Below are 55,384 nucleotides of genomic sequence, written 5' to 3' on the forward strand. Positions count from 1 at the left end.
CGGGTTTCCATAAAATAGAAATTCACTGTGGAGTAGCGGGATGGGATTTGAAGGGGTTTAATAAAAGTAATTGGATTTTATCGCTTTTATCGAGGGCGTGCATGAGAGGCCGAGAGAGAGAGAGAGAGAGAGAGAGAGAGGCGATGTTGGCTGCGACCATCGGTGCATGGTTTGGTTCGCCCAGCACTCCGACTAATTCACTATTCACCATTTGTTCGACACGTATTGCTGATTAGCGGGAAATTAATGCGACGGCGACGAACCAGGCGATGGGTTCAATGATGACAAAAAAATAAAGGGATGATTTGTTTCGAATTTAACACACAATGCACAATGCGGCAAAGATCCCATTTTGCAACGTTATAAGTTATATTATAAAATTTTTTTTACTCGGGTTTTAAAACTTGCCGCGAAACAGCGACGTAAATATCACGAATAAAAAGAAACGGAAACGCAGCTTTGAAAGATAGAAGACGTCGCACGGTATTGCATTTACCAAATGGTTCAGCTTAGTCACGAGACGAGAATGTGAGACACTCGCCAAGGTTTGCTTGGCTCCGTTCTTCGTGAATTTTGTATAAAGCACGGTCCCAGAAATTATTCAAAATATTGTGTGACGTATGACACGGACGCATGTTGTAACCTCTGGATGAGAGATTTTCCTGCTTCTCGCGTCTTGAGCTTTTTTTAACGAACCACAAGCTACGCAGGCCAAAAAGTTGCGATTCTAACTTTCTCAAAGTGATGAAGAATCGCATTTCGAGAGAATTTCTTTTTGTCGGTACGAAACTCGATGCCGTTCGCCCAGCGGACCGGAAATGCATTTCGGAATGTGTCGGGTGCAGCGATTCAAAATCCAATATAGCGCCGATCTCTGTTTGTGCGGTAAATGCGCGGAGATAATCGGACGGTTGAAATACCGAGGTTGAACGAGGGTGAGGTTGGGGGGGGGGGGGGGGGGCGGAAGATATCGGCGATGTTGGTTGCAGGCGAGGCTGGTTTACCTAGCTCGACGTAAAGCATTCACGAAGCAATCTTTTGTCAAGATATTGTGAAAATTTTACCAGTACCTTCCTCCGGCTGAATGTTATACCTAAATATACCAAGATGCGAAAACCGCTACCGCAAGGCAGCCTCGTAAATACGTTACAAGATTGCACCGCGTGCGGAGAATTCCGCGGGGAACTGACGCCAACGCAACGGACCTTCGTGCCAAATTAATAACCGCAATTAGGCGAACGTCTGCTGAACGTTTACCCTTGAATTTATGACAGTTCCTCCCTTCGAATTCCCAAAACTGGCAGAACTCCTGGAGGAAATTCGTGCGCCCTTCTTGCAAACATCGCGACGCAGAATCTGTCGAATGAAATCGATCGAATGACAGAGGTTGAATCGGAATAACTGTTGATCTTTTCACGATCTACATCGACGCCTGACTTCGCAGACCAATGAATGAACCCCTGATGCGATCGAGGCAACCTGCGCTTGGTAGGGAATAATTCTTTGGAAGAAAATCTGTAGTTTCATGGCCTACAGAGTGGACAAGTAAAACAAAGTGGCCTCCCTATCCAGCAAATTACCTAAAGAAATGTTCACGCCAAGTCTCGATAGCCCCTTCAGTCAGACAAATTGATTCGAGTGCAGCATGTATGTAGAAACTAGAGGTGAGATTTACCTAATTGCACCGAGGCTCGCTTCAATCAGCGAGTGTGGCGTGGTTTGAAAATCCAGTTGACCTGATTTTTCGGTCGAGCCGTGCGTTAGTTTCAATTCTGAATTACCGCGGGCGGTTTTTTGAAACTCGAAATAAGCGAAGAAAAAATATTCCTAGAAACTTCAGCTGGGCTGTAATAATTTTCACATTTTTTAATTTCGGCTTCAAGAGAGAAAAGTAAGAATAAAGTAAAAAATGAGGCTAGAAAGCTGGTCGAGGGTGGAATACAGCTTCTGAGACATGCGAAAAACTCTGTCCATAAATTTTAACTTCCGATACAGGGTTTAGGCAAGTAAGGAAATGAAAATACGGTGCACGAAAAAAGTATAAGCAAACAAGAAGCAATCTTAATCAGTCGCTGGAAGTTCGGAACTTGGACTTGGGGGTTGTTTTGCAAGCCTGAGGTTCATCTATGAAAATATATTAGGGAAGAGAGACGGAAGGAAGACCCAAATCACGGTCCGCGCTGTTATGTTCAGAGGTTACAGAAACGACTCGTGAAAAATTGCAGACCTTTCAAAGTGAGTGGTTCAGACGTATAATCGTTATCTCTCGGATTTGCACGCATATCCCGCTTTCACCTCCATGGAAACGGGGACTTTTTCAAGAACTATGCTTTATTTTCTTCGCTGTAACTTTCCCGCCTGCCATTCCTCTCCGTTATAGTGTTTAACACGCTTACACACGCACAGTTTTCATCGCTTTTTCCGCTTCCCGGCTGCCTGAGTGACTGTTCTGTTGCATCTCCAAGGATTTCAGTGAAAGTCTTGGAGCGCTACAAGCACCGAGCTTCTTCGTTAAATCCGACGTTAATCCGGAAACTCTTGATTTCTGTCACAACGTTAATTAAACCGGTGAGTTTTGGAAACTGGTACAACTCGGGGGACCCGTGTGGTCGTATCACGAAGGTCAGGAACTCGGTCAGTTTGTGTGTATACCTGATTTCGAGCTTCGACGATTTAAAAAAATTTCACGTGATTTGAAAGATTTCACATGCTTTCATCGGATTTCAAATGACTTCAACAGATTCAACAAGACACTGCATGAGATTTCAGAGATTCCAAATGATTTCACAACCTTTCACGAGTAGTGTGACCAGATTTCAAGGGTGGTCAACTTTCCCTGCTGAAAAAAGTTGGTCGAATCGAATCATCGATTCAACTTTGCCAAGAGGATGGCACTTGCCGGGAAGGTGGAATGCCGACTGAGAGATGGTCCGATCGGAAGGGTCCCCGTGGAATGAGTATGGAAATTACGATGGAGTGGGAGTTTAATCACGTCATACAAGATCGCATTAATACCCAGTGGTAGGGGGGGCTTACATAAACGGTGAAGGCAACAACGCTCACGGGGTAACAACATCGCCCCCTGTACGAGCGGAATACTCAACCGGTTAGGCCCTTCCATATATTACGTCAGCAGGCGTGCCTACCCTCGTTACTTGAGACGTTGTAATTAAGACCTTGCGCCGTGGTCCGGGGCAATTGCTATTTTCACACTTGATTTAGAACCCCGAAACTTTCCGCAGCGGGACGAATGAACGGACGGACGGATGGACGGAGCATAACTGAGCTCGCGAATTATTTTGTCACCCCTTGTTTTATGGACGTCACTATAATAATCGTGTCTGCGCTTGGATATTCATCATCTGAACACACTTCGCAATTACTGTTTCCGGTTTCGCAATTCAGGCATGCGGCACTTCCCTTCGTTCGTTATGAAACCGGAAGCTTCAACTCTTCTAGTAGCGATGGTCACTGACAGGCTAAATATAATCGATGCATCGATTAACGGAGTTCGAAAAAATAATCGAACCCGACTTGATTGAATCGGTAAAAATTAGTCGATTACTTCGTATTTTTTTGAAACGGTGCAGTTGAAATCAAAATTTCGTAAATTTCAATATGTAGTTGAAATAGCGGAAAATTTTTTTGATAATTTACAGTTTCATTCAAAATACTTTTCAATTTTAAATAAAAATATTCATTCATCTTTCACTTATTATATCCAATACGTGCTTAGTAAGTAAGACAATCATAATAATTGATACTCTAATCACATAAATTGATATTTATGTACTGCGTGGTTCATGGGAGTAAGAAATAAAAAACGATTGTGAGGGAAAATAATCGATTGTACTCGATTGATCGGGAAAGTATAATCAATTGTTTTTGGTAATTCTTATCTCGTACTAAACCTGACATTTGATGGTATACCGCCTTACACCATTTCTGGATAGTAAGACTTGAAGTCTCAGCCTTGGAACGCGTCTATGAATAAGCTTTACTTATTCGAGATGCAAAAAAAAAAAGGACAACCGTTTTGGTCACTTGTTTTTCTCGAGCAGCTTTTTCCCATTCGCAACGTTTCTCGTCTCGTATTTCTCATTTCCTACCGCCTCGCATTATGCCACAGGGTCATAAGTTGAATGAGTAACAGTTATTACAGTGGTCCATGAAATCCGAGCATTAACAGGGTGAGCTCTGCGTGTATTCGAGGAAAAGGACTCTCCGGGTAAAAAGATACAACGTCGACAGTCTCTGGCCCCCCTCAACTTTCACTAATTAAACGAACCCACCTCAGTCTGCATAATAACCATGAAAACCAAGTCGCCGGTGCTCGGCTCTCCTTCTGCGCTAAAATTAAGCGACTGGCGTAAAGACGAACCAGGGTGTTACCAGTCCCATTCGTTACCCTTACGGTTAGCCGTTCCCTCGGTGCTTCCTCACCTTTGCAAATGACCACCTCCGTATATTACAAGTCAAATGAGTACAGTACCAAGGCCTAACTAATTCCGATAGTTAATATTAATATTATACGCTGGGATTTAGCGTGGCGGAACAATGTATTACAATTTTCATCCCTCGTGCATGCGGAGATGTGAAAATTTACACTCGCGCATTGTCAACGGATTTCGAAATTCCATTCAAGGGATAACCGCGACTTGATCCTCGGCAACGTGATCCCGTCCCTTATTCTCCATTATCAACAATAAGGACAGTGGTTAATAATTCAGGGTGTCCGGTAACTGCGACTCATAGTATTTCAGCATTGGAAACTGGTCCATCCAATTTTTTACCACGGATCGAAATCGAAGAAATTTCGTTGCACTTCGACGAGAATTGAAATTTTGTATATGGGGGGTTCCACGTCAAATCGAACGAAAAAACACGATTTTTTCCCCCTTTTACTAACTTGGAGTTCGTATTGAAAGCTTCAAATCTAAATTTTTTCAGATTTTCCTGACCAAGCATTTTCCTACCACAGCTAGTCGAAAAATCAGTTTTCGGCGATTTCTCATTGTGTCAAGTTAACGTAGCTTCAAATTCAAATGACATGTGGAAAAAGTTCCTACACAAAGGATTCGCATCTTTGTATGAAATTTAAAAAAATAGTTTTGTTCGATTTTTTGTGCCTGGTTAAAGTATAGTTTTCATCAAAGATCTTCGAAAATCTTCCACAAAATAGTGCCCTAATCGAAGTATCTAAAATTTTTACACAGCTTATCTTTTTCAATATCAACTATTGTCTATAAGTTTAGCAGCGGGCGGAAAAGCAGTTCAAAAGTTACAAGTTATAGTACTATAATAATGTGACGGTATGAATAGTAAAAGTTATACAGTCGGTATTACGATACGAAACACATCGTTGAATTCTTACCTTGGTTGAATATGCTTCAAAAATATTGTCCGGCGGTACGGAACTCACATATCATGTCAGGAATCGTAATAAATCGTAGACTGAAGTATACTTCTCAAGAAAACGTCGTCAACTGAGGTTATAAACAACACGCGCAACAATTGAAGATCGCGCTTGAGTGCGCAGCAGTGCCACGCGCAGGATAAGCAAATAACTTGCCGCGCCGCGAAATTTGAATTCTCGCCACTGTGTGAATATTTGTTGATATATCTTCTGACCCACTGCACCGCCCACTATGAAATTTTTATACAACTTTTTGTATCGAAGAAGGCACGCTGTGTATAAATTGTAGCCCATTAAATTCGCGCATTTTTTTTTTTCAATGCTAATTTGAGTTTCAAAGTTAAAACGATTAGGTTGTGTACCAGAAAAATGTTGAGCCTATAAGCGACTCAAATTACTCCGAAGCAAGCTGAATTTTTTGGAAGAAAATTCGCGGTTTAAAATTTTTATAAACAAATATCAAATCGAAGAATAGATAGGAAAGAACAAAGTCAAAAGGATGAAATCATTAAATAGATCATTGTTATAAGAATTTCCAGGTCACAGGTAAAATTACAGGATAGATCCTCGATTTTTTCAGGAAGTCAGATTCTGGACACCCTCAAGATGTTTTTCGCACAGTTCCAGCTCCTAGAATACCACGGTATGAAAATAGTCATAATTCGTGGGTTTATTGTTTTCCCTTCCTCCTTTGTGTACGTGAAAACATTCAGCTGTCACAACGATAAATTTCTGACTGCGATGTAGAAGGAAAGAGGAAAGCATTAAAAAAAAAACAATTATTTTACGATTAAATTGAGCAAAAAAATTGATACACATGTGTGATGCTGATGTCGACTGTAGGATTTGTTTCAATCAAATTCAGATTGCAGGGGCATCGAACCGTTGATTGAGAGGAAAGAATCATGTCTACAACAAATTCTATAAGCGACGGTGGTAACATCGTAGAAGGAGAAGCCGTGGAAGAAATCTACGCTTGGATAGACCAAATTCAGTTCTCCAGACCAAAGAGAAACATAGCGCGTGATTTCTCAGACGCTGGTGTGTATATCAATAGTGGAACATGGAAACATGTGTTGTACACACATGTGATCGTTTCATGATAGTTTTGTAAATCTGTTAGCTATCCAAACTCCAAAAGTAATACCGTCGTTAATTTTGCACACAGGCTATAGTGTGATAAATGATTACAAGGATTTTCACTGACAAAAAACTCCTTCTTTGCCGATGTAAATTTAGTTTTGATGGCCGAATTGTTGAAGAAGTATTATCCTCGTTACGTTGACGTTCACAATTACATCGCCGGCAGTAGCATCGCAAAGAAAATTGATAACTGGGCTATGTTGAACCGAAAGGTTTTATCGAAACTTGATATGAAACTGAGCAAGGAAGTTATCGGTCGATTGGCCAACTCTCAGCAAGGTGTAATTGAAAAGGTTTTGAGCAGTTTGAGAGCGAAGATACTGAAGGATTGCAATGCCGACAGAGATTCCCTGTATTTTGATCACGAAGAAAATGGCAGAGGTGGTAAGAATGGAGACGCTGATAGACTGGGAGGTAGAACAGACTGGATATCGCAAGCATAACTTTTCAGGCCTCGCAAAATTGCAACTTAGTTCAATCATCGAACCGCGAATTGAACCAAATTGCATGGTCTGATAAAAATATGATTTTAAATTCAAACTTTCAATTTTTTCAATCAATTATCTACTGAACAACAATACTTTTTAATACTTTTCACCCATGCATCTGCGTAATCAAGATTTTTACACTTGAGGTGACGTTTGTTCAAACTTCAAAAAAAATAGACAAACGATTTGAAGAAATATCTAATTTAATAATTTGTTATATAGAGACGGGGAGATCTTTGCTCAATCCAGATGAGATTGCGAACAGGACTGTTCCTCGTCAGGTTTTTACAAAACTGAAAACGGAGCTACAAGAGAAGAACGAAACGATACATAGTCTGAACCACAAAGTCTCGCATCTCGAAAGTTTGATGAAGCTAAAAGATCAGAGAATTTCCGATTTGACGGCGCAAATAATAAACCCACAAGAGTCATCGATCAGTAGTAAATCACATCTCTTAGGCTCTGGCTTACCAAAAAGTCGGAACAGCAAAGTGTAGGCTGATACCCTACAAGTTTGTATAGAGTCTGTTGAATCCATGTCTACAAATCGCTGTAATATGATAATCTACTTGTAGTTTGCGGGATTTCATTGAGAAATATACTATCGAACTTGCAAATTATATCTTACGGTATTAGAATCAAGTAACTGCACCAGGCAACAATGAATTCATTCAATCTGCATGTAACATTTCGAAACTAAAAGCATTTTGCCTCATGAATTACTTACTCCAATTGTGTGTAATGTGAGCTAATATATTTTGCGTTTTAAATAATCGTGAATAATTTGATGTTCGTATTGAATGAGGAGTCGACAAGTAGCAAGTGAGTAATATTCCTAATTTTTTAAATCAATTTCATTGCTTCATAAAATTAGACTAAAGTAGATTGAATTTTGGCTGATAATCAGTTAAGCTTCAGCATAATACAACAATTTTTTAATATCTATTTCGAAAGAAGGACAGCGTGCCTAAGTTTTTTTCCATTCTTCACGTTTTCATACACAAAGTTCATTTTATTTGCATCAATTATTGCCTGTAATAGTAGCATAAGCTTATCCAGTGATTATTTGTTTTTAAATTATTTTAGAGTTAATTACGTCAGTAGGGATTAGATTGGCGCCCTCATGCTTGGCGGAGATACCAGAATGACACCGTCGCCACGAACAAACAACATTGGAATATTTCTTTTAGTCGTTCTGTAAACTTCCTCGTAGGTTTCTTCGTCTATCTCAACGGTTGTTACAGTTTCCTCTGCCTCCCCCAGAACCATATTTAAATGTTGATCATAGGCCTGAAATTAAAATGATTAACCACCATTTGTTCAATGAATCAATTCTCATTTAAATAGATCGTAGGTCAGGTAATTGTAACAAAATATGAGTTATTGTTTACTTAAAATTTCCAATATTGGGAGCATTGCTGACATTCTATCTTATGTTGTGAAGAAATAGAATGTGGATCACAAAATTTTATCACAATAATGCAACTTGTTTGATTTGTATTATTTGACGAGGACCGATGGCTCTTGAAAATAACGATTGTCACTAACTTTATGTTAGCAAATCGTTATAACTTAATAAGAATAATAATACTGCAAATAGCAACTATTATTCTGCTCGCCTAACTGAAGTGCCGCTGTTATCTATCAATCAGTGTTAAAGAATCGCACTCCTAATAAGCGCTTGGTATGCATCGACACAGTACTAATTTGACAAAATAAGATTCCTAAAACAGAATTACGTGTAGTCTTCCTCTGAGTTCCCTTTCGTTTCTCATTTTGACGTAAATTCGCTCGTCCAAGCTGAGTCTGATTAGATCTAACGGTTCCTTAACGTTGATGGCAGGAACCTGTATTGAAGACCGACAAAATTTTAGGTTAGTTGGGGTTAGGGATTGAATTATCTTAACAAAAATAAAATGCGTTACCTGCTCTGCATCATCGGCCATGACGTGTTAATAGTCCCGTCACAAATTACAATGAAAATTTTGACTCATCAATTATTTTCTGAAAACTAACAAACGTCACTTTACGACGCGACAGAAATTTAACCGACTTCGTTCAGCTTCGTTTCACTAACAATTGAATATCGATCTCGATCAAAACCTCGATTGTAGCCGACCTATGAATTCACTCGCGCTCAACACTCGAAGAACGGTAATGTCGGTATTGACCTTACATACTTATCCAGCCCGGACATGAGGCGTCGATTTAAATCTGAATACTTTATTCTTTAACGTTGCCGCAAAGTTAAAAAATAAGGCACCCAGATCTTTAGAATCCTTTGCCAAAACCATCGCATTACCGGTTTTGAGAAGAAACAAATGAATTCTCGTCGATACTCCCAACTCAAATATTATCAGCGTCCCCCTTTCGGCGACCTAACCTAATAGTGAAGTCATAAAAACTGCCAACGGTACAACTTCTCTATAGTTATACACACCGGACTAATTCCAAGGGCAATTTTTGCTTCCAATTGCGCGTACACCAATTGCCATCGAGTTTCTGCTGGAACGGACCAATCAGCTAGTCGGTTAGCCGAAACAGACGAACCTCGGAAATAAACTGCAGACGCGCATCTCCTCGATACGTATGTCCGTGTTCGAGTAGTAAGTAGTTAGCAATATGACCACCTCGTCGAGGCGGCGAGCGGCGCTCGAGTAGCAGAATCGAGTCGGTCGTGTCACTGGCAAGTGAGTAACGCCATTTTCTGTGTTTGCGGATAGATATTACGGGCGATAAAGTGACACATTAGGTGTATCGGAGGTTAATTTGTCGGGTGTTTCGAGTGTCGGTGAAATGTTTGGATACCTGGAAAGACGCGGAGCAGATATGGTGAGTGATATAGACGTCAGCCCGACAATAAATGCCTGACATCTTGCCACCGTCTGATGTTGGCCGCAGGTTCGAGCTGGGATGGGTCGTTCGGAGTATCGCACGGTATCATGTGATTGTTGTTTGACAGCACGCTCCAAGGGTCGCTCCTTGCCTTTCCGAACCTCCCATCAAAGTTACGCGCCGTTGTGATTAAACCGATCAATTTTACGCCCCGCCAATGGCCGTGGCGCTGAACCTTGTCACGGGAAAAGGTCGAGGGCGGCACATGGCAGTTGGGGCGCCGGCTATGCGGGGGGTGGTTTTCTTTTGTATCCAAAAACCGACTCCAACTCAGAACGGTGAGAATCCCGCCTCGATAAATTGCTCCCAGCAGAGTGTAGGAACGCAAACGGCGATGTATCAGGACTAATGTCCAAACGGCAATCGGCACATATTAACTATTGGTATCTCAGTTTGTCAACCGGAACTAGCATGAGATCTAACTTCGGATAGATAACTGAATACACGCTCGTCGAGCGTCTCTTGTTCGTTGCTGGAGAAGCGTAACTCAAAACTTGTGTAATCTTAATCTTCCTACTCGTTCGAATTCCTCATTAGATTCGTCGATTTTCATATGTTTCTTGAGGTCGGAAGAACATTCCTTCACAGAGTAGAATGCTAAGGTAAATAATGATCCGCCTTTCTTTTCCGGCTATAACTGCACCGGCATAACTCGTGACAAAACGTGTGTAACTTGTGTCGGGTGGACTCAGCTTGCGGCTCGACAAACATCAACTGCATTACATAATCCACTTTTACATCCGCGCTACGAAACGAACTAACAACCGCTGTTCTTGTTTGGCTTTGTACGATTCTCACGCCGCGTTACAAAAGCTCGGACAATCGATTCTCGGATTTCAGTTGCGCGTAACAATTAGTTTCCGAGTAAGCGATTCGAATTCCTGCATCAAGAATCTCGGAATTTACACCTGAATACACGCTACACACGTGTTGCGACAACTGGCGCAGGTATTTGATTATTCCTTATGATTATACGCCGCATTCGCTTATTCACCACACGCACCGCTACTTACCTGCTATGCCTGAATGGTGAATAATAACGGAGGTGCGTAATACAGTCGGCAAAAAGCGCATCATCACTTATCTCGGCTCGTTTCGTCAATAAAATATGCATGTGTGTACATACGGCGCGTAAAAGCGAGAGCGAAACCCGAAGTATAAAGAGCGCCAACGGGACTGATAAGATAAGATACTTGCCCAGAGCGACGATGATATCTCGTATTTCACTCTGTCTCTCTTCGTTTAATTCAAATTCAGGGTTCGTACGCACAGAGAAAACTGGAAAAACTGGCAAAAGTCAGGGAATTCTGTAAATTTACGATACTGGAATTTGTGTCTTTAAAAAATGTCCTTAGCACGTTTTGATAGGGCCGCATAAATGGAGCTGTAAGTGTTACGTTAATTGAATAAAAAAAAGTATAATATTACTTGTTTGTAACCAATTCTGATTTTCTTTTCTTTCATTCGTTTCTAAGAAAATTAGAGCCTGTAGTTAGGAAATAGATTTGAGTATAAAGTTGACAGTTTAACGATGTTAAAGGTAATGTTATTTATTGAAAAATTTGCCGCTTTTAAGTGATTTATCAGTGAGAAACTCGTATTTATTTGGCTGGAATACCTGGAAAAATTGGGACGAACCAAACCTGATGTCATATTTATTCCGATGGTAAAATTTTTCCCTGTATCCAGGTATCCGTTGTGGACCATTCGGCGCCTGCGCGTTCACCTTGAACGAACCGATTGCGAGGGAGTCGAAATTGACTCCCAGGTTCATCACTGCCTGCTGGTTAATCCCGGATTATGTGTACCTCTCCAATTCCATGAGGCAAAATTCCCGGTCAGCTTGATTTTTGACGATTAACAGATTGCCGGAGTAATCGTCGTCCAAGTTAAAAACTATCGTTACAATTCAACAACCATAGAATTGTCCGAAATTCAATCAGCCCTGCTTATATTTTCCTTTCCTTCTTTTTTTTTTTTCGTCGCAAAGTTAACTTCAGTTTATTTCAGAATCCGGAAATAGTGATTTTCTCCTGCACCGATTCGTTACATGTGTACATAATTAATTGTCAGCTCGGATGATAAGAGCTGATCTTTTGGCCATTGCGTAATTCTAATTCTTTTCTACGAAACAAACGATTTTTTTTTACCACGACAAATTTGTCGAATATTCTCCAAATCAGGCTGCATGGTGTTAAATAATTGATGAAAAAACTTGTTTGGCCAATTCTTTACACACCAATTTGTCACTTTCATACGTCACAGACACGCGCGTGTACGATTACAATTAACGACACACTGCAGAGATACAAAAACTTTTGACTCGTTAGACATACGTAAACAGGTAGCAGAGTTCTTGAACATGCATTTGAATAATTAAGCGATTAGTCTCGAGTGTTATTGACTCAAGATAGGCACTGCCGTCGTACCCACGTGTAGTCTACAAACTGTACGCGTATTCATTAACGATAAGCTGTTCTATTTCTGTTAAAAAAATGCAGCTATGCTTCTCAGCTTCGAACTGAGATTGTTCGTTAATTTTCAGGACTTTATTATTATACTATGCGACAATGTTGTCGCTGATTTTTTTCTTTTTCTCAATTTTTCGCACGCGATCAGTTCTTCCAGATTTATAAATTTTCAAAATTCCGTGATTTTGCAACAAAGAAAAACTTTTGATCAATTTTTTTTGTCTCAGGAATAGATCTTTGTATCGATCGTTTTAGATCCAACTTCTTGAAGAGTAAAGACTGTTCGTAATTTAGTTTCCTTTTACTACCGGCATATTGGGGTCAGCTGTATTATCTGCATGAATATTTTATGAACTGCATATAAAAAAATTTATGTATAGTAGCGGATGCCCGCGTGGTAAATATGTTTTCATTTGATAAAATGATTCGTTATCTGCATTATATACTATCTTATACTCCAGTCATACATTCACAGAGCGCGAAAACTTTTCCACCAGTATCGATTATAAAAACGTCACAAAAATTATCCGTAATCAGTATGTAGTTAAAAAAAAAAAAAAAAAAAACCACCAACAACATTCATTTTTTGGACATCTGGTTGAAAATTTTACTAACAAATTACCTACGAACAGTGCGCATTGACGTCACGACGCATCCGCTTTGCGTTTAAGATACTTTCGTAGTGATACGAAGATGTTTAATAAACTCGAAGCGATTATCTTGACAAATTGAGAAAGATTCTTTTTCTTTACTCTTTCTCGCAGGACGTTTAATTCTTTATCGCAAACTCTACGGCGCTACGAATAATTTATCGTTTACAAGGGGTTAGCGTGACAGCGTGTACATAATTCGCGACAACCCGGCCATGTCTTAATTGCTAATCAGCAACGAGGTGTGACACGAAAGCCTCGCGTGATGATTTAATTATCTTCTTCAAAGACCGAGTCTTCGTTACTCGTGTAACCCGTGTGTTATTATTTTTCAGTTTACCAATTAATATCGAATAAACTTCAGCTTGAATTGCATAAATTTTACCCAACCAAATTAAAGAGCGTTGCATATAGATATTCATTATATATACTCATGTCGCGTGTCTTAGGTAAATCTGGAACTTTTTTAACTGCCTCTTGTATCGTCTTTTTTTACGTGTCACTTGTACATCATCGTTCTCGTCAGCATTGATCCTTCATTGTACAACCTCCGGAAAGAAACTAGACCGTAATGTAATTTTTATGTTATCTACTATTTTTCACTCTTCTTCGTTGTGGTAAGATTACTTTTCACAAGACGTTACGAAAATGCATTTATTTACTTTTATAATATCAAATTTAACCCTTTGAGTCACACATTGTTGTGCTGAGTCGACTTTTGTAACATGACAGTATTCTATGATTTTTGAAGCTGCTGATTACGAACCTGAAATCAGATTTTGAAAATTCGAAAAAAGATAGTGGGTCCAATATGGCGGGCGAAAGATTCGAATTTGATCAAACTCGGTCAAAAAACTCTATGCTGGGGTTTTCGGGGTCGCTCATTGGATACGCCGTAATAAATTTTGAAAATCCGATTTCAGATTCGCAATCAGCGACCCCAAAAACTTATAATTTATGTAAAACATGTATATATACATATATGTGTAGAGGGGTAACTTTCTAGGAAATGAATTATTCCTTCAATTTTCACGACTTTTTTCAATGTATTTGTTTGTAACAATAATAACTTATATTATATCGCGATAATTACTCTCGAGTATCGAAAACCTATATTAGTACAGCATCAAAAATAGCAAAAAACTGCAAAAAAATATGTTTTCAAAGTTCTCTAAATATACAAAAAAATTTATATAAAATAGGTGGCAAGAATACTTGCCACTATGACTCAAAGGGTTAAAAGAGTCAACGGGTCAATTTCCGAATGAAGATATGAAAGGAAAGTTATATATATATACCCGCCTTATATACTCCCAATTTTTATTTTATTTTTTCTCTTTAGTATACAAAACAAGTCCTTAAAAGCGTTCTTGACCGTCGTGTAAATGTCGAAGTAAATATGTTCTCACTGAACAACACTTCACGTTGCACGGGCATCACGTAAGGAACAATAGCTATTAAAGTTCTGGCATTCCTCTTTAATAAAATATAATTACAGTGTAGGACGTTTGCGTAGGTATAACGTAATAAAGACGATCGTCTTTAACTCACGCATTAGTCTGTATGCAATAATAATCGAAAAATTGCTACTGCAAAATGTGAGTAACACAGAATCGTCCAAGTTTCATCATATCGAAAAGTTAGTAACGTTATCGTAACGATTCACGCTGCTGAAGAAAAATCGTTATTTCGCGATTTTCGGAATTGTTTGAAATTCGATAAACCGTAATAAAACAAAACGCATTCATATTTGTAAATATTAGGTCCTTAAAAATCATTGCACAGATAAGAAAATAGGAATTTTTACCCGATGTTTTGTTACGATAACGTTACCAACTTCAGCATCGTAAAGATTCCGCGCTTTACTAGACAGTATCGATTATAACCACGGTTTCAAGCCGCAGCGGACAGACATATAAATTAATGCAGAAACTCGAGCTGCGGTCAGTTTGTATGCTTCAACATGCACACTGCACAGGTATACTGAGGAAAACTTGATTTCTTCTAGTAATCAGTAAATTCTCGTAAAATGGGTTGTGAGTTTTACGGCTTGACGGTATAAATATTCTGGGAACGACAAGAAAATTTTCTACAAGTAACGTTTTAGCGTAATTATGATTGTCGGTGCTAGATTCTCTGGTTATTGCAACATTGAATCTGTTTTTTTTTTTTTTTTCGTATATTTCTTCTGTTAAACAAGCTCTTATCGTTAATAATTTATTATTGCTCGAAAATATGTCAAGAATTTAATTACTGCCATTAAATGAAAAAGAATATTAACACATGCTAGAATCTTCTTTTCTTGTTACAGCTTGAAAACTGATTTTCGTTTTTTGTTTATGATGAAAAATGATATGTAACAACAGCTGAAAATCTCTAGCTTGGTAAAACAGCGATTTAAATTCGCCCTCAAAATAAACGTTGAATCGCAATCGTAGGTTCGGTACTGACGATAATTAGGATTAGCAGCGTGTAGGACGGTGATTTTTGCCTTCTTTTTGCGTCACACTTTCGATTTGAAAAATACGCTCGGCCTTTTGACCTTACGATTAAAACTAATTGCACGCGGTGACCTCGTCGGCACGTATCGCTCTTCTTGGCAAAGGTCAAGGTGGCCAGCCTCGATTCTGCACCACCTAATCGACCCAGTTGTCACGTGCCAACGGATCGACACGCTGCGGCATAAAGCTGCAGAGAAAACAGCGAAACGGGTTTGAGAAGTTAAACTTTTTACTCGATTTTATATACGTAAACGTACGATGATCGAAAATTATTTATAAAATTATCTGAATTAATGAATCTGAACATGATATTTGCAGACGACAAAAAATATTTTTGCATACTGTACAGGAAAAATGTCATGCGGATTTATCAGCAGGAATAGTTCAGAACCGAAAATTTATTGTTATTTAAATCAATGCTAATGATTTTTTCCCAGAGAAATTATTTTATTTCTCGCTCCCAAAGAAATATTGTATACATATATGCGACAAAAAAAAAAAAAAAGTCTGTTAAATTGTTTTAATTCCGATAATATATTTCAATTTCTTCGGATCATATAAGTTCAAACGGTTACTTGTTTCAAGCTGCTTGAATCATATACATTTTTCCTCACACTGTATCAAATTCATCGAATTACATTACGGTTAACTTTGACAATTCCAAAATTCTTCTCATTGTCAATTTGTCTTCGCTAGTTTGCTTTGTTGCGTTAAAAAGCGTTCCAAACTTTTTACCATTTTGTAGCCTTAGTCAGAGTCGCGAATTCCAATTCAGCATTCGCATTACGGAATTAAAAATTCGTAAATCATCGTGTTTATGTAAGGCTTCTTGCAAGAAGCTTCCTTCTTCGTACTTCTGCACTTTTTGATCTCTGAAATAATTATACGCCTATGTAATTGCAGCCACCACAAAAACGTGGAACGTGAAATAAGTTGTAAGATATATTTCTAAGTAATATTACGATTATAATATCGCGAGTGCACCGGACAACTTTTTCCGAAAAACCAGATTTCAAATTTCTCTATCGCCGTGATGTGTATAATTGCTGTGTCATTCCCTTGGTTCACGATTTTACCTTAATTCCAAACGCCCGCAGGTGATCTAGTTACACACCGGAGGCTAAGACTTCGTTCTCCTTGTGCGATGTGCACGCTAGAGTTTCTCGTCATGTTAGGTACAAAGGTATGCATACAAAAACTCGTTGAACTCGTTCGCTCGCAGTAATAAACTAGACGGTTGAAAAAGAAAGAACTGAGAACTATTTTCCCTTCTTTTACACGACAATACGCACAAAAACAAGCGCAATTTCGTACTCGAGCATCATTTTTACTATAGATGTACAGTAAAAATAAAAAAAATAAAAAAGTGACAAGGAAAAAAAAAAAACTGTAGCGAACCCGCCCAAATTAAATTCTTATAAATAAAGTTTTCAATCAAATCATGAAATTCTATTAACGCGATATTATATTTATAACACATTCTCGGTAGGTTATTTTTCACATCGTTTACTTTATTAAAGTTGCTGCTTATCTATAAGCGAGGCTTTAATTGGTCCGAAGAACTTGGCGAATATTTGCAGTTTGTCGAACGACTTTAGGTCGTGTGAAAAATCTAAAAAAAATAAATAAAAATTATACATCGCAATGACTACACGAAGTCGAAGGTTCACTTTTCAAATTAGCGTATTTATTAAAAAAAAATAAATAAAAATATCGACAGGTTGGTGTAGAGCAATTGTTTACCTTCGTACACTCAATGCAAAGATTACAACTAGACATAGATGTTGTTTTATTTTTCATCTGGCATTTTTCTTTACATCGCGTGGAAGTCACGCAAAGTATTTTCGATTCGTTTCGCCGACCTTACGTGCGATCGGTACGTGCGAATCGTACATGGTACAATTTTTTTGATTTTTTCCTGCTCCGAACAGTTTTAACGTGTAAAATTGACTAGATATAAAAAACTTTTTATTGGGAAACGAGGCATGACTATTACTTTACGCAATCATGTCGTATCCAATTATCGCGAAGAAATGAATATATCGATAAATATGGTCCAGTCGACGCAAATGCGATTTTTTTTTTTTTTTTACAACAAAAAAGTCGTATAGATGAGATGAGAGACGTGATTGACTATTTCTTTTTGCATTAAAAATCAAGTTTGAAAGCTCAAAGTTTTTTCTTTCTAATATTTTGTCTCAAATCTGATAGTTTCCGAAACGCAACAACTCAACTAACGAACATTCTGCATGTTCGAACCGAAAAAATTGCTCCTCCACTCATCAGAGTCCCGAACCCAAAAATTTTGTCGATTTAAATTTTGAAGAAATTCAAGCTACTCCAGTGTGAACCTATGCAACTTTTTACCCTCTGAAAAAAAAAACGTACGAACCTTTCTAAAAACGATAATGTAGGTTTTGATGTCCTTTTTAAGTTTACCGTAGAAAAAAACGGAGGAAAAATTTTCCCCCAAGATGTGAGGTTAATCTCCGGTTGCTATAAAATAGCCGAAAAACGGCCACATTCAAAAATACGTACCAGGGCCGAAAAAAAAAAAATTGTAGAGAATTTTCTGAAAAATCAGAATGAAGGTAAATCTGTCCTTGTTGAAACGCCGCTTGGAACGTTTCAATGAATTCATTTGCGAGTCTGCTATCTAACTTTTAGTGCGGCAAGAAATTTCGACTGGTGTACCGAAACTTTTAGCCTGCAGTGTATATACATATATAAGTCGTCCCTGGTAGCAAGTCGATAATTTTTTGCCTCCTCGTTTTTCTTCTTTGCAACGAAAAGCTTCCCCGCTCCCCCCGAGCTTTGTTCCGTGTATGGTTCAATGAGGAGGCTGTAGGTATATAAGCGAATCGAGACCGTAGAATCAACGACCTGTCGACGCGTGTATATGTGCATGTAAGGGGTACACGCAAGTATCGCAACACAGGTACACAAACGTGCAGTAGGTACGTAGTATATAATAACGTATACACAAAAGTACGTGAAATAAAAACTCGCGCAATAAAAAGTCATGCACACGAAGGTTGTGAACCGTATACGCAAAATCGACGTTGCATACCTTTATCATAATCTACTTGCGTACTACCTGATTCTACGTAGATGAAGAGGAAGAAGGTGAAGGTGGAGGTGGAGGTGGAGGTGGAGGTGGAAGAGTGCGACGCCTCCGCGCCGACCGTGACGAACTAAACCGTGAACGGGATATCCGAGTAGAGTTGAGATGCTCTCCTCTTGCAGCCTTATTCTTATTACCCTCCCGTACTTACTTACTCACTTACTTACTCACCGAGCATGTACGTATATCATATTGCCCGCGGCTTATTTTTTCACCACCCGCTCACTTTTACCTTTTATCCCGTTTCTGGTGTCGTCGCATTTTTCTGGAAATTTCATTTCATCTAGTGCCAGTTCAACTTTTAAGTTCAGCGTCAAACACTTCAGGTATGATCTGTTTTAAGTCGGGGTGGAGTTGAAATTCCGAATTTGAAAAGTTCCCGTGCCGCCAAATTCTGGAAGTAAATCCGAACGAAACAATTCGGATGCAAAAAAATTGTGTTTCATTTTAATTTCGACGTGTTTTTAACCTACGCGATACTATATTTGTGATATGATAATACCCAAAATTTTGTAACACTCTAGGCTTTTAGCCTCGTCTTTAACCGTGGACGAAAAATGTGTTGGTTAGTTTTTTGCGTTAAAATTTGTAGCGCTTGTTACGGTCGTAAGAAAAAAAAAAAAAAAACGTTTTCCTAGCCTCGTTTTTGTTTAAAAAAAATGTATTGCAAATCTTTGCAATGTGAAATCTGGTTTTGTTTTATATGGACCTTCACAGGAACGATAAAAACAAAATGATTTCTTTCAAGGATCTTTTTGCGTTCAATAATAATCATTTGATTAATGATACGTAAATGCTACGCGTCTAGACATGGAAATCAGATGAATTTTCAAAAAACCAAACGGCTGAAAGAAACTTAGAAAATTCAAAGAATTTCAAATCTTGGTCATTTTTACGAATTTTATACAAGATACAACCATGAATTGATACGGAGTTGAAGTTTCCAACGGTAATGTAAACGATCCATTTTTAGAAATAAACTTTATTTCGTGGTTTAGAATTGTCTAAATTACATTAACAATCATACAGGAAAACATGCGCATAATTTGGAAACTCAAGTCCTTCTTCAAAGTCATTTTAAAATTACAACATTTTCATTCTTGTCGCAGTATTTCTTTGCTTCGAAGCCACTAATTTCAACCCCATGAATTTATTTTGTATAAACCTGCTTTCTAAGGACAATTATTAAGTATCGATTCAGCAACGATCGATAAACTTAAATTAAAAATTGATCTTGATCATTTTCTTTTCATCCCGCGCAATGGCGCATGAATCAATCCAGCTTCATCGTCTCGAATCGTTTCGCGGTGAACGATCGATGCGAATGAATTTCGATCCGTGTTAAAAAAAATTACATCAAAGTCGCGGAGGAAACTGCCTGCTCGTCAAATTAATTCTTGCAGAGCGGATATACATATATATACACATATGTATGTATACTGTAAAGTTGAACGCCTGTAACTCGTTTATACGTGTCATCACAGTGCTTTTAACGTATCCAACAGCTCGTGCTCTGCAGGGCTGCAGGTTTACTTCCGCAGCATGCAGAGAAACACGTGCTCTGCTCTCTAACGTGTGTGTGTGGGTGTGTATCTTGAATGTTTAAGCTTGAGCATATAAAGTACAGATGCAGTGCCTTTATAGTTATACTCGTATGTACGCACGTGTGTATAGTATACTTTGTACACCGCCACGCGTGACGGGTGCCGGATGTAACATCGGGAAAGGGTTCACGAGGAACGCGCAGCTGACGAACGACGATTTACAGTCGATTTTATTGCACCGCCTTGCGTTTATTGTAAGCTGACGAGGAGTTGGTTCGGTTCAAGAGTCGATCCCAGTCGGCCGACTCGCTTGTAGATCTGTACAGAAAAGCCCTGAGCTTTTCATCATGGTTTATTGTTACACCCGTTCCGCGACATCTAGGGCATCAGTTTAGAATGTAACGTGTAAATTATTCTTGACGTCGTTGGACTAGTAATAATAATGATTGTAATTTTTTTTTTTTTTTCATAGTCATTGCTTCGAATCGAACTATCATGAATTATTAATTGGAGTCATTTCGAGAGTGGTAGAATTCTTTAGAAGTATTGTAGTACGTATTTCGTATCACGCAAGTTTTAATCGGGTGGGGTTGAAATTCCGAATTTGATAAGTTCCGAAAGCGCCAAATTCGCATGACGGCAAACAATCTCATTCTAGATTTTATTGGACTTGGCGCGAAAAAACTTTATTTTCTTATATCAATTATTAAAATTGAATCTTAAATATTTTTCAGTCAGCGAAAATTCTTTCCAATTCCCTTGTCACTACTTTTTCGATTTTTAAAGACGCGTCTATCATCCTTTCAGGGTGTCTTAAAAATTTTGAAAAAATAGAAGGTTCACCTGAACCTGTAAAAAAAAAAAACATTTTGTCGCGATTTGGTCGGATAAAAAATTTCTTTTTTGTGCCTAAACACATAAAAAAGGAAATTGTTTACTACGATGGGTCTTCACTTTTCGGTATTTTTTTTTTTTTTTCTTCGTTATACAGATTTTACAAACACGGTCTTTTTCATGACTTGACAGTCACCGTTCGTATAGCAGTGAATATTTCAAAAAAAAAAAAAAAAAATACGGAAAAAACTGAATTCAGCTATGTCTAAGACCCTACTACACTATTACAGAGTAACCCACTCACCTGGAAAACCTAAAAGTTTCAGGGAATTTAAAAACGCTAATGGGGTAAAATCTCAGATTTTCATTCGAATTGATTCCTTTTGAAAGAGCACAAAGATACCGCGAAAAAGGTACAAAAATTTTCAATCCATCGTAGGGCTAATGAAGTATCTGATAAAAATAGAAAAAATGTCATGAAACGACTGTATTTTGGGTCCTGGAAAACCTGAAATTGTCGTGGAATTTAATTTCCAAAAATTAGCAGCCACTCTGGAACCAACAATAAATTACAAAATAAAAAACATATAATAATAACAACAATGATAATAATAATAATAATATATCGGGCTCCAGTTGACATGGAATAATGCCCGCTCCCGGCGGGACGTCGGGACGCCGGGCGTCGGGACGCCGGTAGCAGCGTGTGCCTGGGTGGGGCCCGTTCAACTCGCAAGTGACTCACGCTCAGCTGCGCCTCGCCCTCGCCTTCGGCTTGATCAATATTGCACACGCAGTAGACACCACGGCTGCTGCTCTCCTCTCCTTTCCTCTCCTCTCCTCTCCTCTCTCGGTACTCGCGTAATCCTCGCTATTCTTTCTCTTCCGTTCCCGACCTCCACCATGACTGTAATATGTACCGCCGCCCTCTCGAGAAGCTCGGATGCATTTCCTACTTCCTTCGTCACATGCGTGCAATTCTGCGCCAGGGGAGGATTATTTTTATTTGCACTTCCGATGCGGTGATGTCACGTCGATCATCACGCGATATGAACTTGAATATTTTATAACGGGGAGCAAAGTTTAACCCTGACTACTTTTTTATTTACCTTGTTCTTTTCATTCTTAAATGTTTTTACACCGTTCGAATCGTTTCCGCACATTTCGACGGCGGTACGGAAGAACTTGATAAGTCAAATTGCGAAAGAAAAACGTGACACCTCAGATTGGGCCAGAAGAAGGTGACATCTCAAATTGTGAATGAAGAACGTAACGTTTTGACTGAGGTCAAATTTTTCATTGTTAAGGCGCTGGAATTTTAGGCGCATGAATTATACGAGATATTTTTTTCAAGTGGATTCAACAATTGTTTCAATCATCTTATCATTTGTTCAATGAGACCAAACCCTCATTTTCAATTTTTAACTTCTCGTTTCTCTGTTTTCAGAGAAGACGGAAAGTTATTGTAGCCATCCTAAAATGAAAAGTTGACTTTTCATTAGATCTCCACGTTTTGAGGCTTAGAAAATCACCTCCAATCATTTTCAGATCGATGTCTGTATGTGTATGTATGGATGTATGTACGTGATCAATTTTTTTGTCCGCCGATATCTCGAGAACGAGTTACCGGATTTCAATGACTGGGCTCAATCTTTCAAACTTCGAACCGATTAGATTTTGGCTTCGACCAGTTCAGTACCTTTTCAATTATTTAAATAACAAAATTCCAAGAAACCATATAAAAATGACATCTTGAGAATGGAAGAATGGATTTGAATGATAATTGGTAATATGAGGTGTTTTAGGTCGCTGATCATGAATCTAAGGTCAGATTTGCAACATTTAAATTTGGTGTATTTAATAAGCTAAAAAAAAACCAGAAACATTTGAATTTCTATGAAAATCGGTAAGTACTCGGTAACTACGTGAATCTGATCCCCGACATTTTAATAAAAATTTTTGTCGGTAGCACTCATTTATGCCCATTTTCGTAAATTTTGATTTCGTTTGTACCCCTGAGGGTGCGAACTCAGAGGTGATTAAAAAGGGCTAAAACTAGATCGTTGTTCGTACCTATATATTGATGATAATTGATGATGATGAGGGACAAAATTATTGAGTTAAGAAGTAACCGGGGATAAATGAACTTGTTCTTCTGCTTGAGGGCTAAACAAAAAGGTATACAAGTTTGTGTTAATTCATTATTTTCGTCTTCATGTTTTTCGTTAACAAAAATTATAATATGTACCCTCAGCATGAACTATGCTAGAATGATTCACATCCCTTGAGGATTACAATAAAATGCAAAAAACTTGCCAACATGAAGTACCAGACGTGCATTCCATTATTTTATGACAAAGTGAGGGATCGCGTAAACTCAGCGCGCTGATTATAACGGCACCTTAGCTTTCAAGTCATCCCAAAACTGCAGACGTTCTTTGAAATAAGAATATTCAACGGTGAGAGCGAGATCGGCCATATTTCCGATGCGAAGGTCGTTGTCCGTCGCGATCGAAAACGGTTCCCACTTCGTGTCGCAGCTAAAAGCCGAAGTCGTGGGTCTCCTGGAGATATGTTTTTGAGTTGAGGTTTGAAATGATTGCTAGCAACAGATCGACTCTCGTGTTTAACAGCCGAACCAACTCACCCCTCGATAGCAAACGACGTCCACAATTCTATCATAGTGTTCACCATTTCGTAATCTTTCTTGCTTCGAGTTTCGTTAAGACTGGAAAAGGTTGCCGTGTTTGGGAACAGGTATATTAGTTCATCACCGTGCGATACGCCGTAATTCGCCGTATCGCCGCCATACGCGTTCGTTGAGCTTAATACACCACGATAATCGAAGTGGTAAAAATATTGTGGATTCTCAGCCGTTGCAAACTGCTGTCGGAGTGCGTCGTAAACCGGATAGATAAAATGAACGTCACTCGCGACGACTGTTAAATTCGCGAGTATCTGTGAGATAACAGAATTGTAATTTTTTGTTATTCAAAATTTTGTTGCAATTGAAATATTCATGCTACCTACCACATTTTTGTCGGCTTCGAAATCTTTGAAGTAGTATGACTTGATAGGTTCAACCCAAGCAGCTCCCGAATCCGGCAAATATTTCCAATTCAATAAAATAGGTAAAACGTGGTCGAAGTTTGCCAGAAAGTCATCAACCATTGACTTATTTTGATAGAAAGCTGATAGGAATATAAAAACAAGTTTGATAATAAGTTGAAAAACGAAGCACCTTGAAGTTTGTCATCGGTAGTTGGTACAATTTTTTGCTTTATTGCCAAATGATGGTCAAAAAAAGTTCTGCATACGCAGTGCGAGAAATCACGTCAAGTTCTGTGATGCAAATTGCACGAGATTTGACAATCGAAACAAGACGAAGTATATAACACTCGTCTGCAAAAAAAACACTTTTTCTTCTCCTTCTTATTATTATGTGTCATTATAATAGATTTGTCGAATTGAAATATAATAATAAAACATATGTACCAACCACGTATACTTTTGATGTAATGTTTTTTTTTTTTGTAATAATACTCTATTTTTGCTTACAAATTATAATCAAAGACATAAGACTACGTAAATAGATTAAACTAGTATAAATTCAAAAATAAAACACAACAAATTCTGAATTTTAAACAATAAAAAAAAATAATATCACGTAATGTATACGTGACAGCGAAAAATGGAAAGCAAATATAGATTTGGCGCATTAAAACCTTCGTATATACAATATTTATTTTGTATTTTTTGAATGAGGAGAATTTCGTTGCAGACCTGTGTAATTATTCATTCGTGAACACTTGCAAAAACATTGTTTGAATTGAATCAATTTACTTAGATAAAATCAATCAGGCACCAATAAATTCATCCGCTCGTGATCAAATTCAGATATTGAAAGTTCCTGAGGATCTAAAAAATTTGGATGATTACTTGATAGCTATGTGTACTTACCAAAAGTCTGAATTAATCCTTCATCTTGGCAGACACCTAAAATCCGAGGCAAAACTTGAACCTGACCATTGCGAATTAAATTTTGGGGACTATCAGTGAGAATGGCACCATCGATATTTGGCTCGTCGGTTGGGCCCCACACGATTGACGGGAATGATCGCCAAGTACTGAATTTCGAGTAAGAACCTAAAATGTCCGAAACATCGACTGTCCGCAAGCATTGAATCAGTGAATCCGTTGATGTATTGGAACAGCCAACATATTTGCCAAGGTCAAATGCTTGGCCAGCATAAGGGCCGCTTGGTCTATAAGACCACGCCCCAAGGCCGGATCCACTTTCCATTACGTATCTGTGGAAGAGCCCTGCAGAAGCAGAAAATAGGTGTTCTAATATCCAAAAGCTACCGATGTATTGCACTTGAAAATATGTACGCCAGACTTTGTCACGAAGGATACGGGCCTTGAGTCGTTACAATTTGGCTGAAGACTCGTTGCAAAGAAACAAAACCCCGCCATAAGTACCTTTTGCATCTGAGTGTCAACTGAATTTGCCCTTACCAATCGTGATATTCGTCATTGTCAGAAGATGGGCTGAAACCGCGCCTGAACTTTCTCCAAACAGCGTCACCTGATCAGGATCGCCGCCAAAGTACTCGACGTTAGCCTGAACCCATTTCAGGGCGAGGACCTGGTCCTTCAAGCCCCAATTTCCGGAAGCCACCGTGTCACCGGTGCTCAAATATCCTAATGCTGCTAGACGATGGTTGAAGGTTACGAGAATCACATCTTTCTCGAGGAGGTATTCCGGGCCATAAATCGACGAAGTATCGCTTCCGAAGCTGAATTCTCCACCGTGAATGAACACCATCACCGGAAGTAATCGCGAGGTTGTATGTTCGGGAAGCTGAATGCAGAATCGCCTCATTAAACTGACTTACCTCATGTGTCGACATTGTTTATATGATATCTTGACCGTTTGAAGGAGTAAGTTACATTATTTCCCATTCACAATCACCTTTGGCGTGTACACATTCAGATACAGGCAATCCTCGTCCCCCGTTATTTCGGCGCCTGAGAATGAGACTTGAGAGCATTGATTCGAATTGACACTAGCGTTTCGAACCCCGTTCCAACCACCAGCTGCCACCGGATTCGCGAATCTACCATGTCAAAAAGCACATTAAAAATTTATTGGAAACTGGTTCAAATATATAACAGTTTTTTGCATTCAACTCGATCTTGATCACATTTTTTTAAGTTGATCATCACTGATGTTTGAAAAAAATAACATGTAGCCATCAGTGTCGCAGACTCAGAAAATTTTGTAAACGAAATGACAAATTTAGATATAATGATGTCGTTGGACCGAATTCAGAGATATGTTGTTTTTTAACCAAATTCTGAGGTACGATGTTTCTGAAACGAATTTTAATTTACATCGATGTTTTGCTCGCCCGTTTATGTGATGATATCAGCATCCGCATGTCACATCGTGCAATAACTTAAAAACTTTCAAATTCCAGACTAACGGTTACACATATCTAGTAAAATTTCACATATTCTACAAACCGAAGATTTCCAGTCGGTGGTTGCGCGTAAGGGATTCCCAGGAAAGCTGACACACTTCGATTACTGTGCGTCGTCATTATTTTTCCCCGCAGGATTCCTTGACAAATTTTCACTTCAGGTTGATTATTTTTCCTCGCCAAATCACAGCTCGAAAAGAAGAAAATTGCCATGAATAAAAGCAGGATGAGATCCTTCTTCAGGCACCACGACAACGTCGCCATCTCGCGTTCAACTTCAACGCCAGGATACTTGAATCTAATATAAAGCAAAAGAGCGTGTCAATTCAAATCACGAACCAGATAGTGTTAGTTTGATACATCAAATTTAGATATTTCACTACTGTTAAATTTCGAGTACAATAATTATTGGTATCGGTTTTGAAAGAAGTAACGTTGTTTTGCACCAGTATAGGAATAAAACGAACGGAGCATAGATACATATACATATACAACTGTTATTTATTGTGATATTATCGAGTTGCACGAACCTGGTACAGAGGCGTTATCACGTGTTGGCAATTTACACATAACTGCCTGTCTGAGCTTACATGATTCCAGAATCTTATACGCTCGTACACATATTTGTTTATATAGACACATATGCATACAAACGTATAAATACATATAGTACACGTAAAATAAGCAATGTTGCATTTATATATATATATATATATATATATATATATATATACGTATATATTCGTAGCTAACACAATTTGCAGAGAATTCGAAACACACGTATCAATATCAGCTTGTCGCATATAAAATATGGTATGTAAATTATTATAAAAGCTAAATGTGAATTTACAGTCTGACTTGAAGAACCAGCTATTTGCGTTACATGAATATTCATCCTATGCATTTTTAGTTCCTTGCTGCCTAGAAACGTAGATTTTTTTAATTGCATCGAGTGTTTGCATGCATAATATTTGAACGCTCCTGAATTAGCCGGGTCAAAATACTCCGCATTTGTTTGCATGTCGTTATTCAAAAATGGCAGTAAATGAATATGCCGAGACGAAAGAACACAGAATGAGTTTAGGTAGATAGCAGATCTAGGAGCAAGGTATAGCAGTCCAACAGAGCGATAACTTGTCCAGCGTTGAGCGCAACATACTCAAAAATTGTTTGCCAAGTAACTCGAGTTCTTCCGTCCAATATGTAAAACTATACGCTACAGAGCCCAAAAGCTACTGGCGCCTTTGGTGTACTGAGAGCCAGTCCAGAGCCAGTAAGAATACAAAACTTTTTGGAGGTTCAGGTTTTGGGACCTACTAAGGTCATCAATTACTTGGCGGGCGTCATCAAAGTGTGGAAATATTAGACTTCATTCTTGGGTTTTTTTCAGGTACTCTTTGATAGATCCCGTCTGTGCTTTTTAAGAGAGACGAGTGACCGATATACTTTCCCAACTATGCTCTTGACTGGCAGCTCCCTATATTTAATGTAGAAGTGAACCCGAGTGGAAATTGACGTCAGGATTTAGGCTAGGCCCTGTGCTGGTTTGCCTGACTGCCTCGTCAGGCTGGCTGATAAGGCCCTGATCAAGCTTTTAACGCAGCAATCTGTATTTGTCAGGCCCTGATCAGATTCGATGGTCACGCCCTGGTTGGGCTTGTTTATCAGGCACTCAACATATTTGATGGTCAGGCCCTAGCTGAGTAGAAATTCTAATTCGGTCGGAACCAGGATCTCATCAGGCGTGCCTTGTTGGCTGATCAAGTATCGATCACAATTGGATCAGGTCCTCATCAGGCGTTTACAGGATAATTTTACGAACCGGGAAAAATACTGGAATTTTCCAGAATTTTAGTGAATAATTCGTATTTGTGGGAAACATTTTTTCACATTCTTCCCATCCGCTCAGCACGGTACGTCAATTTTAGCGCAACGGAGTAATAAGGCCTTTAAGCGCAGAACGATATCGATTGATTTCGCTGTAACTCTCACTTGTATGAGACCAAAGATTTCTTACGATTACTATTCGCAGCCGATCCCAATAATCGAAGATGAATCGGTGAATCTCGTTTTTGAACATTTCAGATTGCTAGAAATCGAAAGGAATTCAACTTGGCATGATTACATTTTTTTTTGTCAGCTTCAAACACTCACCGATTCATCTCCGATTATTGATATTATCTGAAAGTAGTAATCGTAAGAATTCTAAGCAGAATAAACTTGTATCGTTTTTCACCTAACGGTCTTATTATTGCGTCGAACCAAAAGCGCCGTGCCATGCTGATAATGAGAGAATCCGCGTAACTTAATTAAAGTCTCTAATATACTTTAGACGTTCAAATTATTAATGTACCCTGAAATCCTTAACATGATGATAGAAAGCTCTCGCACACATTGCTGTGACTGCAGATTTTATTGATAGAATTTCATATTTCGCAAGCAATAAACAACATTCATGACGACTGAAGCACGGTGTTATAAAAAACATACGATAGGTTTGTTATTTCTTCGATATGCAAAGTAACACGAATATGCAAGGTAATACCGGTAATCGATGTTAAAGTACAGAAAAGTATAAAGTGTAAAGAATACACCCTGATTTATCAAGTTCTGTCAAAACACCACTTGATCAGACTTTGGAAAACGATTTGTCAGATTTATTAATTTTTGAAATTACGTAACTAATTATTTAGTTCTATATGTTTAAATGCGAAAAGAAAGCTACCGCAAATGAGCAACCGATACCTGTAGGCAGATATCCATAAAGTAATATTTTGTAAAACGATACTTCGTAAAACGTCTGGATGGGTTTTTGCTTAACTTAAAATCTGGATTCCGATTCAGTATGTCCAAACCGTACAAGTATATTCAAATATACCAAAGATTGGTCTATTCTGCCAGACCAGATACTTTTTTTTAATTTGGATGGCTGTGCAATTCACAAAGAAGTCGGTTCCCTTGTCGTGACCAGTCTTAATTCTACTTGAAACTAGTGAGGTGTGTGTGTGTGTGTGTGGTTGAGGGATGGATGTCAGAAGGCAGATCTGGTCCAAGAGGGGTGGAATATCGTGGGGAACGGTGGCTAACCTTAAAAATATCGAAGTTCCTTCGTCCTCCTCTCGTTTTCTCTCTCACTTTTTCTCTCTGGTGCCTGGGTCACTTTTTTGGGTGTACTTGACGAAGGCTCGAGTCCTACTGAGGCTCGGTATCCGTTCGTACATCACATCTTTGGTTAATGTCCGGTTTTCCTCGGCCATCTTCAACTTCGCCTCGCGAGTTCGAAGCTTATTGTGGAACGCACTTAGTAGTGCAACGTCATAAAGCAATATGAATAAAATCAGATGTCATCAGAATAAATGATGTGTTTAAACGCCATGAGTACATTAACCTCTGGAGGGCCGTCCTGGTTTCTTTTGAAGCCAGCAGGTAATTCAGAAGCTTCACCGGCTGTGTTTACTATTTATATACATATGTTAATTAGATGTCTGAAAAATGTCGAATTTCAAAGGAAAAATGCCGCCCCTCTAAAGATTCAGCAAATCATCGATGGAGATCGGAAAGAGTATGGAGCCGATGACAAAACCTTGGGAGACAGTAAGTCTCAATATGGTATCCGAATTGTGAAAACTGATAAAGGATTTTTGATAATTCCGAATTAACAATCGCAATTGAAATTTAAAGGCGAAGTAAACAAAAAAAAAAAAAAATGAACAATTCTGAATATATTATATGTGCCGAGATACATATGCATAAGTAAAACTGTTCAACGTATTTTACCGACGTGCATGTATCGCATGTTAAATTCAGCAAACAACGCAGTTAATTGAAAGATTTATACATTTTTTCTCCAGCTGTACATTAGAGCCAAAAATATCGACTTATTTGTCCCTACTTGACTTGCTTTTTTCAAAAAATGAGCCTTAATGTACAAACTTGAAGAAAATCGTGAGTGTGTTTTATTATCGAGTTACAGGACAATGACACAGAAGTCATCCGAGGTTTCAGAATTAGCAGGATGCGAAATGCCGTCTCTAAACCCGCGGAATCGTCTCGTGTTTCATAGCTGCAGGCGTGCACTTTTCTGGCTACTTTTTCCACCACCTGAACCTACCCCACTTAACTCACGACCTCTGATACTGCAACGCTTAGCGTCGCGACGCCCTTTTCCCGTAACTTTCCGCAGTCGAATTGTGATCACAGAATGAAATACGTCACAGGAATTAATTGTACTGACCACACAGCTGAAGAGGCGAATTAAAAAGGCTGTAAATGTCTTTTTTTTTTTTTTGAAAGGCATATAGTCTTTTTTGATTGTCCTCTTCAACTCTGGTTAGAGAATCAAAAGTAATAAAACCCTAAGAATAACCAATAATTTTCAAAATTTCGCCGCACTCCTCGGCAGCACTTGAAAAACTCCATCAGTAGCTACACTTCAACAACCACTTCCATCTACGTACTTCAGACGAAGTGTTTAGCACCGGGCGCTCCGTACCTCTCCACCTCTCTGTTGGTAACATTGGCTTAACCGGAAGACGGAGTACCAACGCGGTCGCGGAAGTCGAGTGCGGAGGTGTTACAATCCGGCGGACGCATGAGCGAAGGCAGAATTGAGTCGCTTCGCTAAAAGTGCAGAGGCTGCTACAGCCGAGCAAATAACGCCGGTCAACACCAATTTTGAAAGAAGATATAGTTTTATCGGATAAAGGTGGCTTTTGTAGAAAAATGATCTATCTTCTCGAAACATTTATTGTAAATAACAACTAAACAAACTTTAGTTTTGCATGGAAAGTTTTGAACAATAGTTATTGAAATTGACAGAATTTCACATTTTACATAACAAGTGCATCGGGACGGGGTTGAAGTTCTGAATTTGAAAAGTTCCGAAAGCGCCCAATTCTGAATTATTTCGTGGTGAAACTTGAAGTAAAGAAATCGAACTTTTACGAAACACCAAAGTTTTGAATGGTCGGTAACCTGGCGGCTCAAAGTTCCGAAAATTCAAGTTACGATAGAGCACAAATCCGAAAAGTAATGTTAACCGATAGAGGAAATTTCCGAAAATTAAAATATACCACACAGCGTAGTTTATTCAACAAATGGGTGTAAAAAATCAGAAAAACCGAAAATCAGAATGAGCAGGATTCCGAACGTAAAAATATCGAAAATCCAAAACAAACAAAATTCAAAGTGGTGAAATTTCACGAAGCCAAAACTTGACAAAACTGAAAATCTTCGATCATTCGGAATTTCGATGTTTCAGATTTTTTTTGTTTTCCCACTTTCGGAACTTTGAGCGTCGGGTTTCGGACCATTCGAAACTTTGATGTTTCGTCAAAATTTGATTCCTTTACTTCAAATTTCGCTACCAAAAAATTCGGAACTTGGTGACTTCGATACTTTTCAAAATCGGAATTTAGGCCCCGCCCCAGTGCATTGAGCTTCATCGTCCGTTGCCTCTACCGCCTGGGTTTAACTGCCGTTACACCTGCTCACTCAACTTCTGCACGCACAAGCATATATACATATATATATATATGGGGCATTCCATGACATTTGGATCAAGATTCTACGTCGATGTCTCAGATTAGCTTTGTAATTTTTTATGTGAAAGTAAATGACAAAAAACGCTATCACAATTTTTTTCAAATTTTTTTGAACCAGTGTTTCTGAAGTATAATTTAAACACTTGAAAAAAAAACCCCAACTTTCTAAAATCGGAAACCATTTTCGAAAAATCTTATCAAATATAACAATATTTTCGTCGCCTATCAGAAGATGAACCTTTTATAACTTCAAAAGATAAATAAGAAAAATGACAATAAATAAATTCCAGAAAACAATACATGTACATAAATATAAATATTATCATAATATATTTGATTCCCTGTAAATCTCTTAATAGACATTTTTCGGCCGATATTACAATGAGTTTTTATGTTCATCCTTATGTGAAAAATGCAATCGGATAACAATAATTTGTTTTCCTCTTTTTCTTATTTACCTTCCGAAGTTATTAAGTCTCCATCTTCTAACAGGTGTCAAAAATTTTGTAATATTTTATAAGATTTTTCAGAAATTGTTCGTATTTTACAAAGTTGAAGTTTTCTTTTTTTTTCAATTCTTTTAACTATAGTTCAGATACGCTGGATAAAATTTTGATTGCCTTTTTCATCATGTACTTTCATACAAGAAATGATAAAGCCAATTTGAGACATCGACGTAGAATCTTGATCGAGATTTCATGGAATGCCCCATATGTGTATATACATATATCAGCATTGCACTTTGCGATCAACGTCGACAGATGCCGATGATGCTGCGTTTGCTTGTAGGATCTTCGTTTTTCTACGCAGCTGTAGATCCGCCTGTAAGTATTATATATATTATATAGCGAAATGTACTGGAGGATAGACAGAGCCTGTCGTCGACGGATCAAGTGTTTCGAGATATCCTCCGCAATCGCTTTCCTCTCCTACACCGATCTGTACAATATAGGAATCTCGTTTTTTTTTTTTTTTTTTTTTATGTACCTTTTCGTATCGTCGATTTGTTGACGAAAATGAGGTGTGGAGGAAACGAATGCAGGGAAGCGTAAGTGAACCGAAATGTATTACAATAACTGTGCAATACAAGAAATGAGAAATGGGGTCAATTCCCATTTCCTTCACGATTTCATTGAGTTTTCTGCACGCCCGATATTTTCTTTACTGAGGGGTGAAAGAGGCTAGATCGTTATTTTGCAATCGCCTGAAATAAAGTTTTCTGTGTGCAACGACGATTCATGATACACATCGTCCTCTCACACAAACCGCTATAATTCATTGATTCGTTTTTTTCATTTATTTACTTTATTTTTTCCAACGCAATAAGTATCATAATTATTCATTATACTTAACGTCGCACGCTCATCTTTTCCCATAAACTTTTCTTTAATTTAACCTAAACCAACTTTATAGGGTGTGAGACCATTTGGAAAACGGCAAAGTATTTTTTTTTTTTTGAAACACCCTAATTAATACATACGCAGGCCATATATGTAAATTTATACAAAGTTTTGCAAATTGCAAAGTCATTCTTTGTATCAATCAAGACAATCACTTCAATCAGTCGAGTTTACAACAGCTGCGATACCTTTGTGCTGCACGAATCACTATTTTATTCTCGTTGTATAAATAACCGTGTAGCTAGTTCCTGTACGTAACTAGTTTAGAACAACTTGGGTCGGTTAATATCTCGTACACGCTTTCGTCACATGCACATAAAATTATGTACACGTGCATCCAGGTCGTATATTGAACCACTTGAGCCGAGGGACGGTACAAAAATAGTCCCTTCACGCAGGGCCATCCGGTTACGCGACATGGCAGAGACCTGAATTACCGACGCAGGTTTGCGATTTCAAAAGCAAGTTAACCCTTGCCCGAAAATTTTTATTTCAAATTTTGTACTGGTCCAATTTCCTCTTATTCGATTTTTCTTCGAGTACAAGGGACGTTTCTTGTTGTGATTATTCAACTATCTTCAGTTTTTATCACAATCAAAAAACACAAGTTCGGGTTAGAAAATGAAAATGATTATTTTTTTTTTTATAGTTTTAACGAGAAAATTTCCAGTGTGGTTTTCTGTTTTATTCTCTTTGATTATGGCCACTCTTACTTCGCGTATCATTTTCTTGCAACTATTGCGATAATTTGAATACGTTGACGCAGCAACAAATTCATGTTAAGGTCTCGTTCAGTTGAAAAAAACTAAACAAAATCAATCATTCAATGTTGCAATAACCAGAAAATACGGTACCGATAAATATAATTACGCCAAATATTTACTTACACCACAATTTTTGTCTATCTTGATTCATGCGACATTCAAACCGTTTTTAGAGCGAAGCGACACCCATTTTATAACCAGAATTTTCTGGTAACTGTAAGAAATTACGCATCACTCAGCGTAGAATCTGATTTTCTTTTTCCAGTCTCAGTATCGCCGTTCACAATTTATTCGACGTGCATTCCGTTCGTTTGAGCAATCGTCTCGATGGTAATTGGCACTGCAGCCACTGATACACACCGCGATACGTTATCGACGTGTGAGTATCCTTTGTGCCCATAGACGCCGAGGTGTATAATTACGCTGCGAATCGGAGTGGCTTGAGCGTTACTCTCTAGTTCATCCGATTGAATAATTTGTACGTCTGTAGAGCGTACCTTGGGCATTGAAGCCTCGTATGGAATTGTAATGTACTTCGTGCTCCCTTTCACTCGACTATTCTTGGTAGAATTACCCTGACCTTTGAAGAGGATTTTAAACGTTATGGAATTTCTTGACTTGTTGTGGAATTGTCGCGCAATTTTGCAAACTACTGTAGAATTTGAAAAAAAAAAAAAAAACTCCGTGGAATTGTAGCCAATTTATTTATTTTTTTTTTCATTCAAACTGTAAGCTAAACTAATAATTCGTTGGAGTTTAATTTGAAAAAATTACATTGCGAAATCTATGAATCTTGTCAATGTGAACGCGCTGACGAAAAATTTCTTTGCAGCGTGTAATTAATCGGTGACGTGTCTCCTTATCACGCGAGTCATTCGGTATCGTTAAATACGTCGAATCGCAAAGTCCGATGTGATACATAGTCGCAGATTCGAAGGTATTTTCAACGAATGATCCTATTTCTTATACCGTGAGATTTTTTTTTATTTTTATTTTTATTTTTTTATTTTTTTTTAACATGTTAAATTTTGAAACAGGTTTGGTAATATTTAGAAATATAAATTACAACAATGTGTTTTATAATATTCAACGGAAGCGCGTGGAACAGGAACTGAGATATCATTTTATCGTGACGTCACAAGTGGTCTTTCAATCCGTAAGAGATTAGAATGTTCATCGCGGATGCAGCGGATAATTATGAATAATAACGGTTTGTGAATGAGAAAACTTGGGCGCGAAGGTTGTATAGTTTGATATGCATATGCATACAATATGAATACAGAGCTTGCTTCGATATTCATTATTCACGTTCTAATTCCCAGACAATTTCACAACCCGTTACTGCGTGGTAAAATGGACGCAAATGGTTTATTACCTATACTAGTTTCTAACAATTATCCGACTGCAAGAAAAATTCTAGGAGATGTTTATTACTATAGCGGCTAATAAAATATGATTGCACGTACACCGTTATCGGTGAAATTTTTTAAAACCGCTTGAAGTTTGAAATTTTACAGGAATACTTTGTGAAACCTCGTAAAAAATCTCAAAAGTATCCGGAAATTGTTGTACGAAATTATAATTTCTTGAAACTTTTCACCAGCTGATGAAATTTGTGAAAACATTTCAAGGTTTTGGGTGCATCGTTAAAATCACGTAAAATTTCTTTAAATCTCGGACGGAGTTTTTAAGAATGTTGCGAAATTTCTCGAATTTTATGTAGCGAAATCGTCTAAATTCAGAAATGTTGGCATCTGCAGATGTACGTGAAAATCTGTAGATATATAATTTTTTTCTTCTTAATTTTGCAACTCCATGCTTAAAAGAAGAAATTGTAAAAAAATTCAACAAATGTAACAACGGATGAATTCTTTTTGGTTTTTGTTTTTTTTTTGTTTTAATTCTTTTCAACGATTCATTCCTTTAAAAAATCTGCACTATGAATCCCTAGTCGAATGATGATAAATAATTGTTGTACTGCAGCCGTTGGAAGATTAAACGTCACCAATCATCACAGAATACTTTGGATACACGTATAATACTTGTTTGCAGTGATGCATCGATACCAAAACTCGGCGTTAAATAAAGTGTAATTGAAATCGGTCATTCGCTGAACCTAATTAAAGATCTTGTTATTGTATTGTATATTGATCTTGTTGAATTATACGTGAATAATTATCAAATTCACAAATTTCAATTAATGAAGCCCAGTAAATAAGTACTTTACAACAATCATATTATCTCACAGATTTTCAATGTAGTTCGTTACACTTGTACATCGGTTCAGAATCATAGATCATAATTAATTGTTTATGAGAATATTTGTTTTTTTTTTTCAATATAATATAAATACATCGATTATAGCTATAGCTGTCACTCTGTGCTATACCGTGTTTTCTGATTAATCGATTAGTTAGAAAAAAAGCAATCAATGTTGATCGATTTGTGGACAATTCATTTTCCAAAGAATTCGTAAGCTTGTTCACCTAATTAAAATTGGACGAACTGTAATATACGAGTATACATTTGGCGATGATAAAGTGATCGCAAAATACTGTAACTTCTCAATAGTTATAATTCATAGTTGAATAATTATAACTGTTTTAAATTTTTGATTAAACACACTTGAAAGCAAATTAACTTGTATAAACATTTTTTCACTTTTGTGTCTATAATTAATTTTTCAAAGAACAATTTACCCATACCTGCCAATAATATATGGGGGAAAAAAAAAGAAATGCAAGGTCGCATTCTTTTATACCATGTAAAAAATTATTATGTTTTGTTTCGTCACGGTTCACCGAATCCCAAACAATTCGAAAATTGCTGAATAACGGATTTCTTCGGTACAATCATAGCGTTGCTAACGTCAACGTGATTAAAATAAATGGTGGCGAACGCCTTTCTCGATACTGCCAAGCATACTATCTCCATAACCAAGACTATTATTTCGACCGCAGTTTTCCTCTTCGTTCATTCCAATCCTTCGTACTTTGTTACGGTGGATTTTTTCCACTCGGTCAGAGTATTTTATCATATTAGGTACAAACTTGGCACGACGACTGTCACGTGATTCGCTCGGAGGCTAAACACCTCTGCTCACGATGAAAAGAGGACAAATCAAGTATTGACGTTTCCACAAGCTCGAGAGCCACGCAAACAAAATTGCAACTCTAGCACTTACCCTTTTTTTCCCTCCTTCTTTTGCCACTCGGTTTTTCTGCCGGCATGCCGCAGTGCGCCTCTTGAATTTACACTGACAAAAAAAGTCCAGGAAGTGGATTCAAGAGATGTTTCAACAGTTCGGACAAGACACTCCGTCTAGTCTATGCTGTACTTGAAGCTCCGGCGTCGGATCAAATATTTGCCAAAATTACTTCACACGTCGATAAATCGCGTATCGTATACACTTTTGGTAAATGAATTTGTCCGAATTAATATCAGTTCGTGGTTTAGTGTAATTACGAATTCATTAATCGCGCTCGTTGCGAATATCTTCAGTTACACATACTTTAGTTAAGAATTATACAATCGCGATTAACAATGTTCATTTCCGACCACACAATTAAAAAAACAAAATTCGGCCGTATAGAACTGACTTGATTTTACAAATGCGAACGTAATATTAAAATTGACAAAGTGTTGGTGAAATCGTGTTGAAACAAGGTACATGAAAATCCACTCGATCCAGCAAGACCAGACGACTTAATTGCCCCGATCGTGTCCCTTGGCCTCCAGCTGAATTCAATTTATAGCCTCCTGTCCACGCTGTGACTTGCAGTGAAAGAATACATACGAGGAAGAAGGATAAAATTAACGATCGAACTGTTAAACTTTGAAGTGACATAACGCTTAACGTTAATTATTCACATCCTCGTTGTACATTCCGGCTGAATTGTAATCGTCGACCGTTAAAACAAAAAACGTGTCAAATGAACTTCATTGTGAAACTATGTCACAATTTGTCTAACTATTTTACCACGAAACTCCATAATGTTTTATTTAATTATACCGCGTGTATACTTAACCCTTTCAACGACGGTGTTGCGTATATGCAACACCAGATTATTTTCAGTTTTTATAGTGCTATGGGTACGTTTTAGCAATGATGAGTAAGTAATTTAGTTTCTCAGACTCTTATATATCTCACATTTCTAATGCATCATGTGTTTTAATTCAAGAAGTTCACGATACTTCGTTAATAAACAACCATTGTCCAAAAACACTATTTTTATTTTCAGAATGAAATCGGTTTTCATTGAATTAAAACCAAATTTCGTATACTGAGGTTTTTCAAGTCGCTGATTACGGATCAGGTATGAAAACTTGAAAATTCGCAATGGCGGATCCGATATGGCGAACGACAGGTTAAAAATTGCAATTGTTTGGAATACATTTCTTTTACCTTATTTTATATATGTATATAAAATTTGTCATCGAAAGTATTCTGGATGATCTTTTTTTTTTCTTTTATTGATCGTATCATTTCCCTTCCGAATCTGATATTAATAAAACTAGCCGCCATATTGAATCCGCCATTTTGAGTTTTTCAATTCCGACCACAGAATCGTAATCAGTGACCTCAAAAATCTATACTTCACCGATGATTTTATGCTTCGTGCAAATGAAAAATATCCCCCTAATAGGGTGAAACTATTTCACAACACATAATAATATATATTACGTATTGTTTCATTTATCGATTACGATCAAAATTTCTTAAGGAAAGACAAAGTGAGAGCCCGTTGTTCTCGACCTTGCACTTTGGTATATGAACTCGGGGCAAAAGTAGTTGACCCTTATAATTCGCTATGACTTGCCAAAGCTGCGATTACGGTCTGCGCGGAGGAACGAGTACTTTGTGTTTCATGTACACCATATGGCGGACATGTGCTACGGGGTTTTCATTACTTGCACATCGTCTTGGTGGGTGTATAACCGGCAGGGAGGGCGATGGTTGAAGCATAGGCGTGTATCATATACACATTGATCGATGCTGCATGAATACGGGAGAAGGAATAAATTTTTCTCCAACTTTTTTCCTCGATTGAATATTGGGGTGAGAATTTTCAGGATAAAATTTATTCGAGAGACAAATAAAAAAAATTATCTTGAGTCTTCTGCAGAAGCCACGTAATAAGTTTATACTTGAAAATTGAAATTGAAAGAAGAAACGTTGAAATTAACAGATTAACAAGTAGTTTGATCTAGCTTCTTCAGAGAAAATAATGACGCAGAACTGACAAAGTATAAAGCTAATCGTATTTTACTGCATTTTTTTACTCTGCTTACAATGAGTGATGAAATTATCGTTTTCAAAATTTGGAAAACGAAAGAACATTCTTGCAATTGCGCTTGTCTGGTCGTTTGAAAAGTCTTTAGAAAATCGATGGTAACGCTGTTCTAGTCTCGGTATATGATTGCTAAACTAATCATTTTTCAGAGTATGACTAAAAATTTTCACTCTATAGCGATAGAAAAATGTCTAAAATATTATTTGAGCCACACAAACGGTTTTTCGTATCCGATGCGTCTATAAAACGAGATAAAAATTCTTGAGAACAAAAGTTCTTAACTCGATGTTTTGGCACATCGAAACGTCATTGGAATTACGCTGTTGCTAGCTTGTAATATTACATCATACACGCGTTATCTGCGTCTCAGCGGTAAATTTCCTTCAGGGTCGCTAACTAATTACATCGATTCAATATCCGACGACAAGCCTACTTATTATAATATTGTGCCAAGCAAATTTAGGTGTGTTACTTGATTCGGTTCTACCGACATTTTTAGCCACTTATCAGACCACGTGATGAATGAAGCCCACACGGTGAGTCTTAATATTTTTAAATGAAAAGTTCGAGGACCCCAAAACTACGATTGGGAATTTGTTATAAATCGTCTCTATAATACATTTTTCATCAACTTGAAATAATCCCCTGGGCCGGTTTTTTTATTTCTTAAAAATTCGTCAAAATTGCTATGTATAATAACTTAAACGCTAAATAAGCTGGTTCATTCTTATGATACGAGTTTGAATAAATATTTAAGTAAGTTAAAGTACTTGCAAATCATTATTGTAATAGTAACATGAATATTTTATTCAAGTATTTTTCAACAATCACTAAAAACTAGCCATATTTATAAAATTAATAAAATAATTTTTTTTTTTGAAAAAGAAATTTTTATTTGAAAAAAGTTACACGAACTTACAATGTGTATGTATTTTGTTGTTAGTACGTTTTGAACTAAAAAAAACTCAAAGTTACATAAAATTTAAAGAAAACATAGTAAATTTCATTCAAGCAAGAAACTAAAAAAAATGTATCTGAATATTTATAACTTTAAGTATTTGCAAATCAAAGATGTCTGCTGTTATATTCCCGAACAGCTTTGAGTAAATTTTCTGCATACTTAGGATGTGACTTTTTCACTTTATACTTAATCCATATTTTTTTAAAGTCTGCATGAGCTGATTCCACAGCTTGTTCTGAGTAGTATCCCAATACTTTTTTGTTTTTTTCGCAAAAATCTTTAATATGGAAAAAAACGGCGTGAACTTTCGGAGTAACTTTAATCTCTAAATCTAAATAGCAATTTTAACGAATTTTTAAGAAATAAAAAAAACGGCCCAGGGGATTATTTCAAGTTAATGAAAAATGTATTATAGAGACGATTTATAACAAATTCCCAATCGTAGCTTTGGGGTCCTCGAACTTTTCATTTAAAAATATTAAGACTCACCGTGTTGGATAATCAAAAGTTCGAATAACCGAAATGCAGCTTTTATCTCAAGGCATAACAATATGTGCAATGCAAACTTGAATTGACAAACAGTCCGTATTGAAAATCGAAATACATATTGAGCCTCTTTCAAACACCAAAAGTTTATTTTATTACTTTAGTTTTATACAGCCGTCTATTGTCGAATGACGAACGGCTGCTTCACATTTTCTACCGAGCAACAATGTACATTTTGCATCAAAAATGTATTCTGCCAAGACGACGTTCGGATAAATTTAAGCCATTGTTCGGATAATCGAGGTTCTACCGTACTCGAATTGCGGTATCCGTTGTTTCGTAACAATGTTATTACACACAGCTTGGCATAGTAGTAAGTGTGGCGTAGCTGTGACCTTTTACCTTCGAACACCCGTTCGAAGTTATTAGTATTATATTACCGCCACATCAGGCAGGCCGTAAACCATAAAAGAGAACGCTGCTGTTTTATACCTGTGATCAATTATACCGAACAGCTGTTACGAATGAAAATAAGGTCATGATTTTATTGTTATCTTTTCACTTGTTGAATATCTTTTTTTACCATCGCGTATTGTTGAAACGGTTGTTGTATGACTAACAAATTTAGAAGATAATTGAGCAAGATTTTTATTTATTTTTCTATACGCTGTATGTAAGTTAGCGGCATACAGGAAACAATTTAAATCGTTTTGTTGCAATGTATTTTGAGGAAAAGCGCAGACTGAGAGAAAGAAAATTGAAAATCGTCGAATATACCATATACATGGAAAAACTTGTTTCGTTGATTGAAGTAAATGTGGATTAACTGAATAAACGGCATTGTTTACTATTTTTATAACTAATTCTTATCGAATCAAATGACATTGCTTTAAGTGAGGTGAAAAAAACATTCCATTCGACGTATCGTTCGGTACATTATTAATTGAAAGATATTTTGAGAGTGGTGTCACGCACTGAGAGAAATTTTTAGTTTCGGTTACCGCTCAGTCCTTAACTATTTTCATTTTTTACCACAATCGAAAAATACAGTTCTAGGCACAAAATGAAAGTTAGTTTTCTAGCTATTACCGGAAAGTCTAGTATCCGTTACTATTCCTTCTCATTACGATCACGATTACGATACTTTCTTGTAACTGTTGCGAAAATTTAATGCTTGTGCAACAATAAATTGACGTTAAAGCCTTGTTTAACTAAAAAAGTACGGTAAACCTCAGAAGCTGGTTTTGCGTTGCAATTACCAAAAAAGGATCGACAATATCGCAAAATGGTTACGCGTATCTCGTTTTTCGTAATCCCAACAATATTCGAACAGTTTTTTTCAACGATACTTGTTTTACTGAATTTTTCTCGTTACTATAACAAATGAAATTTTTCTCAGTGCGTGACCAATCTAAGAGATTTCACGAAAATCCGTCTTATTCTTTCGTAAAACATCGAATTCGATTCGACATTTTTTGTGATATGATCGTTTTGACGTTAAAAAGAGCGCTCTAATCAGTCATAGCATGAATTAATAATCGAATAATTTACATTAATATAACCTCAAAGCTGATTGTCTTACGGCGAAATAAATATGTAAATAAAAAATCTGCACGATATTTATTCAGCCCCGTAGCTAACGAGAGCGTACTTTCGGACAATAGCACGACTATTTTACGAAAAATTCCAAACAGATTCAAATTTTTACGAAAAAATGAAACGGTTTCCGATAAAAACTCTAAAGTTGACGACGCGACATGACGCTATTTAAAAAAACAAACAAAAAAACAAAGAATAATAAACACCTTGACCGATACTTTCTCACGATGAAACACTGAACTGTTCCTTCTACAATTTCATTAATGATGCTGAAGTAAGTAACGTTTTAAAAAAAATCTCAATTTCGCAATATAAGTAATGTCTGAAAAGCGGCGAACCATGATAAAGTACAACATACTCAATATTTCGGAAACTTGATTAATTCCAAGTCTTGATTAAAAAATTGCAAAAAAATTATAGATAGCGCTCCAACCTTCCGTCTCACTTTCGTTATTGGGACAAATTGCAGGAGGTGAATGAACGAGTGAACCGGCGTGCGTACTACTTACTATGTATTATATATACAGCCGAATGCGTATGGTATTAGGCACATATCCCCATATATACTACGAGGCCGAGATAACAAGCCGGAGACAGCGAGTGTGATACGTGTATGCATGTACCTACGTACTACCTACGTGCATGCTGATTGTGAGTAAGGTGAACGCAAGGGGTTGTGATGCGGGGTTTGCTCGCGTGACTCACGCCTGCTTGCTTCCCATTCGCGTGTACATATTCACGTATACGTTGGTACATATGTACGTACTACTATGACATGTAATCTACGAGCTAGTCTCACTGCGGCAGCTGCTGGCTGTCGCTGCTACGAGTTGAGTCGTGCTGGCAATTTTCCATTCGCCTTTTTACTCCTTAATACTCTCACAACTACCGAGAGCGCACAGAACACGGCATCATATTCAACATCAAAAGCATTGCTTAAGCGCGAAACGTTTTTGAGATGAGAGTTTTGCTGCATTTTTTTTTTTTTTTTTTGCAGAAATAGAACTGACAATAAGACACCTCGCTGCGGCAAGATTTATATATATATTCAGTTTGTGTGAGGTAAATGGTTTAACAATTTTTATTGCTGAATATACTTCTATCAGTTTGGCGAATAATTGTTTTGAAAGTCGATGCGTTGTATCGAAGTCGAAAAACTTGGATACGTGTATCGAAAAAAATTATACAACTTGCTGTATATTTATTTCTAATAGCTAATGACGAATGAGTTGGATTTAAGTTAGTCAGGAGCAAGTTCAAACCTTTGTCGATACCCGTTATTTTTGTAATAATTATTGAAACAAGATATTTCGGTGTTTGAAAATAAAAAGAAATAAAAATCAAGTAACACCCTCCTAGAGAAAAATAACGTTATAAATATCAAACGCTAATCGGAGTAAAAACCGTACGTAATATTCAGCCTTCATATCTTTCATACTATTGTTACAAAGGGTGAAATCACCCGTTTGTTTCCCCTTTATAACAATCTCGTAGTTAACGTAAATAAAAAAAGTTTAAGAGTTTATATCTCATAAAATGAATAAGGTTGCTGCGTCAACTAGTATTATTGAAAAAACAGTCTCGTTGCTGACTTTAAACAGTAATCACACATTTTACCATTAAAGCATTTTTCTTAACAAGCTCTCGAACCAAATTATTTATTGTAACCTAAAGAAAGTTACACTGTAATAATGTATCGCGAATACAATTGATACAGTTCTATGATTGCATAGTATAATATAGAGCTAATCCTCGTATCTTCACGCTAAAAAGGTGAGGAAAAACTTGTCGGTTTTCCCGCCGGGATCGGAAGCGAAACGTGCAGACAGCTCATCACGATAAATTTGCGAAACACGTCATTTGCTAATTCACCTATACATTTTTTGCACATATATCTATTTTATTAGACGCGGAGTCCGGCTGATCCTCCCCAGCTTGTAATTGAATCGGTTCGAGTTTCGATCCTTGATTAATTAATTAGTACGTCGATCCACGCATCGCGTTTCGGGCGAGAATATAATGAAATTTCCGCAAATTACCGGTATGGAACTTCCGGCGACCGAGGGGAACGTCAACCCGCTTCTTCTCCTCTGTACCCCACCTGTGACGTCACTTCCGATTACATTCGTGCGCGTAAAGACGACGGGTCATTCCCTCGGCAATCAAACGAATCGTTTCGATTTATTTATACGGATATTCTGTGATTATAAACGATTTCTACCTTATCGATTTGCAGATTATCGTTGATCTCTTTCAGTGTTATTATAATAAGTGATTTCTGTACTCTTACCCTTGATTTTTTCGATGACTTTCTACCGTTCTAGGTGATTTTTCAGTGATCACCCAATCGAATGTATTATATATATAAAATCACATTGTTGGAAATCACGACGAATCACCAGAAATTACCTATAAAGCCCAAACGTTATTGGGAAATCAACGGAAATTGCTTGGTGATTCGGAAATCAATGAAAGCGTACAATATGACGGGATAAAAATGAGTAGAATATCAATTATCTCTAACAATTTTTTTTCCTTTACCGAAATTATATAATTACAACAATTCCTAACACTTAATTGAGAATCTGGTTTCCAACCGTCAAACTCATGACTTCCTCGTATGGACGGTTGTAATATCTGTGTTCAACTGTTTCGACGAGTTCTGATACGTCGTTCTTATCTGTTACGTCTCTACGAGTCTCTACGTGATTTCCGGACGGCGAACGCTGAACGCTTTTATACGTGAACACGAGTTTGTAATATTACATATTACGCGCTGCAGCAGTTCGTTTAGCGACCCCTTGACCCTTTTCCTCGGTCGTTGGACGGCCCAAGTGTTCTGCCCTAATTCTTGCCGCAGCATGTCAAACGCCTGACAGAAGAGCAGTTATTTATTTATTATTATTTTGTTACCTTATCGAGTGACTTGCTCGACTCAAGTATCGTGTTCCTATAACTTGAATTTTCTAAGAACCGGCTACAACTCTACTATTAGACACGTGATATAATATTAATATTAGCAATGGATATGACGAAAGTTTAAGGTGAATCAATTCACTAATCTTACACGGTGTGCAGAACAAAATATCTTGGATATTAATAAATTACAATACGATAATAATGCTAATACATACCGGTCAAGAACGTATTAAACAAAGAAAAACAGTTTGTGACACTAAACACAAATTTTTGTTCAAATCAAGTTATGTTCGAAAATTGAATACAAATTTTTATAAACTCTGTGGTCAGATAAATTTGGATTAAATGATACGTATATCTCTTTTTGACTTTCGCTTTGCCCGTCTCGTATGCGTTTCCAGGTAAATATTCAGAATCGAATAACGGCAGAGGGAATTCAGTGTATATACGTAAGGCACACCCGTTATGTATTTCCAGTTGAAAGATTGAGTCCCCGTTTGTACGATATTAATTAATCATACACTTCCCTTTGTGCGCGATGTGTGTGGTGATATAATATCCGTGATGTTTGCGCGAATGTTTTACATATTATTCGTAGTCGGCAGTGTGAGATGACTAACGGAATATACTATATACGGCAATGTTGACAGATACCGCGATTTTACGTATCAAGCGAAGTCTGCGAATTAACCGTTCGAACGGAACAGTGTGAGACTGAAATTTTGCTTCGTTATCATTTTGCAAAACTTATTCGTACACCACAAACCCCTTAAAATTCTCCAGATTTCTCAATTTTCTCGTACAATCTCACTCGGGGACAGAATTCAATATTCTTTTTTACTTTCGTTTCGACTAGTAATGATTCCATTGCATCGCATTTCTTCAAATCGTATCCGTCAGATCTTATTGGTGGAGTATCTAAATTATATAAATCATAGGTATATAGCTCATAGACAATTGAACAAACTGCCAGCCTTCGACTAGACAGAAATTGGTCAGAATCAATACTGAATTAGCTTAATGCAGAATAAAACCGCATTGATTTACGAAAAATCTTGTCCGCGCTGAATCAGAAAACATGAACTAATTCCTACAGACATTTCTGTACGTCAGACGCTTTACTTCTCGAAACGAAAAGCTTCCAATTTTTAAGCTAATAGTTATTCCGAGTCATTCGCGCTTCTTTGGTATTTTGACCTCTTTGTGACACGGATTTGTTTGCGTCTCTAATCACAATGCATGTATATGTATACAGACGATGATGATGCTAATTGGTACGATAAATGTCGGGATCGAGACGCTACGGAATTATTTTTTTGTAACGTGTAAGATGATAACTCCAGGCAGTAATAGATGTGAAATAATAATCATAGGGTTGTGTCACATACGTGTGTAGTTATCTGCCCAATTCCGTTTACAAACCTAGTGTTGTGGCTGTGGCATTCGAGCCAAACAAATATCGATCTGTAATGATCCTACTAATGAGCGCAGTTGTTGTTCAGTCAATTTTCACATTATGCAATACATGCACGGCGATACAATTAGTGGATAAGGAGAAATTTAATAATCTCATCGCAATTAGTTTTGTTTGCTTTTTTTTCTTGGATTTTATAAATTTTGACTCACCTATCATGCGATTTTGGAATTCAAAGAATCGGTTGATTTTGGAAACGAGTATTGGAGCATTTTAGAAAAGTTAACATTACCATCTCCTATTTAAAAAATTTAAAGAATTGGACGTGCATCATTGTGCTGTCAATTCTACAACCAGCGTTAATTGAAAAAAATTCAAATATGGGGTACCAATTTATCTGCTGCTTTTTTGGCGATCTACTTTTCAACATCTGGGTACGGAATTGGCGACACAAACAACGTAAAGCTGAATTATCTATTTTTTTGAAATCAGTAACGGTTATGCTAACTTCCTTGACGTATCGAATGCGAAACAAGTGTTTTACTTTAAAAATCGGGATTCGAGATAGGTGGTCGAATTCCACTTCACTGTAGTTTGAGTAATGAACCGAATCGGAATTGCACCGTTTGTGGTTAAATTACCATTCACTTCCACTGACGACGAGTATAATTGCATCGTATCCTTGATTTTCAGGTTTCCAGAGATCGGTGAGCCGACCTTGAAGGCTGATTGAGAGGCTTGGCCAAGGCTTTCGTGATGCCGCTACCGAAGCGTTTGGTAGAGCCAGTGCACGTTGCACGTGGTACAATTCCGGATGATTTTCCTCTGCCATCGGAGCTAGAAGCAGCGACAAATGGCACCCTGGCAAATACGGTGCGACAGTTGTCAAGCCTTTCGAAACACGCCGAAGATCTCTTTGGGGAATTGGCCAGGGAGGCTCATGGACTCTTTGATCGGGCGAATTCCCTCCAAGCTCGAATTGACAGGCTCGCTGTCAAGGTCACTCAGCTAGACAGCAATGTGGAGGAAGGTTTGTTGCTCGCTAAATTACCTAGAATTCTCGGTCACTCTCGCTGACTCTCAATTACCACTTGACGAGTTACGTGGCTCATCGTCGATTGAGCCGACAAAGAGATAAAAAGATGAAACCGGGCTGTCCAACGCCGTCAAGAATGATTTAAATCGCTTAAAAATGTTGCAAGTAAATGTTAGGAAAATCGTCAGGAGGTATGCACAGCTGGCTCTGAATACAGATGCCTGTACTGACACAGTTGCTGACACTTAGCCAAGACGCAAACCCTTTTCTAAATAGTTCGAAGGTGGGGTATACCCAGACTCTTATTGACTTTATCGTTCATTTGATTATTCAGTTGTCCGACGTTATCGACCATCCTAAAGTCAATCAAAGTCGGGATCTCCCCCACTTTCGAATTATTTAGAAAAGGGTTTGCGTCTTGGCTAAGTGTCGGTAACTGTGTCGTTGTAGGAAACTATATCCAGAACCGGTTGTGTATACACTATCGTGGCTATAGAAAATCAAGGAAATATTTATACAGAAACATGTTTTTGCTCGGTACAAGACTGATTGTAGTTTCTTACGATTTTCACGTTTATAGATGTATAACCAATTTTTCTGTGCAGTCGCTTTCAGGCACTTTTTTTCTTGTCGAAAAGTATTGACGACTTTTTTCAATGTTGTTACAGTTTCGTTACAAGATATACACATGAGAAAAGCTTTCAAGAGTTCTGTGGTGTTCGATCAGCAAGTTGTTTCAAGAGATACCATGCCAACTGTCATGACGGACACTTATCAACAGTGTGACAAACCGCCTCCGCTTGATAAACTAAATATTTACAGGTATGACGACTCTGGTTTTTTATCCTTTGATAATAGATGATTGGTTTAAAATTTGGTCAAACGTTACTTTTTGCTATGAATTTGCAGAGAGGATGGCAAAGATGGTTTGAAATTCTACACGGACCCAAACTACTTCTTTGTACTGTGGAGACAAGAGATACTTAAGGATACTGAAAAGATGCTGCATGATCGAGGGAAAAAGGTAAGGAAACTGATACTTGAAGTAATTTCGATTATAGTATAACACAAATTTATGAACTATTAGGCACAATTTATTGTAATATTTATAAAATATTCTTATACGGGTTCAATGAAAGCAACAAAAGCAACTCTCTAATAAAACATAATTTATTCTGGGGAGAACGAAAACATTGAAAGGAAGCATTAAAAACGTAGTGTTGTCAAATAATCTTCGAAAAGTACAAAATCTTAAGGTTCCCTTTTGAAATAAATCAAACTCAATTGAAAACCAAAACAAAACTTCTTCACCGACAGTGAGCAAGCCGACATAAAAATAGACTAAATATTTGATCAGGTTTATCGTTTTCAGTTTCTTGCCAAATAACTCACTATTTATGAGTATCAAAAATTTGAACGAATAGATAATTGTAATGTAGGTTTCTTTCATTAGAAGTTTGTGTTGCTGATTCTTTGCTGAAATTGTTATGAACGACATAGAATCTTGATTATGGCGTCTTTTTCAGCATTACTATATTGGATAAATCGCCGAATTACAGAGAAATGAGTAATTATTGTTGAAATTCAATTCCATTTCATTACACTCGACTTTTATTTGCCTTAGGATTATATAATGTAGAGGTGATCTATTAACCGATTTATAAGCTGCAATATGTATAATTAATAACAATTGAATAATCAAATTATTTCTATGAAATACTGAAACCATTAAATCCCCTTGGTTATAGACCGAGTCTGAATATGCCGAACCGTTCAGAGAGGCAAGTCAATGGTTTGGATCTTTGTAGTTTTATATCCCCTATTCGATTCGTATTCAGATTATTAATTATCGATCACATACTCATCGTTAATCAGCCTCTCTCACTTTATGCGTGGTTTTATTTAATCAATTCAAATATCTGCTCATAGGCGTTGCGCTAGCTGCTCGCTTCTAAATGACTTATGTAGTTCTGCTAGGAATAGAACATAAATCCATATTTTTAAATACCTGTCTTCCGAAATTAAATGTGCTTTTATACAGTGTTACAATATGTGCTCTATACCAAAACTATCCAAACTTGTTTATGATCAATTGATATTAAGCATGGATAAGTTTAATTTTCTACTGAATTCACGCAAGACATCAATTCTCTGTGTTTCTGATTACAATATATTGCACTTTATTAAAAAACAAACACTTTTCCTTTGCTTGTTACTTCATCATATTTTCATCACATATTCTTATAGCCAAGCATTCAGTTTAAAAATTTTGTATCAAAATATCTTTATTGAAATTCAGTTTGTGCCCAGCCGTTTAACCTGATATTGTTACTCGCCAATGTTCTAATGTTGTTTCAAAATTGGAAAAAAGTAATCTTCAAAGATTAAAAACAAGTTTATTTTTACAAACGCTCAAAACCAACGACTAACATGCTAGTAGAATCATCTCGACATCATCTCTGTACCAAATTTAAGCTCGTGGGAACTAAAAATGAATTATTAGAATAGAAGATAATTTAGCTTCCATACTTTAACTTCAACGTTTTCGTTTCGTATAAGCTAATTCCAAATTCAAAACAATCAATGCAGAAATACAGTTACTGTAATACCAAGTGGAATACAGTAACTATAAATTAAAAGTTTTCTCCATATTACCGACAAAAAATATCCACTATCCACAGTAAGCCAAAATTTGATATTTGGTATTCTCGTATCTCTGAACTGATTGTTTGGATAACATATCGATTTAAGCATTTAGCCTGCTTCTTCAAGCACCCATCGATTGAGTGCCTAATCCCATATCTGTACCAATACTTTTATACTCTCACAGCCGCATAGGCCTCGGAACGAAGGAAGCGGCAGTGGAGGCGGCAGGCACAAGAAGCGTGTGAGGCAGCCTCACAATACGAGGGAGAGACAAAGACAGTTAGCCGTTGGCCATGGGGAGTACATAATGCCCTCCCAAACTGTTCAGTATCGATCAACTCACAAAATACCCGACGATGCATTACTTGGAATGGTCATGACGGAGCAGCGGCCTCCAAGACCAAATAGCATAGAATTGAGACGAAGCTATCCGACTGAAGAGCAAAATATGTACAGTCCTCCGACCTCTGATCATTACAGGTAAGTGTGCCAAACTATTTTCATTTCTTTTTTTTCTTGCTTTCATATGATGTTATCACAGAAAAATGGACATCGTATTGCAGTCATCAAAGTATTGCGTATTGTTATTAGGGCAGCAAATTACGCGGCTCAAGGCTACGATGAGAATCTCTACGGTTCGCACTACGCACCTGGCCAGAGCCAGCATGACAGTGAAACGTACCAGAGCCCAGGGGGTCAAAGTACTCCCAGCCGGAGTGGCCGGTCTAGACCTTCACAACCCCCGCCAGCTCCGCCTAGTAACTCGTCTAGTAATTCTACCCCGACTGTTGTATCGGCAAACAATACCCCAACTAGAGGAAGATCCATGAGCACTGGAAGGGATACTTTGCCTCCGCCACCTCCGCCACCTGGTGAAACTATGTCACCGCCATCTATGAATGGTAAAAAGATTTCGATTGTAATGGTTCTACGTTTTTAAGAGCTCATGTACGAGTTGAGAACTGAAAACGTTCCCGAATTTTGCGAATTTATATCTCATAACTAATCATTCAATTCTTTTGTTTTATTCAAATGTGTGTCAATCAAATTCCATTAATGTTTTTGTTTTTTACTCATATGAATTAATGAGAAAGCATTTTCATCCACAATGATTCGATAACATGTTCCCGGTACCCGCAATGTTTCAAACAACGATTAAGCTAATTTACTTCGAATTCAATTACAGTATTCTTTGACAGCTATACTCTTTGCCACGATCTTATTTCTTTTAACTGATCATACTGTATGTAAATTAAAGAAAAAAATCCTAAATTTTGGACGAATAATCGAATTTGAACTTTAAACAGTCGCTATTATTTTATAAAAAAAAAAGATTCCAGATCGTGGCAAAAAGTGTTTATAGTAAAAAATTCGCATTGTAGAATAATGATTTCATTCTGTAAAATTTCCGTCCTTTGTTCGGAAAGGATAGTTTCGCAAAACGCTGTCATTTTTGAGATATGATTGTGGGTAAATGTAATGGGAGTGTTTTTGATTTTTATACTATTCACCTTTAAGTACTTTCTTCCGTAACATTTGTCTTTGATTATTCATTATTGTTTTATGTATTCTTGAAGTTGATCGTTACAATGTCACTTTAAAACCATGCGGAGTTTTGGAAAATTTTCTTTTTCGGTTGAACACCAACGAAATATATCTTACCGCAGGATCTATACCGTCGCATTTACTGAATCGGAACGGGAGCCGCTCGAACAGTCCATTACCAAGTCATCACTCAACTCCGACGCCACCGAATCACAATAATCAACTTGGCTCGGATGACACTTGCGATGCTATGCCACAAGACCTACCACCACCGCCACCAACCCCTGATCCAACTCCGCCAAGAACAGTATCGCCTCCTTGCAATATTCCACCTCCACCACCGCCGCCTCCCCCACTTCCAGAAACCAATGGACTTTTATTACCGATGCCCATGACGAACGGTGACATCGCTAAAATGATTGCCAACAATCCGCCAAAATTGACGCCGCCTAAAACCATGATCGATGGATCACAACGAAAGCCTGTCAACCCGAACATTCCTCTGGTTGATCCAAGAAACGATTTACTCAAAGCGATCAGAGACGGTGCGTGGATTATTTTTACTAAATCTGTCTTCCATCTTTGATGTGGTTTGTTTTCTGCTTTCGTTCTCGTTCTTGAGAGTAAAAGTAATTTCATTCCAGGTATAAAGTTACGAAAGGTGGAAAAAATCGAACAGAAGGAAGTGGAACGCGTGAATGCGCTCCACGACGTAGCGTCGATACTGGCGCGTCGAGTCGCAGTAGAATTTAGCGACAGCGATTCTGCGTCAGAAAGCGAATGCGACAGCGAAGGTTGGGGAGAACAGGATACGAGTTTGGCGTGACCCCATAGTTTGCCGCCAACTGCAACTGCCTCTTAGGTAGCCAATTGTCTCAGGTGAATTCTTCTGACAAACTCTATGTTTAAGTCGAAACGCATGGTTGTCGACAAGAATTTTATGAAAAAATGAGAATAAAAAAAATAATAAGAAACAAAAAAAACCAACAACAGCTGATGTAGGAGTTACATAATAAAATATGCAAGTAAGTGCGAGTGGCCGGTTATCTGTACAATTACAATGTAATCAGTGTAATGGAAATACACGAAATTTATACATCTCTCCTCGTATTATACTATATACGGCGATAGTATATGAATTTCAATAAATAAAACTTAGATTGTGAGGATAAAAATAAAGAAATTTTAAGGATTTTAAGGTGGTTTGCAATTACGCCCTTTCTTCGCTTGTGATGCGGTAGCTCGTTGATCAGAAATATTCTATTACGTATAGGCAAAATTCAAAACCGTTCGGTAGAGATTCAATGAAACGTTTCCTGCTAACTGCGCGATAAAATTCAAATCCCCATTCGATAGTTGACAGTTTTTTTTTTGAGAGTCAGCCTAACATTTTAATCAAAAAATCAGTTATACTTTGGCAAATCAATAAAATTTGTAACAAACAATAAACCAAATCCGCAAATAATGCTGTGTACTCTTGATTACATGTAATTAATGGGATACGTATTTTTCAGATCCAATTATAATAATGTTTCGATGTGTAATTGGTTTCGCTTAAAATACCGTATTTGAATCAAAGTGTTGATAATGAAGCGCGCGATATTGAGGTAACAACGAAAAACGGAATATCATTCGTATTACACGGAACTTTGAGCAAAAATCATAATAGGCAGCCAAACATACACGAATTTACTCACCTTGTATTTACATCCTATACTCCAAAAGAAAGCCTAGAAAAACCACATATGTCGTTCTGAAAAAAAATTTCTTCCATGTATTAATACTTGCATTATAATCCAATCAATAGTTTGATTAAGAAAATGAAATAGTCTGGTAGTTCCGTATAACTTACCGGGGACTTCAGAATTCTACACAATGTTTCATTGCACTGATCGATAACTTTTCAACAAAAAATCTCTGAACACTGCTCTACTTTGTTATACGTTACCTGTTGTTACCTTAGTTAGGAACTTTGATGAGCGTTTTTATTACTAAAACTAATATTAAACTCTTGGAATTGGAATTTATTTCAACATCGGTCAATCGACGTTAGTCGATATTCTAAACAGTGAGTTTTCATACTTACGCACATTTAATGGTTGAATGATTAATAGAATAGTGGATTGATGCTGTTTTTTGGATAAACGAAAAGGCCTCTACGGCACATTCCGCAGTAAGCTATGTATAATAATATGCGTAGGTCATGAACTTTACTATAAATTGAATTGTTTATATATGCTATAATAATATAATAGGTGAATGCTTAATGTAATTAAAATTATTGGAACAGTATGAATTAATATTATAAGCCAAGCCAACCTAAATGCAAAATATTTTTTTGAGCTTGTTTTCCTGTTTTTTTTTTTTTTTTTTTTTCTTTATCTTTAGTTTTTTCTTTGTATACAAGCATGTAGATTATTGAATGGGTCGAAAAATTCATAGGTTTAAAATGTAATAGTTAAGAAATAAATGTAGTAATGAAAATCACTTTGATTGTAATGTACGGTTACTTCAAATTGCGTGATTTGTGTGTTGGATGTTAATAACGACTTGCAAATATCGATCCGTGAGCTTTATCGAACCTTTTAGCATATTCAATATCCTTATTACGCGTTTTCAAAATATTCAGACAACTACAATCCATAAATCAGAAAAAAAGTAATTATATGTTCAATTTGATTTCTTTCTTAATCGACGAATGGAAAGACATCGATTACGAATCGTTAATGTTTATGACATTCCTTAACTATTCAGGTAGAGAAAAAAGAATACCCGTAACAGGTTATTCATAATAAATGTAATAAGTGGTACATTGAAAATAATATATGGAACTGTATCGTATTGTGAACGTATCATCAGTTGTGAAAAAATTACAAAGTTGAAGGTAACCGTATGACAAATATGATGATAAAGTGTTTCTTATACAAAAATCGAAAACCAAAATACTCCATTATGTGTAAGGCGTAGGGTGTAATTATAATGAAAAAAAAAAACAATAAAAACGAAAATGCGCAAGAAAATAATTATTTTCTAGGATAGCAAGACATAAAAATGAAAAACTTAATGAATACAAAAAACAACCCGTGTGTATTAAAATGTTATATTGTTACGATAATATAGCGGCCAATTTTAAAAATGAAAACAAATAATGATTGTGATTTATTTTGCATCGATGTTGGTGGAGTACGACGACATTGCGATAAAATAGATCTATCTATATATATT

General features: G+C 37.3%; 4 protein-coding genes across 5 annotated transcripts; 2 read left to right on the plus strand and 2 right to left on the minus strand.

Annotated features, from left to right (window-relative positions):
- Window positions 1–6,321: 6,321 nt before the first annotated feature.
- Window positions 6,322–7,002, plus strand: LOC124310249 (sperm flagellar protein 1). The gene is made up of 2 exons (XM_046774061.1): window positions 6,322–6,457; window positions 6,656–7,002. Exons 1-2 carry the CDS (start codon window positions 6,322–6,324, stop codon window positions 7,000–7,002), a joined length of 483 nt encoding a protein of 160 aa, XP_046630017.1.
- Window positions 7,003–8,032: 1,030 nt separating this feature from the next.
- Window positions 8,033–9,654, minus strand: LOC124296742 (U6 snRNA-associated Sm-like protein LSm3). Its single transcript, XM_046747067.1, has 3 exons — window positions 8,973–9,654; window positions 8,787–8,894; window positions 8,033–8,337 (listed from the first exon to the last, which is right to left on the minus strand). The coding sequence occupies exons 1-3, from the start codon at window positions 8,991–8,993 to the stop codon at window positions 8,155–8,157; spliced, it is 312 nt and encodes a 103-aa protein (XP_046603023.1). The 5' UTR covers window positions 8,994–9,654; the 3' UTR covers window positions 8,033–8,154.
- A 62-nt stretch (window positions 9,655–9,716) lies between these two features.
- LOC124296739 (wiskott-Aldrich syndrome protein family member 3) lies at window positions 9,717–53,133 on the plus strand. Its single transcript, XM_046747061.1, has 8 exons — window positions 9,717–9,879; window positions 47,626–47,962; window positions 48,637–48,790; window positions 48,878–48,992; window positions 50,799–51,094; window positions 51,206–51,516; window positions 52,282–52,704; window positions 52,804–53,133. The coding sequence occupies exons 2-8, from the start codon at window positions 47,689–47,691 to the stop codon at window positions 52,983–52,985; spliced, it is 1,755 nt and encodes a 584-aa protein (XP_046603017.1). The 5' UTR covers window positions 9,717–9,879; window positions 47,626–47,688; the 3' UTR covers window positions 52,986–53,133.
- On the minus strand, window positions 23,419–29,938 carry LOC124296740 (esterase E4-like). 2 transcript variants are annotated; one of them, XM_046747062.1, is made up of 8 exons: window positions 29,640–29,938; window positions 26,596–26,850; window positions 26,042–26,186; window positions 25,585–25,930; window positions 25,027–25,389; window positions 24,097–24,257; window positions 23,714–24,024; window positions 23,419–23,630 (listed from the first exon to the last, which is right to left on the minus strand). In XM_046747062.1, the coding sequence occupies exons 2-8, from the start codon at window positions 26,814–26,816 to the stop codon at window positions 23,456–23,458; spliced, it is 1,722 nt and encodes a 573-aa protein (XP_046603018.1). In that variant the 5' UTR covers window positions 26,817–26,850; window positions 29,640–29,938; the 3' UTR covers window positions 23,419–23,455. The 2 variants fall into 2 exon arrangements, with proteins under 2 accessions (XP_046603018.1, XP_046603019.1); XM_046747063.1 differs by lacking the exon at window positions 29,640–29,938 and adding an exon at window positions 27,083–27,095.
- Window positions 53,134–55,384: the final 2,251 nt, after the last annotated feature.

This window comes from Neodiprion virginianus, chromosome 1 (genome assembly GCF_021901495.1).
Source record: "Neodiprion virginianus isolate iyNeoVirg1 chromosome 1, iyNeoVirg1.1, whole genome shotgun sequence".
NCBI classification, from domain to species: Eukaryota; Metazoa; Arthropoda; class Insecta; order Hymenoptera; family Diprionidae; genus Neodiprion; species Neodiprion virginianus.

Excerpts from the sequence above, each read along its gene's own strand:
- LOC124310249 (XM_046774061.1), top strand. The coding sequence starts at position 6,322 with ATGTCTACAACAAATTCTATAAGCGACGGTGGTAACATCGTAGAAGGA. Across the intron at positions 6,458-6,655 it reads GCGTGATTTCTCAGACGCTG|TTTTGATGGCCGAATTGTTG; the intron begins GTGTGTATATCA and ends ATGTAAATTTAG.
- LOC124296742 (XM_046747067.1), bottom strand. The coding sequence starts at position 8,993 with ATGGCCGATGATGCAGAGCAG. Across the intron at positions 8,895-8,972 it reads TGGCCGATGATGCAGAGCAG|GTTCCTGCCATCAACGTTAA; the intron begins GTAACGCATTTT and ends TCTTCAATACAG. Across the intron at positions 8,338-8,786 it reads AACTCAGAGGAAGACTACAC|GCCTATGATCAACATTTAAA; the intron begins GTAATTCTGTTT and ends TTTTAATTTCAG.
- LOC124296740 (XM_046747062.1), bottom strand. The coding sequence starts at position 26,816 with ATGGCGACGTTGTCGTGGTGCCTGAAGAAGGATCTCATCCTGCTTTTA. Across the intron at positions 25,931-26,041 it reads TGAATGTGTACACGCCAAAG|CTTCCCGAACATACAACCTC; the intron begins GTGATTGTGAAT and ends TTCTGCATTCAG. Across the intron at positions 24,258-25,026 it reads AGGATTAATTCAGACTTTTG|CTTTCTATCAAAATAAGTCA; the intron begins GTAAGTACACAT and ends TATTCCTATCAG.
- LOC124296739 (XM_046747061.1), top strand. The coding sequence starts at position 47,689 with ATGCCGCTACCGAAGCGTTTGGTAGAGCCAGTGCACGTTGCACGTGGT. Across the intron at positions 48,993-50,798 it reads TGCATGATCGAGGGAAAAAG|CCGCATAGGCCTCGGAACGA; the intron begins GTAAGGAAACTG and ends ATACTCTCACAG. Across the intron at positions 51,095-51,205 it reads CCGACCTCTGATCATTACAG|GGCAGCAAATTACGCGGCTC; the intron begins GTAAGTGTGCCA and ends TATTGTTATTAG.